Raw genomic sequence first — 72,089 nt, forward strand, 5'->3', positions numbered from 1 at the left:
TTAAAACCTATCTATGATGATATCCTGAAGATAGTGAAGAGACTGATGTCTATCTAGGTTAAGGAGAGTACTTGGTTGTTCATAGAACGAGAGCCACATCCTCAGAAGAAAGGGAGGATCAAAGGCAAGCTGAAAATCTCTTATATATCTCAAGGGGCAAAACGTCGGGTGAAAAATAATGAAGTGAAAAGAGTTGACTCAGTTTCTACAATCGAACCAGATTCTATCGAGAGAGAATTCAATGCTGGACTTGAGAAAAAGCAAGAAACATTGAAGGCAAGTAACAGTTTAAAGGTGATGCAACCTTGTAGAGGAAAGCTACTTGCAGTCAACATGAAAGCTAAGTTTGTGAAAGTTGTTGCTGAAAATCTAGTTCTCGTGGTTTTAGGTGAAACAAGTAATGCTAAAATATCCTTAAAAAAGGAGAGTCTTGGCGAAAAAGGCATGAATGAGGACTTTCTACTAATAATTGGCTATTGACTGTTGTCCCAGACTTGCATCTTATTCTGATGAGCTCAACCATTAATGCCGATTTGTTCTCTAAACTTTTGCCTAGAGCTTATGTTAGGAGGGGAATGCATGAGAGTCAGTTTACTTATAAGGTATACACTTTTTTTGGATATTACTTTTGTGTGCCAAGTATGCATTCAGCTATTTTGTCCAGATTGTGCAAATGCTTACTAGATAGGATACTTTACAAGCAATCCTTCAACTTCTAGCTATTCTGTTAGTCATACAAAATCACCTTCTAGAAATAAAGGTTTGCCAAACCCTACGAAACATGTTTAACATCCTCATGTGAAGATGCTAATTCTGAGGATTCTGGATTACGTGCAACACTCCAACATGAAATGCTACTAAGATGAACAAGTTGGATCTAGGCTTCTCGAATCCTTATTCTCCACATCCCTCTCAAGGAGCAAATAAAGTTTCGCATGCCCATGGAGATAGACTAAGGATATTAGTTATTGGCACCATGGTTGAAGCTCAAAGAACACTTAATTTGGCATCTTATGAATGAGACGTGGAGCAATATATGCATGTATATGCTGCTGCATATTCACTTGCTTGCTTAACTGATTTGAATTCATCCATTGGAGACAACAATCAATTTCCACCATTGTCCACTTCTGAATATAACTTACACCTTACATTAGAAACTGACATGTCTGATGGAAAGAACTTGATTGTTATGAACTACAATTCTTTGGGATGGAAAAGAGAGGATGCAATATGTCTTACAGTTGTTAATGAAGCTGTTACTGTTCATGACCAAGAGGGAAGAAAAATTGAATCACAGCTTGTTCCAATATATGCCTATGTGGACCTAAGCTATCATGCTAGAGCATATTTAGCAGTTGGATCAACATCAAAAGAAGTTCATGGTGTGAAAGAAACTTCAAAGCAGAGGCCGACCATTATGGTGGCTTAAGGCCCCCCTAAATTTTTTGGGAATTTTTACTTTTCCTTCAAATTTTTAGAAAATTTTTAATTAGGCCCCCCAAAATTTTTAAAAAATTTTATTTTTCTCTTAAAAGTTTTTTGAAATTTTTAGTTAGCTTCCCTTAAATGTTTTGAAAATTCCCATTAGACCTTTTAATTCTTTTTGAAAATTTTAATTAAGCTCTCTTAAATTTTTGAAAATTTTCAGTAATCTTGTAGATTTTAAAAATTTTAATTACACCCAAAAATATTTTTAAAAAATCATCATTAAACTCTTAAAATTTTCAAAAATTTTACTAGGTCTCCAAAACTTATCCCAAGATTCGCCACTGCCTTAAGGGCTGAAAGTCATCTACATCTAATATGGTGCATTAAGTTTTCCAATTTTATTCTTTACTCAACTTCCCTCTGTGTGGCTGCCGCAAGATCAAAGTTTAAAAGTTAAAACTTTGGCTCTTTTTCCATTCATGTGTATCCCTCTTGACTTCGATCTACAACTGTTCTTTGTCATTCTCTCCTTCACTTTGTTTCACAACAATATTTTATACAGTGGAGGCAGAGGCTTGAGATGGCAGCCGACGGAAATGAAGGGCCACCTTCAGTTGAAAGAAGAAGAGCAAAAGAGTGGCACCACAGACGCAGCTTTGATTGGTAAAGAGCAAGCCAAAATTTTTTAAGTTTTGGTCTTAGCTTTAGGGTTTGGCCATACTGTCTGCCCCATTTAATGTTCAATTTTTTTAATTATTTTAGGCTTGGATGAGTTGGGTTTATAATTTTTTTTTTTCGTTTTGGACCTGTTTTTTGCTTTGGGCCGGGTCTTTTTTCAGTTTGGGTCATGATATTTGGCCCAAAAATATAAAAACCGGTTCAACCAGTCTTTTACGGATTCATCCGGTTCAACCACAGTTCACGCCATTTCACAAGTCAACTGATTCCCTCTCTTATTCCGGACCAGTACACCAGCTAGTTCCCAATGTGAATAGTCCGAGCAGCCAGTCCGGCCCGGTTTCAATAACAATTGTGTTAAGCTTGTAGGTGCAACATCACCTTCCAAGCTTTCCTCTCTACAACCTACTCTAAGGGGGCCAACAATCGGTATTCGAGGCAAAGTAATCCTTGCCTTTGAAGCAAATGGATCCTAAAAATTTGGGGTCAGGTTTGACAGATCTATTCCTGAGGGCAATGACCTTGGTGGTCTTTGCGAAGAAAATATGGTTTCTTCTGTGCTGCTACCTCACTAAGCTCGGATATTTCTGAAGGTGATATTGACAAGCCAGTTGCTAATGATCCTTTTGAGGTTGCATTGAATGAAGAAAAAGCAATCCCTTGAGACAGAAAAGTCTAGCTGGAAATACAGATAGGAGACTAGCTATAGAAAAAACAGGCATGGAAGTTCTTATATCAACGTTGAATCAAGAAGTTGCAGTTAGACAGTTCCTCACAGCAAAGGTCAAGGATTTGGAAGTGCAACTTGAAACCACTAGAGAGAATTGTTATGAAACATGCAACCTCAAAAGGAGTTACTTTGGAAGCAAAGTTTGGATATGGAATTGAAATTAAAGAAGAACAGGATGATATGGCACATGTTGGCTCAGCAAAGTTATTAGTCATGAAGAAGAGGCTGCAAAGTGCTGATATAGAAATTTATGCTGAAGCGGTGAAAGTTTTCTCACCGAGACAAGTTTTCCAAGGGGGAATAACACGAGAGCTTTATTTATTTTAATATTTTATTATTTCAGTTTTATTTTATAACAATTTTTTAAGTACTAAATAATTTTTTGGATGGCTAATATTGTGTTAAGAAAAAAACTTTATTGTCAAGAAACTCCAGTAACTTTTCTTGCAAGAAAGTCTATTATATCAACCCTAAGTTCTTTACAGTTCCAACTTTCTAACTCATTTTACAGCCCGAATTCTTTTTATTGCTTATGTTTTCTTCCTTAACCACATCATCAAGCTTTTTGATGATGAATGTTTTGGGTGAGGTATTCAGTGTTGTAGTTTTCTAACTCTGTTGATTCTTTTTAACTTTCCCCCCTATTTTTCTATTTATCCCCTAATTTCATTTTTTTCCTCCCTAAATACTTATGTTTAGTTCTGATATTACTTCAAATTTCTATTTGCTAATCTCTTTCCCTACTTGTTCCACATCAATTTGGTATTAGAACCTAGAAGAGATTTACTGTCAGCATATTCTCTACATCTATAGGAAGAAAAAAGAAAAGGAGAATACATCCACCTAAATCAAAAAAAGAAAAAGAAAACTGCAGAAAGGGAGACAATTAACAGATTGTTTTAATGACAATGTCCACATCAAGATATTCAGGAACCCATTTCCTCTCAAAGAGCCTGAGGATGAAGCTGTCCTGGAAAGAATAGTAGTGCTCCCCAAACTAATTTGATGATAGATGACTTGGGCATTAGAGATGGATTAAAAGGTGGAAACGGGAATGAGATCACTGATACTAATAGTGTGACTGCTGAGTGTTAGTCATGTTTTCCATGTAGCAAATACATTATCCCAGTGGCATGCTTTTGAGCCTTTTTGTTTTCTCCACTAGTCTTCTTAAGGCATTTTATTGGTGGCAGTAAATGTTGGTGATGCATTTGTTGCTTGCTTCCTGTCTAGACAACAATTCCTATGATGGGTTCCATGGAGCATAATAGTGTTTGCATTAACACTTTATGGACTCAAGTTTTTCCAACCAAAGGTGACTGATGGACTAGTAAATCCTATAGATGAAAGAATGTTTTTTGTTATCCAATCTTAAGGACATAAATATGTTCAAAAAGTACCATAAACAGGACAAAGACTTTGATCACAATTCATCAAATATAACCTTCAAGGACAATTAAGGTTCTAACAGAAGTTTCTACTCACTACATGGGTTATATTGATTAGGTTCAAAATGCCAAGGAAGATCTCAAAAGGTGATTCCATGATTTCAATCTTGAGGCAATTATTTTTCTAAGAGGAGGAAAATCTTCATGTTTACCTTTTGTTCTTCGATATTTGCCATCTAGCTGTTGTTACAATGTAATTATTTATTATTTGTTTAAGATTTATCAGTAAGGATGAGATGTTATCCATAAATTTTATAACATCTTGTGAGTGTTAGCTTTAAACTGATTCGTTAAATATTTCATGTTCGATTCTATTGAGTTCCTCAAAGGTTGAGTCCCTTTTCATGACAGAAGATGGTTTTTTCTAGTATTGCAAACCTATTTCACAACGAAGAAACTGGACAAAATAACAAGTATAACATCAGTTTGCTCATGACAAGATAACTATGTTTTCTAACAGACTCGCACCAATAAATAAATTTCATATGGGCACCTAATTTAAGTGGAATGCAAAAATGCAGCACTTGGTTAGAAAAAAGCCTCACCTCAGAAACCAATGCCTTGGAGCTCCAAATAAAGGCTCCCTGAACAAAAACATTAACATAAATCAGTCCAATGAATAATCTAATAGATCGTTCCCAAACCATTGTCAAAGTAGGTTACACCTGCCTAAAATAATAATACAAGAGATAAGCATCCCCAACAAGTATCAAGACAATCAAGCAGCTACTTGATTCTAAAACCCTAATTTCTTACCCAGTATAAGTTGGAAGATCCACCTCTGTAATTTATTGACTAATCACGCTTTTTGTTTTTAATTGTAACACTTCACAATTAAAGATAATGTGGATGAAGATCCATTTTAGCATCACTTTATCACCAAGGATACCAAGGGAGTACTCCAACCATCATCAGTGGCATCTTCTTAGTTGCTATGATTTAAGCAACCTACTCATAGTTTCTAAACATAAGTTGCAACATCTTACTAAAGGAAGCTGGACAATATTTGTTATACATAGGGTGGAGAAATATCTATCTTAATGATAGTGAATACATAATGCTCTGGAATTTCCTGGTCAACCTGTGATGCAACTTTTTAGCTGTGACCCCAAAGAATCCTCAGATGCCAAGCTTACTTTACCAAGTATGATTTGCCAGACAGCCATAGTACTTGTGGTATGACTCATAAGGTACTGTGTATTCTACAAAATTTTGTGATTGATACAGTGTGCTCATACTTCAATATCCTTTTACCTACTTGTTACATCAGCATCTCATAGTCCATGGGCATCCCAAGTATTGAGCAAATTCAAATTTTAGATGAGCACATAGCAGAAAATACCATCAGATAATTATAGCAAAGTAGAATGTCATGATTGCTACAACAGAATAATTTCTTGATCATAAGGCAATGCTCACCGCTCCATGTGCTGCATGCTGCTGACAATGATCAGAAGTCACAACCCAGACTTTGGGGCACCCATCCTCCCTCAGAGCTACAACCTGTTATATATTTGAGATGTACACTAGAAGTCACTAACAAGGAAATAGTTCATTTATTTTACAGAAAGATGCATACTGAAGGTGTCATGGAAAAGAGTGAGCAACAGATGTTATAGGACATACCTTACAGGGCAGACAAACCTAGATGCATAACTGATACTATCCCCTAATGCTGAATGCATAACTGGAACTATCCCCTAATGCATACAGTTTATCAGAGGAGAAGCAACTTTGTTATGAGACTTGTCAGATACTCTCTAACATATTCCAAACCATCATGCCTAAAATTCCAGAGTAAAATTTACCTGGAGGCCTCAACATTAAGAAGTGTTTTTATTTTCCCAATGAAGTTTAAGGGAACACATAAGAAGGATATGCTGCATGTCTTTGGAAGATACTTGTACCATCCATTGATAATAATCCTAGAAGGTTCTCTAGCAAATCAAAAACATGATTTGTAGCTCTTTTTCCTTTTTGTCCAAGGACATAATTTATAGTTTAATAATCTAAAGAAGAGAAAAGGAAAACTCTACAATGCGACGTGAAAAAAGGAAACATAATGAGGCATGCTAAAATCAATCCTTTTATTCTTCTATATATAAAACCAAATATGCTAAATAACCAGTAAAGAAACAATCGAAATTCTCAGCGAGTTGTTATCTCAAACCTCCTTTTCGATCCATGCATCAGCACAAGACTCTCCTGAGTAAACTATATCAATGCTGAAAATTGGAAATTATTAACATCAGAAATCAAAATCTTATAGAAAGAAAAGAAATTCAGTTATATAAATAAGGCACCATTGAAATATGAAGTATTTAAGACCATGCTGCCAATTCAAGGCGCATTATGCACATACCATGGCTCTATGTTACTGTATTTGATGCAAGTGTTGGATACAGTATGTGTCTAACAAGGACATGCTCATTTTTTGTAAGATTTTGCATATATATGGAGGGTTGTATCATCATACCCCTGTTCAAATATGTGTTGGACAACAAGTACTTCAAGGAAAATGAAAAGTCAAAGCAACATATCTACGGCTAATTATTGAAGTTTCAGTCGCTCAACAACCATCCATATCAAGCAATGACTCTTCCTATTACTTTTTTCTTTTCTTTTCAATAGACTTTTAACTTCTGTAGTAGATACACTGCCCTACATGTTCTATGCATTTCATGCAAAAACTATAGACACCACTAACATACACACATAATACAATGAATTAAGGTCATTCCCAAGGCCTGACTAGTCATACTAACACAAATATAGACGAAAAAGGTTAACATAACCAACACTAGAGATACATAACTGTTGAAAAAAATGTGAAATCCCTTTATTTTAATGAATGATTAACACCTCTTTCAAATTGGAGTCTAAAAGTCCAATTTTTAGCCTCATCTTAATATCTATTAAACAAAGGGTAGAGTTATGCATGCAACTTCAAGTTTATTGTCTGACTAATGAGTTCTTGCACAGCTACCAAGTGATCATGAAATATGGATTGACATGAGACATGATGTAAAGCATCAGACATGCCAATGTTTGAATAGGAGAAGTAAAGCACAAATGTAGAATAAACTAAAAACCATTTTGCTCGGAGTCCTAAAAAACCAAAATGAAAAATAGCAGAGGATAAACTTAAGAAAAGTTAGTAACCATGCAGATTTGTTGATTTAGCAGCAAAGCAATTCATAATCATACAAGCACGGAGTTTTAAGCTGGATCCAGCATAGAGGTGCTCATGGCCCGGGCCAGGTTTGGGTTGGGCCCATGCAAGGTATCTAGACCAATTTTTCAAGCCCAAACCCAGCCCAACCCAGCCCAGCCTGAAAAATGAGCTTACTTTTTTTTCCCTAGCTCAGCCAAATTTAAGAAAGGTCAACCCAGGTCCGACCTGCCCATATTTTATTTTTTTAGATTAGTTTTTTATTTAAAAATAAGTTTTTTGAAATATAATACACTGAATGCACTAAAAAAAGGCTAAAATAAAAGTATTCAAAAAAATTAAAAAAGCATTATATTAAAAAACAAAAATAAATATAATAATGTTTTATAGTATTAAATATAATTTTTATATTTTATATTTTATATTTTGGCTTGGGTTATTTAGTTGGGTAAGTTTTTCCAGGTTTTGGGCAAATGGGTTCAATTGTTATTGGGTTAGTGATTTAATATAAATATATATAATTATTATTTAACATATATAATTAATATAATTAATTTTTATAACATAATATATTCAGGCCGAGCCGGGCTCAGGCCAAAAAAATCTTACCCAAGACTCGGGCCATATAAAAAACAGGTCTTAAATTTTACCCAAGCCCATTTTTCTGGACTCATATTTTTGCCCAAACCCTCCCATTTTTGGGAGGGCCTTCGGGCCTAAGCAAGTGGCTGACCCATGACCAGCTCTAACCAGCAAGTAGAAAACAGAAAATGTAAACCTAATCAAAATAAAATGAAAATCAGAATGAAGATTTCCAGTAGAAACAAGCAAGTACATCATAAGTCATAACAATGATAATGTTCTGCTAATAGGTTACCTAGAATTACTAAAAAAGAAAAAAACTGATCCATCTATACGTAAAGGAAGTTCCCTGGTTTATCAAAACAAGCATGTTTAGCATAGTTAAAGATATTTCCCAGTAATGAACTTAAAGAGTAAAAGAGGACAGAAATTATTTTAGATAATAACAGAATCAGAATTATAAGTACCCAGCAAAAGTTTCCTTGTGTGTAGGAAGTCCAGACATCATAGCGTCAAATACAACAACCACTTTAACCCCTGAAAATATTTCAGAAGTAACAGAGTTAGCACATTAACAATTCAGCTGAGGCATCCTATCAGACTAGTAAAATTGAACCTTGTTCCTACATAACCCCATGAATCTGATCAGAAAGCTATAGGACATTAACAATTGGGAAAAAAGATTTAAAGAAGTTTTTCACAAAAATGTGCGATATTAATCAAGTAACTTAATTAATACCTTAATAAGTTATTGAAGATACTGAAGCAGAAAGGTGAGTTAAATTATAATATTCTAATTGGTGCATAAAATTAACTTACTTTTGCTACATGTTTAGATAGTTAACCATCATTATAATATTAACTTACTTTTGATACATGTTATAATTCCCAGGGAAAACTAAGAAATAGAGCATATACAACATATGTAGTCATTCCACACAGAGATGCGCAAAGGTTATATATGGAAGAAGCAAAGCAAAAACCTCTTAGCATACTAAAAGTTATAAGTTCATCTATTAGTTTTTGGCGAGCAATGTCAAGCCTCCCTTTCATAAAATGCTTCTTCAGCTTCATCCAATAGCCACATACATTGTAACCATCGACGAGCAATACAGGGACAGCGTCATCTAAACCCTGGTTGGTACTGTAAAAACTTTTAGCACCAAGAAGCTGAAAAGTGAATTGATTCAACAAATGATCAAAGAAATAAACTTAGACAGTGCTTACTAATAAAGGGTCGTTGTAGGATCACGATAAAGTTCTATGTCTTCAGGAAGCTCTTCCTTTTGCACCTTCTTTCTCCTATAACTAGTTGCAGGCTTAGGTGCACTAGATTTACTCTTTTGGAATTCCTACAGGAATTTTTCTCATATAATTAAAGAATTTAAGATAAAGGGTTTACAATAAAACAGCAGCTTAATGCTTACATACCTTCCACAACTTCAAAAACTGCAAGTTCTGCTTGACATTGGATGTGATTCTTGGAGGAGCTGATTCAGGACCCTTACCCTATCAGTGGTAAAGCTAGATTGTCAGAGACAGTCTAGTCTAAATGGAAGGGCAAAGCTCCAAATAATCTGAAGAAAAATTGGTCCAAAACAGAAACCTTATGGGGAGAAGGAGAAGACGACTTGTTGAGGATGACTGCCAAACCCTTATAGCTAGCGGAATCGCTGCAGCAATAATGAAGTGAAAGACTGATAATTCTCATCTTCCGGGAAGACCACTACATCATTAGCTCTGTCCCTTTCCGTCGCATTTAACCGGAAAAATGAAAAGCCTCTTTCTGCGATCTACCGCTAAGTGCCGTACGGATTGGAGAGCTTCCTAGAAACACATCATCATTATTCTCGTTACTTTTTATGGATAAACGGTTGGAAAGAAACATCACCACAAGAATTTTCCAACACCACCAGTTTTCAGGCGGGTTTTTTTATAAAACATCCCTAAACTTAACAATTTTTACCAACTTAGTCCCTAAACTTTTTCCAGTCCATTTTTATTTTTGTAATTTGACAAAAAAAAATAAAAAAAATTAAGATTAGTAGCTGAACTTATCCACTTCTCCAGATTAGTACTTATGATTCTTTTTCTTAGATTAGTACCGATTTTTTTTTCTGGTCCACTAGTTTAGTACCTGAGCCAAACGTCTTTATGTGCAAGGCAGGTGGCAAAATAAAATTGCAACACGTGGCCTAATAATCTAAACAAATTTAAAAAAAAAAAATTTACTCTTCTCCCATAATTTTTTGTTGTGTTTCTTCTTCTCATCCATCTTTCTTCTTCTTCCTTTAACCCAAGTTACTACCTTCGTCGCCATTGGCGGTTAACTTCCTTTTTCGCCTGAAAATAGTACCGGAGTATAGCTCTCCGTTCACTCACCACCAATGATTTATAGAGAAAGGGGAGTGTACTTGAGTCTTAACCTTATTTCATTGTAGTTTCTTACTTTTGTGGTTTGGAGAAATTCCAAAAAAAATAGAAAGGGAATGGTGGCCATGGCTTTGTAGTGATTTAAAACAATTGCATCAGAGTGTACCTGAGTCTAACTCTGTAAACTGCAAAAATCCCAAACAAGATTTAAGAAAAAACAAAAACAAAAACAAAAAATACAGAGAAAAGGGAGGCCAAAGATCCTTACAATCCCAAAGAGCTGATTTGAAAAGTGATGTTGCCATCAGCAAAAAGAAAGAGTTGTATTAACATTCGGAGAGTTTACGGTCACAGAAGATACAATCCCGGTGAGCCAAAATGTATTAAAAAAAAAAAAGGAAAGCAAGGAAGAATACTACTGTGAAAGAAGGTAGTAAAGGAAATGATAGGATTTGTAACGTTCAAGAGGGTGCTTATCTATCTCAAAAATAGCAGTAATTAAATTTTGAGGAAAAAATGGTAGCAGCAGCATCAGCTTCTATGTTGACCATCGTTGCTTTGATTCCACGTGTTCCCACAGTCATTAGAACCACCCTCTATTTTGCAAAACATTTGCAAAGGATAATACATTTACAAAATATCGCGAATCAACTGTCAAATTTATTTGTTAACTTGAGAATTACAAAATCTTACATACCAACTGAAAATACTCCAATACGAATTGATGTCTTAATAAGATAAGTTGTTAGTGTAAAAGAAAGTAATCAAAACCTGAAGCGTGAAGGATTAATTAGTTACAAAGATAAAATTCCTCATAAAAGGAAAGGAGGAAATATTTAAAATGGTCATATCGTAGAAGCAAGTATCTAAAAATAGTGATAACGAAGAGATCTCGATAAGTGATGTTACTTCAGTAAAAAGATGGAACCGAAAAAATATAATTATCGACAACAATTTTGTTTTATAATGTTATCATTTAAATAGAAAAAGAAAATGCAGATCCTAAACCTAAGTCTATTGAGGAATGTAGAAATAGAAAAGATTGGTCAAAATGGAAAGATAAAATTCAAGCAGAATTGAATTTACTTTTGATAAGTCACAATTTATACATATTTTTATCTCATGCTTAGCACATTTCCGGATGAATTATCATTAGATTTGTGGAATTTGATGCTCCTAATCCTTTAATTTCATGTCTTATACTTAAGTGAGCATAGGAGAGTAAAAAAAGCAAGAAACGGGCCAAAACGGAGAAAATGGGTCAACGTGAGAAATCAACACGGCCTGAACTTCCTCACACGGGTAGACCACATGGTCGTGTCTATTTAACAAACTCTAACACGGTTTAAAGCACTTGCACACGAGCGTGGTACACGGCCGTGTCCCTGTCGAGCTCAAGTCTAATTTTATTCGGAAAAGAGCACTTTTGAAGGTTTTGAGGCATTCTAAAGCCTATATAAACACCCTATAGGAGGGTTTAGGGGGACACATGGAGTAGGAGGCAAGGAATTACTGGAAGAAAGTCGATTGATCCATCTCAGAAGCCGGATTCTCCTTCAAGACTGAAGATATCCCTTCAATTTCCTTCAGGGGTTTTTGGGTTTTCTTTATGTTTTGTTATCATTATTCTTCTGAGATATTTTCTTTTACACATATGAACTAAATCCCCTAAATACTTAAGGGGATGAAACCTAAGACGGATCTTGTTATTATTTTCTGAATTATATGATAAATACTTGATTTATTCTTAATTATGTGTTCTTAATTCTTGCTTTAGTATTCTAGGATATTGATTCAAGTATTGATGTGCTTATTCAGGGAGCAAAAGTCCCTGTCTAAGAGTAGATCTAGCATAATTAAGCGGAGTTGATTGCACCCCTAGACATAGGGCGACATAAATCTGCCGGATTAGGGTCAAACCTAATAAGGGAATCTATAGACCGAGTTAATGCAACACTAGGGGTTTTAATTAGAAAGAGATTTCAATTAATCAACCTAGGGTTAGACGTTGTTAGTCTCGAGAGAGATAATAATATAAATTAGAGATTTCTACGGATTGAGTCAAGTGAATAAATCGTCTAATTCAGAGTCAAATAACAAGTGAAGTCTAGGTGGATTTTCCATTGAGTATTGTCCAAATCAATCAGTTTTCCTAAAAGTATTTCCCAAATTTACTTCATGTGCATTCTTAGTTTAGTTAATTAGTTTAGATAAAACAAATCCTCTTATTTTTAGGCTAGATAATAAAAAGAAGGTTAATACTAGTACTTTTAGTTCCTATGGGCTCGACATTCCAGTCTTGGTATAAGCTATACTACTGTTCGATAGGTGCACTTGCCTTTATCGTGATAATAGTTAGTTTTCAAGTACGATCAATCATAAATATAAAACTCATCACGAGCATCAACTTTCTAAACGTGATATTGTTGGACTTGTATTTCAAACACCTAACGATATAAAGTCGATGATATAAATGGGCATTTGTGTGAAAACGAAATGAAAAAAAATGAAGTCATAAGATATAAAGAATAACTTGTAACACAAGGATTTTTGCAAAGGCCTGACATTAATTACAATAAGATATATTCTCCTATGGTGGATGTAATCATGTTTAGATATTTTATTAGTCTGGTAGCACGTGAAAAACTTGACATTCATCTAATGGATGTTATTACAGTCCATTTGTATGGTACACTTGATAGTGAAATTTATATGAAAATCCCTGAAGGATTTAAAATCCTTGAAGGATATAGAGTTTCTTGCGAAAATTATTGGATCAGATTAAAGAAAAATTTATATGGATTAAAACAATTTAGGCGTATGTAGTACAATCCTCTTAGTGAATATTTGTTAAAAGAATAGTATAAAAACTATTCAATTTGTTCATGTGTCTTTATAAAAAGGTCAGGATCAGATTTTATGATAATTTCTGTTTAAGTTAATGATCTAAATATTATTGGAAGTTCTGAAGAGTTTCAAAATGTGGTAAACTATTTAAAGAAAAAATTCGAGATGAAAGATATTGGAAAAACAAAGTTTTTTCTTAACCTGCAGATTAAGCGTTTAAAAGAGGGAATCCATGTCTATCAGTCAACTTATACGAAAAAGATCTTAAAGAAATTTACATGGATAAAACACATCCATTGAGTACCCCAATGGTTTTTCGATCGTTAGATGTGAATAAAGATAAAATTCATCCTTGCAAGAATGATAAAGAATTTCTTGATCTTGAAATATCATATCAAGTGGCATAGGAGTATTGATGTATCTTACAAATAACACAAGACTTGATATAACTTTCGTTGTAAACTTGTTAGCAAGATTTAGTTCTTCTCCAACATGTAGACATTGGAATGAAATTAAGCATGTATTTAAATATCTCAAAGGGACCATTGATATGAGGTTATTTTATTCAAATTATTCAAAATCCCTATTAGTTGGCTATTTATCAGATCCACATAAAGGTAAATCTCAAATGAGATATTTATTTACATATGGAGATACTGTCATATTATGGCATTCAACAAAACAAACATTAGTTGTCGTGTCTTCATATCATATAAAAATAATTGCAATGCATGAGGCAAGTTGAAAGTGTGTTTGGCTAAGGTTATTGACCCAATATATCCAGAAGATACGTAATTTGCCTTTTCAAGAGAATATGTCAACTATTTTATACGAAGATAATGCAACATGTATATATCAATTGAAGGGTGGTTACATCAAATGTGATAGAATGAAACATATTTCACCAAAATTATTTTTCACTCGTGATCTTGAGAAGAAATGTTATATAGAAGTTCAACAAATTCGTTCTAGTGATAATTTAGCATATCTTTTTACCAAGGCATTACCAACTTCAACATTTGAAAGGCTACTACACAAGATTGAAGTGTGTCGACTCAAAGATGTAATGTGATGTTGCCATTAGGAGGGAGTAAAAAACATGTTACACTATTTTCCTTTAACCAATTTTTTATCTCACTGGGTTTTCCTAATAAAAGTTTTTAACAAGGTAACTTATAATAATAGATTATGTACTCTTTTCCTTCATTAGATTTTTATCCCATAAGGTTTTTCCTAATAAATTTTTTTATGAGACATTTTCATTTATGGATATCCAAGGGGGAGTGTTGTAAATCCATTGATAAATAGATGTCCATAACCCCCTCAAATTTATCTTATTGTAACCCCTAAATTAATTAGTTTGTAACCCCTAAATTATTTATAGGATACTTTAATGTTGGTCCTTAATACTTTATAACTTATGGTACTTGAAGCCCTATAAATAAAGGGCATGTACAAGCTTATTATATCTTAAGTGAAAGTTCATTTCTTTATCTTTTTTTCTCTCTTAATCTTTGTATTCTTTATCTAGTTTTATAATAAATTTCAATTAATTTATCTATGCTAAATACAGTTAATTTTTACTATTTACATAATAATGAAATCCAATCCATAGGACTAGAAAAAGAAGAAAAAGGGGCTTCCATATGGTGCCAGGATCAGCCCAAGAATGCGATGGACAACGACAACAGCTATAGTTGTGAAGGGAAAGAAATAAAGAAAAAATTAGAATATATTTTTATAATTGAAATGGAATCAATTAATCATATTAAAAAGGGTAATTAGGAGGAAAAGTAGTATTTGATCAGGAATTAAATATGTAACTTCAGAAATTTAGATAAAATTTAAATTTATCAATTTTGATTTTTGAACTTATATTATGTATAAATATCAATTTTTTTAAAATTTCAAATTATATTATATATTTTTGTTGAAATTTCAAATTTCAAATTTAAATTATATTATATCATTTATATTTATCAATTTTATGAACTTAAGGTTTTTAATAACATTAAAAAAAATTAAGTATTTTTCCAGTTGATTTAGAAATTACTTAATTCATTAAAAACTTTTAAGTAAAATTAAGTAATTTTTTTTATTATTCACATGATATTCCCAGCCACTGTTCCCTTTAATATTTTAAGTAAACCTAGCTTAATTTGAGGTAGGTCAAGGTATAAAGATTCGTAGAAACTTGAAACATAAAGCTTAATGATTAATAATTTCACTAGTTGGTGAGAGTAACACAAGAAGTTGACGGTTCATGGGTTTGGTCCACTATACTGCACTGTTATCGATAGTGTAGTTTCTCCCGCGATACTCAGTCCGGTTGGCATGCTTTGATAAGATTCTTTCACCATTCTATCCATCTGTGTGGTACTTGTGGACTCATGCTTGCTTGCTTCACCTTTTCGATCGGTGAACCACTTGTCCAATGACGATCGCACAAACTCCTTAAACAGTCCTTCCTTCAATTGACTACCCATCTTTGATTGTGTATCATGCAACCATCAAAACACACAAGCTAAGGCCACTTCACTCATGGATAAACATATTTGTGTAGAAATACCTACCAGTGTTACCAAAGCATACAAAGGCAAGGTGCTGTAACTGCATAGAACTTGAACCATTACACTGCAAAAACCAAAAAATTCTGTAAAACAAGTAAATGGACTTTGAAATCATCAAATGTCGAATTTTTTTACCCCATTATAAGTCTAGGGATGATATAGCTCATTCTTTCCATGATGCATGAATGGAATCCATATGTACACTGTATGAAACAAACTAGATCAGTAATATACATAGCCAAAGAGTTTAAAAAGCCGACATTGCTAGACATACCAATATCCAGAAGAAAAATGCAAGCTCAAATGCATTTTGAAAGAGAATAAAATGAATCAAGTGAAGAACGATTCCAGGCTTTTCGAACCAAAAATGTGTGTCGGAAGGTTTAACTTGTGTTGCTTCACTCACATCCACCTCTTGCGCTAAGCGAGTGATAATGTGCTCTAACTTGGTTCCCACGAGAAGTAAAAGCTGTACACCTCCATTCAACTCAAACAATTAATGTCATCTGACTCTCAATAATATTTCTAAACCACTGAATATGGCTAATTAATCTACTTACAATGACAGGGAGAAACGATAACCAAAAATACGTATGCCACCCTGCTTGGAAATATACAAATATGTTAGGACTATATAGAATCTCATACATCGAACACTGTGTAACCAAAAGCACTGCTATGCCATTTAGATTAAAGGAAAATTACCTTCCACGTTCAATAGCAAAAACACCACCACAAATAGCCACAGGTACCAGCTATATATATGTGACACAGGATGAAATATTAGTAGGGGTTATGTATCTTAAACTTAAAATAAACCTGATTTTAAAGAAAAAAGAATTGATCACCTTATGCCAACAATCTTTTTGAAGTCCACTTCAAGTGTCCGAATCATGTACCCGTGAAAATCAAAGTTTCTATGACCTTGAGTCTGTGGGGTGAAGAGGTAATCGGTAACACCCTTTTCATAAAGCCATAGACAAAACTAATTGTTCCTAATAGTATTATTGATGATCATGATGGTTTAGGGACTTAACTCTGATAAACCCTTCTCGAAGTGCTAAGTAGTCTGACTTGGTAACAGAATCATAAAACTGTTTGAAGAATGACATCTGCCAAAACAACATATGTAATTGATGTCATATAGTGATCATGTCAAAATAATGCTTAATGTTTACAGTTATATATATATAAGTTATATACAGGTTGGCTACCTTGAAGACAGCAAAATTTAACTCATTTACATTCACCAGAATAGTATAAATAACTACAAGACTTACAATCCAGCTCACAACAGCTGCCCTTCTCCAATATCCTTGTGCATGTCGTGCAAAAAATGTATGATGATGATCGGTATCCTCTGCTGGACCAGATAACATGGTTAACAACAATCCTACCAATTGGAAATCAAAGATAGCTTAGTTTGGAATTTTTTTATTCTTGTCACCATTTCTATGTTTCAAAATCGATTCTTCCCACTGCTTCCATTGTCGTATCTGCATAAGATGAAGAAAATTTACGAACTTCCTTATTCTGTAGGGTTGAAAAAAAGAAAAAAAAGGACTTCGAGTACTTGCCCAACAAAACAATCTTATATATCACCTAAGTTGTCCCTGCTAATAGTTTTGTTTACCTTGATTATGTATACTTGCATATGTAAAACATATTATAAACCAAACTTGTAGTTATATAAAGACAAAACATACTTTGAAATAAATAATCTAATTTGTAAGAAGTAACAAAACATCACCCTTGCTCCTCCAAGAACCATCGTAATGACGCAGAATATCACGTGAACAACTGCCAATACAAAGATGAAAATGTGCAGATGATGTAATGCTTCCAGTGACAATAAGGGGACCTTCCCCTGAGATAATATTACAAAAAAAAAAAAAGAAGGAAAGAAAAGGAAATCAGATTTGAGCACGATTTGGAGCCAAAATCAGATCAATCTATTCTGGAAATGTTTAGTGTTGTCTGCAGTTCATTAATAATGTATTTTTCCATTCAAAGTAAGGAAATGAAGCTCACAAGGACAAAGATTTGCAGTGAGTTGTTATATTCATTCTACATGAGGTAACTTTTTGAATATGGTCTGGTACATATATAGAATCTCGAATATACACACTTGAGATATTTTGAGAATATATTGTGTTGTTATATAGACCTAGCAATTCATGTATCTGTGTCATGTGTGTGTGGTGTAATATATGCAATGCAAAATCATAGCATGGAGGAAGAGATTAAGCATTTACGAGGTGCCTTATTCTACTTCAAGTCATATTAGTCAGATAGTACCCCATAAGTTAAGTGACTCCACACCATATGCTTTAGCAAGCACGAGCACAGTATTGGAAACTTAACAATTTTGGGAGACCATGATAATATACCTCACGCGAACAATGGTCTGAGCTGTTATCTGTGGAGAACAAGCGCCGTCTATTGTTTATAGCTTGGGAAGTATATTCTTCATGAGTTTTCTCTTCACTATGCCTCTTGCATGGAAGCAGAGTAGTTGCTAAGTAAGCCGGGATGCAAATTTCACTTACTAGACCTTGAAAGACAGTTAATAGAAGGGAAATGAATCCTAATAGCATCAGCTCTGTCAACAAACATCAGTAAGGAATTGGTTAGGAAAAACAATAAACTTACAAATTCAAGGCATGGTGAAGTTATATACACAGTGTTTACTAGCTTGGGAGATTAGTTGTAATGAAATCCTTCCCATATTCCTTTTACCTCATTAATGTTGCATATTTAAATATGCACTGTTTTATGACAATGACATGAGCTGCCCAACAATTAACTTAAAGAATTTCTAGCAAGCTAATATGAGAAGAGAGAAAAAGTAAGAAAGCAAACCTTCTTTCAATTTTTGTAATGCTTCAAATAGTGCATCTTGTTTCTTATGCTTCAAATACTGGATTGCCAAACACAAAACAATGGAAAGATTTTCTTAATTTCATACAATGTGATATTATACTAGTTAAACATAGAGGAGCAAAATTGTTTCAGAAACCTTCCCGAGGCGATGAAGACCTCGTTCAGCGATAATAGATATGAGAACAATGATGAAACAGACAGCAGCTACCACCCAGGTTGGTGTAAACTCGAGAGAATTGGACTCTGCTTCTGCTGACATATCTTAATTTCATACAATGTGCCAACAAATGCAATACTGTCGTATGGTTGCTGTCACCAATATATAAAATGCCTTAAAAGAGGAAGACGAGAAGATGCCTAAAGAATAAGCATATACAAACGCGAGGGAAAAGAATTTAACTGAGGACAGTTAAAACGGCAAAATAAAAATAATAATAAATTGCCAAAGAATCAACCAAGTGACAAGAAAAGTGCAAATCTCAGTCACAGTTGATAGGAATAACTTGTGCTGAACCCACATTTTTTCTTTTTCTTTGCAACACAGCTACCCTAGATTCTGCTACTAACCCACCCAATCCTTTACTCTCCAATTTTCCGGCCCCGTCGATGGCTTGGCTGTTTCCATGCACCAATTTTACCACTTCAAAATTTTGTATTACTTTGAAATCATTGAGAGCGGGGTACACAAGTCATCATTATACGCTTAACTTGCCATTTAGAAATAAAAAACATAACCTTGAGATACAAAGAACAGAGGAATAAATACACAAAACCACATACATTCTGATTCAAGCACACTCCCGGTCTGGTTTGTGAGAAATACTTAAAAAGGAGAAAAGAACATAAACAGTGAACTGCTAAGGCGAGATTTCTGTGCTCTGAAAAGGCAACCATTAGATATTAGACACAAATTTATTGTTAAAGCAATTTAAGTGTTTAAACTCGTGTTTCAAAGAATACAGTATTGATATCATACATATACACCATGTATACCGTGCAATCCAAATGGACTTCATATTCAAATTATCAGATCCTGAATGCTAGTCCTATTCTCCAATCTAATAGCCAAACCACCATCAGTTTACTGCAGCTTTTTTCCATTGCACATCTCCTTCCTTGCCCTTTGCACTACTTTCACTTTCAAGGTCATCAAGGTGCCAAAAAACACTTACAAAATCATGAGACTAAGTCACACAAAAAGGAAATATTTAAAGGATCTAAAAGCATATTTATGGCTTCCAAGGTGCTGGAGGTGGTGGCGGTGTGGGAAACATTGGTGGAACTGCAGAAAATATGGTATTCTTGTCAATTCCAGTTGACTTGTCACCAGACAATGCCACAAGTGCAGCAACCAAACCAGCATTGCCTGCAAGAGTTGGTTCAGTGTAGTTGTAGTTGGTGCGAACATCGTGAAATCCATCATGCTTGTCAGGTCCAGCAACCATGGCTCCCACCAGCGTATTCGGGTTTGGCTTTTTTGAATCCCTCCATTTCCATCCCCCTTACAGTTATATCTGATCTTATTCTTAGGGATAGATGCACCTCTATGGTGAACATGTTTTGGGTAATGGTTACCAAAACCCACAACATAGCTCATTTTCCGAGGATTTTTGCCAAGGATGTAATCCATCTGCAAAGTAAAAGCCGAAGAAACAAAATTATTAGCTAGCAGCCTAGGTATGATTCAAGATCAAGTGGTCTGAAACATTTCTCCTGGACTACCTTTTGAAAAAGAACAGACAAAAACATACCTGGGTTTTGGCAAATTCACGCAAGACATCAGTTGAATAGAAATTGGGACCACAATACCATCCAGGTGTATCAGCAGCATCAAGATAATCACTGTATAATGCGGCTAAGAAGGCTGCATTGACAACATACTGCAGAGGCTGAGGCCTACCATGGTTTAACTGAATCAAACCGCCTGTTAAAAGTCCAAAGTTACCAAGGTCAAAGAAAGGTACATAGCAAACAAAATTGAGTATGACATGGTTAACAAAAGCAGGAGATATGTTTACCTTTAGTTCTATTAAAGCTAGTAAAAACTGGAAGGAATGAGCACATAACTATGCTGGTTTGATTGTGAAACGTTCTCAATATTTCCTCATATGGATACCCAGGACTTAAAAACAATCTCAACCGGCTCAGAAGCACCTAAAACACAAAACATTGGTTATATTAGTGATGAACATAAAAGCTATCTCCAAAAAGTTCTATCGCTAAACAATGACAAAACTTGATAAACCCTGTACAGGCAGATTGGGACAAGTAGTAAATGTATAACCTGTTACAGCAAACAGTGACGTACACAATTAAGCACACTAATTAAAAATTAATCTGCCTAGGAAGCATAAGTAGTAACTTTAACAGCCTTGAAGCTAACAAGATCAGATACAGAAAATGTATGATCAATGATTTTGTAGTGCAATGATATACAAAGAAGAGTAAAAAGATCAAGGAAACAAATGATTAATGACAAAATATGAGCTTAGTGCTGAGTGGCCATGGTGCTTCAAATATTGTTAAGACTACTTGATATCGAAGACAAACAATGACAAAGAAACAAGATCTACGATAAAATTTTACCCCTATGAATATTGGGCAAAAAACTGGAAGAAAATTTCCAAATGATAGAAAGATAGCTAATTGATTGTATCAAGAAAATTCATCTAAATTGCATTTGAATATCATATAGCTGCAAACAACACAAACCAAACCTAATATACAAGTTCTGAGAAAAATTTTACCAGAAAAGCCTTGCATCAAATAACCAAATAGTGCAGACAGTAACAAAAGGAACAAGAGTAGAAGACAACACCATAAAGTTACCTGAGCACCAGCAAGCTTGTTGTCCCAGCTCAGAACGCCATAATCTGGGCCTCCCCAGAATGCACCAGCATGCTTGGCAAGTTTAGGATGAGTAGCCAACTGAAGGTAGGAAGAATTCCCAGTGGCGTAGTATAACCAAGCTCCACCCCAAACAAACTCATCCCAGTAACTGGAGGAGTTATAAAAGAGGGCAGGGTCAGAACCACCAGCACTATATCTGCCTCTTTGATCCCTGGCAAACTGAAAGACTGTCCGTGCACCATGGACAAGCTTTTGAGAGTACGCCTTGTTGTCTTTGAAAACAATGGAAGCAGCAGCCAAAGCAGCAGCCATTTCAGCAGCAAGATCGGAGCAGCTGTGACATTCATAGACAGGGCGCGGGTAATCAATGTCCTCAGGGCGCATCCAGCAATAATGATCATTGGGTGTGGTACTGCCTCCGGATGTATCTCCTACTCCAACCTATAAATTTATAACTTAGCATCGATAAATGGACAAAGAACAATGAAATAAGGAATAGTATCTGTATAATTATACCTGCGCTGCAATCTTATCTATGGTATCAGCTGAATTGTTGAAGGTCTTGAGCAGATAATCAGTACCCCATTTGATAATCTCCTTAACATGATTGAGTTCACCGGCAGCCTCGTATTTAGCACTGTACTCAATGACGCTCCAGCTCAACATGGTCATGGCAAAAGATGCAGGGAAGTTGAACTTGATGGCATCTCCAGCGTCGTAGTAACCGCCGACCAGATCCTTCATTGTAGTGCCGGGATCGGACTTGCCATCTCGGAGGCACGAGTTTCCTCTCCAGGACACGTTATTATGCTTGGGTAACTTCCCGGCTGCAGTGCATTTATAAATTAGATTATTACCATTATTATGGGTCAGGAAAGACTGACATTGTCGCAACAAAAGCTATTATTATATTATTATATACCCTAAAAACATGGGTTTAATCTGATCTGACCAATACCCAACTTAGATCTGATACTAAAACTGAAGGAAGAGAAACGTACAACGCTGAGCATTGAAGAACATGAGGGCTTTGTGAAGTGTGAGAGTGTAGTTATCAGGGGGAGCCTTGCCGTGGTGATGACGTGGAACGGTCTTGACGATTAAGGTGATTAATCCGGCAAGGACGGCTGAGACGACCAAGGTCCCAACCGTCCAGACAAAGATCTTGCGGCTGACAATGATGCACCCGAGATCAACGTACTTCTTCTTCTTCTTCTGCTCGCTGGGGCCAAGCAGCCAGCTCTGCTGCGTCTCGTCCAAAGGGCGAGAGAGCGCAGCCCTGTCCAGGTCTTGCAGATTCCTACTCCTGTCATCATCAGTGGCGGAATCAGCCGCGTTTATCTCCAGCGGCCCTCCCCAGGGATCTCTCCCGTACATGCTCATCTTGATTAAAAGAGGAATAGACAAAAGTAAAGAAAAATTATAGAGTATAAACCGCAATGGCAGCACCGACAGATGAGATGAGAGGAAGAGGAAGAAAGTGGTGTGATAAGAAAATGGGGTAAGTGAGCAGTGGCTGTTGTTTTTTGTTCTTGTCTTTATTGATACTTTTTTTGGGAGTTGGAGTTTTTTTGGGAGTTGGAGTGGGTGCTAGAGTTAATATTGAGCTGGAATATTTTGGTTGCTTGGCCCTCACACCCTAATCTTTGCTCCTTTTGCTTTACTATTACTCTAAACTGCAAATATTTTATTTTGACATCCAAGCAAAATCTTAGTTCTAAAAATGCATAAAATCTTGGATTTGGATTTGGGTTTGGGTTTGGGTGATGAAACTGACAGAGGGACAAGGACTGTGTAGCTGTAATCTTGACTTGCCTTTTTCCACAACCCAAATCTTCCTCCATCTAACGGTAGGTCTTCTTTTTCTTTCACCCCATTTTATTTTCTAACTTACAAAAATTTTATATTTTAGGAAAAAATCGATGTACAAAAATAAAATATATCAGTATTTTTCAAATTTTTAAAATTTAATACTCGTGACTTTTTAGATTTACAAATTTAAGTCTAACAATATGACATGGTAATATGTAAGCTCAAATTTTTACCTTTAAATAATAGAATAAAATATAGTTAAATAATTTAGTTAAGACTCAATCAACATTCAATAAAATATTTATATTGTATATAAAGATTTTGACTGAATTGATATTATGTCTCAATTTAATTGTTAAATTATAAAAATATCATTATTTTAACAAAATAGTAAATATTGATTTGAGGATATTTTTATTTTAAAAGAAAAAACTTCATGCTTTTCAACTCAAAACATATACATAGCAAATTTTAATTTTCATGTCAAATTTAATAAATATATTGCACAATTATTTCTACTAATATCATAATTTAACATAATTTATTAGGAAAATTATTTAGTACATTGTCAATGAAATTAATGAGGTATAGTAAAATAAATATTTAAAAAATAGATTGTGAATACTCCCCTAATCTATTGTATATAAATGCAAATACAATTTTTTTATTTGATGATACAAATAATTTATTTTTATTTAATAAAAGTAAATTATCAAACAATATAACTAACTGAGGTTTCGGTTTGTTAGCTGTATAGATTTAATTTAAAATTTTTGAAGTTAAAAAGGATAAATTCAAAAATAAAATTCACCAAACCAATCCAATACTCTTCCTTGCCAGTATAATTAAAGAATTAAATGCTAGAAAATTAAAAATATTGAATTTAAATTATAAAATTTGTTTGATATATTACTTAAAATTAATTATTAAATATAATTAAATTATTTGATAAATATAGATTTTAAATTATACATTTTATTTTTTAAAAATTTCACCTAACAAAAAAATTAAAAGTAATTTTTTTATAAAATAATATAATATTAAAATAAATAAAATTAAATTGAAATTAATTGAAAATATTTTGATAAGTAATTTTTATCTATTTATTATTTTCTGCACTTTTTTATAAAAAAATCTATGGAATGATTTTAATTTTAAATTATCAAATATATAAAAAATTTAAAATTATTAATTTTCAATGATTTATCAAATATGAGTTCAATTAATCTAAATTTATGTATAAAATATATAAAAAAAAATTTATATATTCTAATGAAGTTAATTATTTAATAATAAAATGTTGATAATAAAATCTTTGTCTAATCTAAAAGGAATATCCGGGTCCGTGCCACGCGGCGAACATACATTCTTTCTCTCCATTATTAATACAAAGGGCTCAACCTATTTTTTAATCAACCGAACCTTGACCGACATTATAAGACATCTATTTGTTGCTCTGTAATCATTTTGTATTTTGTTTGCCACGTGCCCGGTCTGGTCCTCGCCTATGCTGCTTTATTGTTCCGGTCCTCCATGCATTCTTTCCGCTGCCTAGGCTGGCTCTGGGATTGAATAATTTATTTTTTGGGTTAAATTTTGTTTTTAGTCCTTGCACTATATAAAAGTTGTGGATTTTATCATTGTACTTTAATTTGATCAATTTAATCCTTATATTTTTCGAATTTTTAATTTTTAGTCTTAACCCTAAGAGTAGTTGTTAAAATTTGTTTATTTAAATTCAATTATCAATCTTGTACTATGTGTATAATTATAGATTTAGTTTATATTCTTTAATTAGATCATTATAAATTCCTATACTTTTTCGAATTTTGAAATTTCAATCTTATGCAAACTATAGTCTCTACTCTCTAAGTCATTAAATGAATTTTTAGTAAGTAATATGTGAAAATAACAAGCTATAATGTTACACATATATAATATGTTTAGCGTATTAAACTTTGAAAATAATATAATTTAATTTAATGAATTTAATAAATATCGTTTGATGATAACTTAAGTTTAAAATTAAAAAAAGCATAAAAATAAAATATAATGCTTAAATCTATATCTCCCGTAACTAACAATAGAGTTTTATTTTATTTTATTTTATTTTAAATTTATAAACCCTAAATAACTTTTTTTTTAAATTGTAATTTGAAATACATTAATTAATACAGTTTTCTAATGAGAGGATGGATACTACTAAACTTAAAATTTCAATATTTTAGTTTAGTTTAGTTTTTCATTTTGGAACTTGAAGAGAATGCACTATTGTTGAAATTTATTGAATTTGAATTTTTATTATTTATAGTGGAAGTTTATATTCGTTCTACCTTTAAGTTCCTCTAAAATTAGAATTTACATTCACTTATTAAAAATGTATTATATATTACCATTACATTCAGCGCTTATTAATTGAATTTTACTTAATAAATAAAAAGAATGACTAAACTCCTAAAAACTCTACAATAAATTTCACTAAGAAAATGTTAATGGATGTTTCGTGAAGAATCCCTTAGGAGGTTGCCCACCCCACTGAAGTCCTTATTCAACATGGACTCTTTACGCATTTTTTTTACCATTTTTGTCACCCCAAATACTTTATCCTAAAAACCATCATTTCTATTATAAGAATCCAAAACCTTTGGAAATGAAAGAGTCCTTGTTTAGGACTTCTAAAATTTAATTTAGATTAGCATTCCTTTCGCAAGTCATCCACAAAATGGTTAAAAATATGTTGAATGTCCCGAAAATTAAAATAAATCTGTGTTATGGAATCCTTAATAACTTATGATTAAGTAACCTCTCTATCAAAGTCCTAATTGAATTTCAATTACACACATGGATGATTGGAACATGAAGAAACCAAGTCTTCCTGAAAAACTTGAAAACCAATCAAACACTTCAAAAACAAAGTGTAGGCCAATAAATTTTTCTAATCAATTACGAAGCAACACATGTCAAGTTAATATTATTGTGGGTCTAAGTTAAAATTATTGTGATTAAAAATGATGACATCATACTTATTTCATACTTATTTTTTTCTAATTAATATATAAATAAATTTTTTATATTGTTATGGATTAAAAATAAAATAATTAAGTGATAATACTGAATGATTGTTTTCTCTCTAATTAATTAAGCTAATAAGAGATAAATATAAATAAGAGAGTTTAAATTCTTGTAGAACAATCAAATGAAGTAGCCAGATTATACAAAAATTCTCTTTTATTCGAGTTTTTGGCACTATAAAAAGGGTCATCTCGTCATTTAAACACACACAAGTTCAAGAAACCCAGAATATCTCTATACATAAATCTCGAAGAGTCGAAGAACTTGAAGAGATTCTAACAAACACTATATTTGTTTTGAAGAAAAGTCGTCTTCCAATTTAATGCAATCAATGAGAGGAAGACAAAAGACGTTCTTGAAGAAAGCCACCTTTTGATCTAATTTAACTTTAGAATTGAGGTCAAAACTCATTTCAAGAGCAAGTCACCATGACACTTGAAGCAAACTCAACTATTTAATATCAAGTTTAGACGGCCTTTGGATCCAAACTATCTCTAAACCTGTTTCAAGATCAAGTCTCGACGATTCTTGAATCTGAATCATATTAAATTCTCAAGCAAACATTTAGCCTTCAAGTTCAAGTCTCAATGACCCTTGAAGCAAAATACATCCTGTCGATATCAATTCTAGATGACCTTTAAATCGAAACTTCATCAAAGAGAAGAATCAAATGAGTTTCTTCGTATTTAAGAAATTTCCAAAGATTTTAAATTTCTTTTTGAAGTTATTAATAAAATTTGGAATCAAATTTTAAAGTAAACTTTTAGCTTAAATTTTTTATGTACAAATTTTTGGCACACTTGGTGGGACAATTTTTGTCTTTCATTTATTCTCTTGAAAAGTTAAAGCTCAAAGTTACAATGGACACAGAAAATCATCATCAACAAACCAGCTCACAAGCTCGCTCAAGTTAATTATGCAGGTCAGTCGACTTCATCATCAAGCACCAATGCCCATTCTCATCCTTATTGCACTACATAGAAGACGAAAGCTTTTTTAAAGTTATTCAAATAAACTTATTCAATGCTTAGTGACAATCCTATTGGAATCTAATACCCTCAATGTAGTGATTATATTTATATAATTGTAATTTTTCGAACACATTAGTTTAATAAAAATCCATCACCATTATAATCTTTTGTATGTTGTCTCAACAGCTTTTGCACATAAGGAAAAATGAAAGCAAATATTAACTCACTGGTTATTTAATGTTTAACTAATATCAAAAGGCATTACATGATCGGATTGGGAGATGCATTATCTTGGGTATTAAAGTGGATAACTCCCAGAAGATAAATATATAGATGTGACTGACTGCACTGACAATTCATCGAATAAAACCCAAGTAGAATAGATCCTAGATTTTTTATGAATTTAGGGTTTGTTTGTTTGCATGCAAAATATTTTCCATAATATATTTTCATTGTCTTATGTGTTTGTTTAATGGAAAATTGTAATAGCCCGATTCTGGGCCTAGTCGAAATAGTAGTTTTGAGACCACAAATCCAGAGTCGGAGAAATTATTTTGGAATTATTTATGTGTTATGGCATAATTATATGAGTGCATGAAAATTTTGGTGGATTAATTTTAGCAATTGCATGCTTAATTGTGAAAAAAGATTAAATCGCATAAAGTGCAAAAGTCCTATTCTGATAGCTAAGAGTGTCAAATAGCTAGAGAACCAAAATTGAGGGTCTTTAAAGGGATAATAGACCTTAAAATAGTGGTGGCCGGCCATAAGGACAAAAGGGATGAGAAAGTCAAAGTTAGGTGGCCTAAATTGATTAAAATAAAACCTAAGAAAAAGGCTATCATCTTTTTGTTTTGCTCCTTCTTCTCCACCGATTTTCCTCCAAGAAAATGGCCATGGAAGCTTGAAAATTTTCAGCAACTTAAAGCCTTTGCAAGTAAGTGACTTTGAGGGCTTTTATTGAATATTTTTGTACTTTTGAGATCCTTGTAACATGAGCTTTCTAACAATGGTACTATTTTCAAAATGGTTAAAATTATAGGGTTTTGTCATGATAGTAGGCATGTTGATTTATGAAATTTTATGGAATAATATGAGTTATGGTTGTGAAATAAATAACTTTTGTGAAGTAGTTTTCATGGACACCCTAGCTAGGGACCATTTTGCATAAGTCGTAAAATAGTTGATAAATGTGTGAAATAATGGGAATTGCGGGCTGATCCTAGTATGAAAATTATTCGGCTAGGCTTTATTAATGAGAAAATGTGATAAAAATCAAATTTTGAACCTAGGGGTAAAATGGTCATTTTGTGAAAGTCTAGAGGCAAAATAATCATTTTGCCCAATCATGAATTTTCGAGTGCCTAGATTAATATATTGATGAAACGAATAAATTTCTATCATTTTAGATCAAGAATTACAAAATCCGGGCCTAGACCGGGGAAAAGCAAAACAAGTAGACTAAGCCGAACTAGTCGTTTACATTTTGTATACCGAGGTAAGTTGTATGTAAATAATACAACTACATTGTTATTATATGTGTTTGAATTGATATAACATAAATTGCTTGTTTGTGGAAGTGATTATGTATGATGATAATTGAGATAATAGAACTCCCGGGTGAACCTTAGGAACAAATCGGTTATTCATGCCAAGACATTTGGGTTATTTGTGTGCTAGTGTAAGACATGTCTAGGACATGCATCGACCACATTATGAGAGCCAGTGTAAGACCATGTCTGGGACATGGCGTCGGCATTGAGACGAAAGCTAGTGTAAGACATATTTGGGACATGCATCGGCCTCGAGATGTAAGCAGTGTAAGACATGTCTGGGACATGCATCGGCTACGAGATGTATCAATGTAAGACCATGTCTGGGACATGACATCGGCACGGATATGTGAGAGCTAGTGTAAGACCATGTCTGGGATATGGCGTCGGCCTCAATTTCGATAGTCAGCGTAAGACTATGTCTAGGACATGGCATCGACATTATACCCTATGTTTGAGGCTTAGTGAATATCCGATAGCATTCCAAATGGTTCAACAGTGAGAGTTACAGTTTAAGTTAAACGAGAAAGGTATAACCATGTTGTGAGTGGTACAGGTACCTATTTGAAATGTATGAGATGTGAACTCAATAGATGCTATGTGAATTGTGTTGGATAGTGATAAGTAAGTTGTACTTACGTCTATTTATGGTATTCATGAATAAGTTATGAAAGGTTATGAGCATATTGCTTTATGATAAGTAGTTGTTATTTATTTTCATGCAACTTACTAAGTTTTATGCTTACCCTATTTCCTTTCCATTTTCTTATAGTGCCGCCTAATTAGCTCGAGGATCATCGGACGTCGAAGGCATAAATCACACTATCATCTGAAGCATTTGGTATAGTTAGTTCTTTTACTTTAATTATGGTATGCATATGAACTTTTGATTTTTGTGTTAGTGTCACATTGTTTTGGGGCCAAATATCTTAGCTTGTTTTAGTATTTTACTCATTTTGTATAAGGCCATGGAAAAATGGCTAATATTGAAAGTTATTATATTAATACAAGAAGACCTTTCATGAATGAGTAATTTGTTGATTGCTTAAGTATATGTGGAATGTGTAGAGACCTTAAATGTGGTTGCTGGATTGAGAAATCAAGTTATGTTAATCTTTAGTATGTGAATGTTGTTATATTGTGTTTTAGGGTGGCAAAAGACTTGGTATGTGACAGCCCTATTCTGACATTAGTCGGGAAGTGGTTTCGGGACCGCTAAACCGAGTCGCAGAAAAAAAAATTGAATATAATATTTTATGTCTAAAATATGTGATCATGCATGTGTGAAATTTGAATGCTTTGATTTTTGTCAATTTGAATGTGTTTCTAAATAAAAAGGACTTATGTGAGAAGCTTTAAATATATGTGTGGCTTATTTTAAGTGATTAATTATTGAATGATGCAAATAAGTGGGTTTGCATGTCAAATTGCCACTTTTAATGTTAGTGGCCGGCCATGATGGTTTTGGTGAGCAAAATAAGCATATTTTATATGTATAATAATGAATTTATATTTTTTAAGTAGTTTATTGATATATTTATTATTATATAGTTATTGATAAAAATAAAATAAGAATGGGGGAAGAAAACAAGAACTCATCTTTGTTTTTTCACCTAGCCGAATTTCATAAAAAGAAGAAGAGTGAATGATGGTTTTGGGGACCATTCGGTCAATTGGAGGCAAATTTGAAAGTAATTTGATGTGGTTTTGTAAATTGTTGATGAATTTGTGTTTCTCTTTTTTTTTTCTAGCGAAACCCACTTGATAAATTTAATTTTTATGAGGCATTTTAGATTCAGCCTTAGTGAAAATGAGTGAGGAAATTTGAGTTGAGGATAGAAGATAGTAAACCAATGTTCAATGGACAATTTGATACCAAAATTCATATGTTTATGAGCTTGTTTTTGAAAAGTATGTTACATGTGAGTGATTAGTTCATGAAGAGATTTTCGGTTATGTTGTTTTGTATGAGTAATGGATTGCTGAGTTCATGCTATTATGAATAAAATTAAGAGAGGCTTGAGATAATTAAATAAGCATGTTGGTGGTAAGATGAGCATTCGGTTTTTATCATGGAAGCATAGGGAGCTAGTTAAAAGTTGAATTTTTAGAAAAGTTAAATGTGTGTGTGCTTGTGCTAGTGCCGAATGTGCCTAGGGTGATTTAGCATTGAGTTTGGTGTTATATGAATTGAGTTTTATGGTTTTGGATTTTTAAGTGTTGTTAAATACTTTGAATAATATATATAAGTGGCTTTGATATGTGAAATTCGGCCAAGTGGTTATAAGCATGATTTTAGAAATTCAATGATATTCGGCTGATTTGAATAATTCATGGCACCCCAAGCAAATTAGTTTTAGATGTTAATAAATATTGAAATTATTTAAGCATATTACCGAATGTGATTTTAGTTAATGATTCGGTTATGAGTGCTGATTTGTTTTATAATTAGCCAAATGTGTATATGTATACTATGAGGTGGTTTAGCTTAAAGAAAATTAAGGTGCTCCGAAGGTGATTGTCGTGGATAGTTTAAGTAATGAAATTTAATTTCTGTTATGTAAAGTGATGACATTGCTGTTTGCAAATTTGAAGTTAAAAATTGTTGATTGAGCATCAAGAGCTTATGGGGACAAACTCGGATCGAGGAAAAAAAAACGAAGGTAGTCGTGTAGTTGATATAGCCGTACGATAACTTTTGAGGTAAGCTCTTAAACGATTAAGTTGAATTTATGTGTGTAAAGATTAAATGAATATAGAATAAAGTTTTAGTATATGTGATATATAAATATATATACTTTCGAATGATTAGTAATGTTCATAATATGAGCCGAAAATGGCTAACTTACTCGATTGAATTGTGCATGGAAATGAGGTATATGCTAAAAGAGTTTTAGAGAATGATATATGATCTCTGTGTTTCGGCTAAGTAATGGTAAATAGAATGAGTATGAATTTAGTGAGGACTTTGTGTGATAGCCAAATGTCTTATGAACTAATATGTGTGAATGATATTTTGAATACATAATATAAGATGGAATAACTGAAAGTATCATGAGTTAAGACTCGAATAAATTACTATGAAGTTCTTGTAAATGCCGAATAGTGATTACATTTGGCTATGAAATTATGCTTCAAATTCTTGAATGTATTTGAAATCAATATAAGGAAATGGTATTTTAATAAATTATGTGATGAAATTACAGAATAAATTCTGAGATGAATTGTGGATTAATGTTAACAAGTAAGTGAAACTACTAATGTGATTAGGAAATTGAAGAAGGGAAATTGAGATCTTAGTGAGTTCTTAAGTGTTTGAACTTTTGGAAATTTAAGAGTAAATTGTAATAGATCTGCTTGGGACAGCAACAATAGCGTGATTTTAGAAAATCACCATAAATTGTTGGAGTTGAGTGAGAGGCTAAAAAAAATTATGTAATTAAAGCTTAATGACTCTAGTTTCAAATGAAATCAACGAGAACATATTTTGAATTCTTTACAATAAGAAATTTGATTCGAAGTGAAGAGTGGTTAGATTAGTCAAACAGTGAAATAGGGAAAACTTTAAGAAAAATCTGGTATTGATTGGCCAAACCAAAAATTCTGAAAATTTTATGGATGAAAGATATATGAGTCTATTTTTAGGGAAAATTTACAGCACTTGATTTGGAGTTTCGTAGCTCCAGTTACAAATAATTTAATGATTGTTGCTCAGGAAGATAGCTTGTAGTGAATTTGTGATTATGTTGTAAACATTGATAAAACTGTTTGAGTTGCTTATAAGATATTGATTAAAACTATATGTGAATTTTGAATTGTGACGTTAGGAAATGATATATAAGTGATTTTGATATGATGAAATTGATGTACAAGATATGCATATGTGGTGAGGCCGAAATGGCTAATATTAAATATGTGCAAGTTATCTGAAGGGCCTTTATGAAAATGTGTGCTATCTTATTTGTATAGTGAGGCTGAATGGTTACTTAGAAATGTAATATGGCTGAGTGGTTATTTAAATGAAAGCAAAGTATATGATGTATTAGCAAGTGATGATAAAAGCATTATCTTATATATGTGCTTGTGTATGTGATGCGACCGAATGGGCAAGTGTGAAATGTACATATGTTTATGTGTATATAATGGGGTCGAATGACCAATTGTGAAAAGTGGGTATTATTAGATATTTGATGAGGCCAAAGATAGTAAAAAGTATATAAAATAAATTGTGCTGAGATTGTATCTGGGCTTAAAGACCCGCAGGCTATATGCTGGAATTATATCCGGGTTAAATCCTGCAGGCTTCGTGCTGGTATTATATCCGGGTTAAATCCCGCAGTCCTAGTGCTGGTATTATATATGAGTTTAAAGTCTCGTAGGCTTCGTGCTGGTGTTATGTTTGGGTTTTATACCTCGCAGGCCAAGTGTTAGTGAAATTGATAAAGTATATGACTACAAGATCCTATGCTAAGATGATAAATTGAACTCGTATTACACATTAAGTGATTCAGGTATGTGATATATATATATTATATGTGAGATTGATCTGACGGGAATTAAGAATGTGTAATGAGAAGCATATGAAAAGATGTTGTAAATTCATATGTATATTTGTATATGTGTGCATTCAGTTATTATGCAAAGTTACAAGATAGTTTTTGATATGCTATTCAACTATGAACGTTGAAAGTAAGTGTGGGTAAGAAATGATACACTAGTGAAATTTGAAAGAATTAAAGTTAATCCGGAAGCTTGTAAATACTATGTTTATATGAGTTTGAGTATAAACGGAGTAAAATGATATGTGTTTGTGCATAATCAGCCAAATAGTATTGTACTCAGAAAGTGTTATGTGATTTCGAACATTTGGTTTGTTTTTAAGTTCAACTGTTTAAATTGCTTAAGACTTACTAAGCTTATGAAAGCTTACTTTGAATGTTATGTTTCTCTATTTATTTTTGTAGATTGTTGACTCTTACTATTAGCTCGGGGATCGTCAGCACTTCGTCACACTATCTACTATTGTAGTAATCATGTGATTTGGACTTAGCTTATGGCATGTATAGGATAGACTATAAATAGAATGATATTTTGACTATTGTATATAAGCCATTCGAATATGGCATCTTATGGAAGTTTACTTTTATAAGTTTTAACTTCGATCTTTGTTTGTGTCTATTAGTTATATAAATAAATGATCTTTTATTTAAGAAAAGGTTCAAATTTTACTGTTCTGATCTGATTCCTAATTTCTGATAACGTCTCGTCCTATTCCGGTGACGGTTATGGGATAGGGGTGTTACATGGTAGATAGCCTTATATTGTCCACACAGGTAGACACATGAGCGTGTCTCTAACTCGTGTGTGAGACACGGTCAGACCTACGGGCGTGTTGTTCGATTGTGTGTCCTATGCATGTTAATTTTACAAGTCAGTATGCATGGTAGTAAACACATGGGCAGAGACACGGCCGTGTGTCTTATCCGTATGGAAGACACGGCCTCTGGCCACGGGTGTGTGCCTTGGCCGTGTGCCCCTAATTGGTTGCTAACGTCAGAAACAGAATGTCAAGGTTTTTAGACATGAGCGTGTGTCAGGCCGTGTGAAAACCCCTGTAGGTTTGAATTGAAAAATAAATCTATACGGGCAGGGGGGACATGGGCGTGTCCCTAGATGCTTAGGCCGTGTGTGTCACACGGGCTATCAGCATGACCATGTTCAAGTTCCACATGGGCATGTTGCCCATCCACACGGGCATCTGCCCTGTTTTAAAGGTCATTTTCCTAGTGTTGGTTAAAAGACCCGAGTTGGTCCCGAGTGGTTTCCAAGAGATGTTTTGTGCCTAATAGGCCCATGATAAGAAGTTTTAGATAAAGTTTGAAAAAGTTTTAAATTTTAACGGGCTCGTATGATCCAAATTGTATGTGTGTATGTGATTTGTGAACGGTAATGACTTGTACCCAGAATCGGAGTCAAACTCGGGTTAAGGGTGCTACAAAAATGAATTATCAAATGAATTCATTCTCTAAAAAAAAGGTAAAATCAAGGCTTTTTTAAGGAGAATTCTTACCAAAGCTTTTCCGTAAGATATTTTCTAAATTGATAAGGCTTTTTTCACTATCGAAGAAACAAAAAAGGGAAGCTTTCAAAGCAATAAAGGGGAAGCTCTCTTCACCGTCGAAGAAAACAGTCTCTTATATTCTAATTTTATATATTTTTACAATTTAGTTTCTGAAATCCAAATTTTTACTATTTTACAATCTAATTCCTCAAAAGAAATTTTTCTTGTTCTACAATTCAATCCTAAATCTCATTTTGTACAGTTTAGCAAAACAGTTCGTTTTTTAAAGTTTATAGATTTTATAATTTAGTCCTTACAACTAAAATTGTCAAATTTCCAGAAATAAGTCCTTAATTTTTGAACAGTTAAACTTTCATATTCTATTTCCCAAAATTGTAAATTCTCAAATAATGTAAATTAGTCCTAAAACTCAAGTTTTGAAATATTTACAATTTAACCCCTATAGTTTCAAACTTTACTATTTTATGCTCAACTTTCCAAATTCATATTTCATAATTATATAGTTTAGTTGCTTCATCAATGTTTCAAATCTCACTACTCAAACCCTAAGAATTCGAAATTTTACAAATTTTACAATTTGGTCCTTACTTTGATTTTTATCAAATTAAATCATTTTCAACTTACTCATCCAAATAATATTCAAAATAAATATTTACTCATCCAGAAATCATTTTTCGGAAACTATTTTCAGTGAAACAAATGGAACCTTATTCACTTGTGATTTTTATAGTGCGACTTATTTTAATCCTAAATAAGTGACAAAATACGTAACTTGTATGATTTGATGTATTGATAGTCTATGTTCAATTGACACTCTTCATATATTAACATTAATAATGAGTTGCAATAAATTATTTTTTAAATATTATTTTTTTAAATAGATTACTTTTTTTAAAATATTTTTGTTGATGTATCATTTATTTATCAATTTTAAATTTATCAAATTATCATGGTTGGCATGACATTTATATAGTTAAATAATTTATTATCATTATTTTTTAAAAAAAGTTATCATTACAATTTTAATTGTTCAATATATAATAGTTAACAATTATATAAGTTTTATATATTAATTTTAAGTAACTTTTAATATAATTGTTATTTTTTTCATAACAAATTCCATAGTAAAAAAGTATCTTTTAATTTATATATAAAAAAGATAAAATTTTTAATTTACAGATTAATTTTTTATATTCTAATATAATTTTTCATATAATTTTAAAAGAAATAATATATAAATTATTTATAATATTTTTTCTAAATTAAATTTTTGGCTAACCCAAGCATCTGTTGAAAAATTTTAATTAATAAATTATAAAAATCACTTAAGATTTCTTAAAGGAATATTGAAAAAATATATAATATGTGAAAATAAAATTGCAACACAAATGATTTTTTAAAGCTTTTTAAGTTTATTATCTTTTCATATTTTTGAAAAATTTTACATGTTATTATGTTTAAGATAAATGATTAGTTAAGTAAACTAATATTTGAAAAAAAATTGTCCATTAAATTTAACTTGTATAAAGAAATAAATTATTTAATTATCTTTTAAAACAGAAAAAAGTAAAAAATAGATAAAAGAATGGAGATGCACCACTTGCAGTAAATGTAATATATGGATCTTATTATATTAAATACATATGATATGATATTTGATTTGGTTATCATTTAAATACATTTTTTTTACTTTACAAAATCATATCTAAAATGAGTATTTTATTTTTTAAAAGTATATTTTGACAATAATATTAATTACCTAAATTTTAAATTAAAATTTTTAAAAATAATATTAAATCAACCTTCAATTTCCATCAAAAAGATATTTTTATTATCTGTAGTAAAGTGAATCCAAATAAAGTATTAATCCTAACAAAATCTGAACTTAAAAATTACATCCCAACCATGATTATTTGAATCGGATTAAAAATCGATTGGATATCTTTTCAATGAAAAGCTTCGAAATGATTGGTGTAATTTTTATTTTAATAAATTATTTAATAGATGGATGTAAACCAAACAAACAAATGAATTAACAAATTTCACCAAGGCTCCGTTTGTTTCATTGAAAATGACTTTCGGAAAATGATTTACGGAAAATGATTTACTTTTCTAGAAAAGCTAATATTTTTTCGTGTTTGGATAAATATGTGTAAAATATTTTCTGTTGTTTGGTAGATTTCTTAAAAATATTTCATAAAAGTTGTTTTCAATAAAACAAACATACATTTAAGGTTTTTTTTCATTGTTTAATTGAATTTATTTTTATCTATAATTTTATATTTTACATCGTTTTTGCATATATTAAAAATATTATGTTAAATTCAGATTCATTACAACAGTCATTTTTTTAATTACATGGCTACCAAGTGAATATTTTTTATTTAAAAATGTGACATCAAAAAAATTGACAAAAAAATTTAACGATGTCAATAATTGAACTTGATTTTCAAATTTGAAAAATAAAAGGGCTAAATTCTTTAAAAAAATACAAAGACTAAATTGTAAATCTGTGAAGTGTACATAGACTTATGATATATTTTAATTTTATACTGCAGAACATTTATTATTAATATATTTAATAAATATTTATTATTAAAATATTGAATATTGAATATTGAATATTTTTAATAATATGTGATCAATATTATTTAAAATTATTATTTTAAAATTTTATTATTAAAATAAAATTAAAATATTGAATAATTTTATTAAAATAATAAATTATATTTATTATATTAATAATTTATTATATGATTAAATATAAATAATTAAACATGTATTTTTAATAATATTGAAAATTTTAATATTCTAATAATTTTAAATATTTTTTAAAATAAAAATAAAATTTATTATAATATAATAATATTAAGCTTGATTTAAATTAAATTTTATATAAAAATAAAATTATTTATAGATAATTTTTTTTTCTATAAAATGACCTACCCTTTTTAAAAGAATTTTTTTTACATTAAGCTGTAAATCATCATTTTTCACTAACCAAATTATTTTCTATAAAATAAACAAAAAAAATAAAAAATATTATAAAACCTTTTACATCTAAACAAACTTAGAGTCCGTTTGGAAGCAAGGAAAACATTTTTCGGAAAATGTTTTCCTGGTTTTACCGTGTTTGGAAGCTTGAAAACATTTTCCAAAGGGAAAATGTTTTACTAGACACGGGTAAAATGGCCTTCAATTTGGGGAAAATGTCTTACTGATTTCATTTCTGTAAGGCATTTTCCATCTCCTCTTCATCCAGGTAAGTCTTCTTTTTCTTCCGTTCTTCAACTTTTTCCATCTCCTTCTTTATCCAGGTAAGTCTTCTTCTTCTTCCGTTCTTCAAATCTCTTCCCTTTTTCCTTAGTCCGTTGCATGTCTTCTCTTCTCAAGCAAATTTTACACACCTGCTGTTTCGTTTCCTATCTTCCCCTCTTTCTCAGAATCTCATTCCTCTTCGCAAGGTATGGCATTTTCTTTAATTCTGCTTTTTCATTTTGTTTTGGTGATGGGTTTTGTGATGTGGGGTTGTGGTTTTGGTGCAGGAACTGATATCAGTCGACTGATATCACTGGTGTCAAGAATAAGAAGCAAGGCTTCCCTGGCCTTAGAGGTATGCATCAATGCATGTCATTCATGAACCTTAAAATACTAAAAACTTCTTTGGCATAATTATTTACTGAATTCAGAAGTGCAAATTGATTTGATTCTACTAATTTGTAATTGCTTGATTATATTTTTCCTAAGAAGTGGTTCCTTCACATGATAATTGGAAATCAAAATTTGCAACATAAAAATGCAGTTAAGATGTTAGCATTCTAACACCTAGTGTATTTTTTAACCATTTGATCATGCTGGTTTAGAACTTACTTTTGAATATTTATTTTGTTCCTATGTGATTTTAACGAGTCTTTACCTCTCTTTAAATGTTTTGGGATTTCCTTTAATAAAAATTCACTCCGCTGTTAATTTTTTTACCTCCAATACAATCACTCTTTGACATGGATATAGTTCTTTGCCTGTTTTCAACAAAGTGTTTCCCAACTGCCTGCCTATCTGTCTCTTGTTTTGGCTAATTAGTATTTCTCAAATTTGATATGTCGAACTGCTAATTAATGTTGTTTGATGCCATTTTCTTTGATATGATATTTATTGGTCTTTATTGAGGTGTATTAGTTCATTTCAACTCTAGTTTTATACCTCACTTGGTTAACAGTCGGGGGGTTGTAGATTTATGTTTTATGCACCTCTCTTTGTTCATTTTGTCATCTAATGGGATTTAATCCTTTCATTAATTATGACATCTATTCTGCTTCCTAATTTAAGGAGATTGGATCGATTGACTTGAAAAATTAATTTTGGATTGATACGTGATATTCGCGACAGGTTTTAAAAATTTATAATTAAACGTTCTTGAAACTAACTATTATCACGATGAAGGCAAGTGTACCTATCGAACAGTAATACAGCTTTAGCAAGACCGGATTGTCGAACCTAAGGGAACCAAGAGTACTAGTAATTACTTTTTTTTATTATCTAGCCTAAAAATTAAGGGATTTGTTTATCTAAACTAATTAACTAAACTAAGGGTGCACAGAGAGAAAATTGGGGAAAAGCTTTTGGGAAAAAGCTTTTGGGAAAACTCGATTGATTAAGACAATACCCAAGGAAAAATCCACCTAGACTTCACTTGTTATTTAACTCTGAATCAGATGATTTATTCATTTGACTTGATCCGTAGAAATCCCTAAGTTATATTATTATTTCTCTCGAGACTATTAATGTCTAACCCTAGGTTGATTAATTGAAATCTATTTCTAATTAACACCCTAATGTTGCACTAACTCGATCTATGGACTCCTTTATTAGGTTTTACCTTAATCCGGCCAAATCTTGTCACCCTATCTCTAGGCGTGCAATCAACTCCGTTTAATTACGACAAATTTACTCTTAAACAGAGACTTTTGCTCCTCTGAATAAGCGCATTAAATTGAATCAATATCTTGGAATATTAAAATAAGAATTAAGAACACATAATTAAGAACAAGTCAAATATTTATCATATAATTCAGATAATAATAACAAGATCCGTCTTAGGTTTCATTCCCCTTAGGTATTTAGGGGGTTTAGTTCATAATTATGAAAGAAAACATCTTAAAAGAATAAAGATAACAAAACATAAAGAAAACCCAAAACTCCTGAAGGAAATTGAAGGGAGATCTTCAGTCCTGACGATGAATCCGGGTTCTGAAATGGATCAATTGGCTTTCCTTGAGTAATTCCTGCCTCCTACTCCGTGTGTTTCTTCTAAGTGCCTCCTCGGGTGTTTAAATAGGCTTTAGAATGCCTAAGAGCCCTCAAAAGTGGGATTTTCCGAATAGGACTATACTTGGGCCCGACAGGGACACGTGCGTGTGACACGCCCGTGTGCGATTGCTTTAGATCATGGTCAAGGCTGTTAAATAGGCACGGGCATGTGGTCTACCTGTGTGAGGAAGTCTAAGCCGTGTTGATTTTCCATGTTAGCCCGTTTTCTCTGTTTTTGGCCCGTTTCTCGCTCTTTTTACTCTCCTATACTCATTTAAGTATAAAACATGAAATTAAAGGATTAGGAGCATCGAATTCACCAATTCTAATGAGAAATCATCCATAATTGTGCTAAGCATGAGATAAAAATATGTATAAATTACGGTTTATCATGGATATCTCTAAATATCCTAGACTTTATGAGGATATTATTGATGCTACTTTTGTTGCTACTTTTGGGGATTGTATTATGATTGATCTCAATGTTAGCAAGTCCAAAAAATCTTTAGAGTCAAGACTTATAGAAGAATTAAATATAGAATGAGTTTCGACATTTATTATATTCAAGACTTCTCTTCCTTGTTAGATGATTTTCGCAGTTTCACAATTACTAATGAAAGTTGAAATTGATTTGATGTTTGATTGTAGGGGAAACCAGTTGAAATTTTACACACTGCTGTTATCTTTCTCTCTTTCTCAGGATCTCATTCCTCTTCGCAAGGTATGGCATCTTCTTTAATGTAATCTGGTGCCACGTTTTGTTTGCAAATGTGCTTGATTCTTGTGCTTGTTATTTTTGGAAATGTCTGCCCAAACCTTAACAAGTCAGGGTTTTAGTGTGGATGCTATTTCAATGTTAGGAAATGGTTATCTCTATCTTCTTTGAAGTTGCCTATGCTTCATATCAATTTTGATACTTGAACACTATAAAGATAATATGCAAGTATGTCAATTATAGCTTCTGTAATTACAATATCATTTCAGATTTTTATTTTAGGTTTATGTTTGAGCCAAATTTCATGAAATACATGATAAGTTATTGTCTTTTGTGGAGTTCAATACATTGTCATTTTTAGGTAAGTCTCTGCAAGTAGTAGAGAAAGTTTTTTTTAGGCATTTTTAGATAGTTTTTTTTCAAGGATAAATGGAAGACCAATACAAAATGTCGAAAACCATAGAAGCCAAATATAACAAAATGTCTATAGGAAATAAAAAATAAGTTTGGATGATCAAATTAATCAAATGCCAAAGCTTCCTCAAACACTCGTGCAACACTTATGCATCATCTTTTTTGTTTCTTATTCTTCTTCTTCTACCTATATAATATGTATTTTATAACTAATAAATACAATTGTATTGCATGTTCTGTTTCAAGCATTCCTTCATTCATACAACCTTGAGTATGAGTCTTATCGCTTTGTTGTTTCTTTTTGGCTTTATAATTTTAGAACTAATGTTTATTTTATTTTATAATAAACATAAAAATTAAATTATCATTGCAGCCATAGTAACAGATTTGGACTATAGTGTGGAGTTGGGTAAAACTTTTATTTTAAAATATAATTAAGTAATACATATATACCTTGAGCCATTCACCTTGACTCATTCATTCTTTTTCATTATACAAATATGGTTACATCTGATTTTTTGGATTATATATATGACATTGCCAACAAGTACATACTATAACTTTGGTTACTTGAGTAGCTGGGAAAAGCTGGCTGAAGAGGTTACCTTCACCCTCAAAATTGTAGCAGTTTGGTTTCAGTAAAGAACTGTAGAAGGACATTGTTCCATGGATACCTGTTAGTTAGCTTCTTACAATGTTTAGTTTAGATAAGTCATCTGGATGCGGGTTTTGGTGACCGAACAATTCAATCACTTCTTCTGTTGCTTGTAAATTATATATATGTCATGATATGCTTGTAAAAGTAATCCAAGAAAATCAGTACCATAGTTGTCTATTTCTCCAAGTTTCGCTATTTCAAGAATCACATTAATCAATCAATTTCTCAGAACCAATGCAAACCATTAACCACTACATCCATCACCCAAAAAGAAAGGGAAAAAAAAGGAACTTGATAGATTTATCCACATAGTACTCTGTTACCAAAATGAATAATATAATTTAAAAGAAGGTGTAGGAGGATGCGTCTAGAGGGTGGATAAGGTATGTAAGCACCAGTGCCACAAGCATCAGAATGTAAGCAATCCCTTGGTCAATTGAAGTTCCTGCCCAAAATCAAATGGATATAAGTAATTAATTATTTAATGCATTTGATTTTGGGGGAAAAAGCCTACTGTATTTATTTTAACTGTGAGAAAAACAATGCCTTTAATGAAAAATGAGAACCGTTTCAGAGTGAAAAGAAAAAAAAAGAGAGAGTAGATTTTGGCAATGCCTGAATACTGTTATAAGGAAGGCAGTATTGAAAAGAGCTAAAGGTCCAAAAATAGCATGTTAAAGAAATAGATTAATTACCATCACTTGTAGGAGAAGGAGCTGGTGCAGCAGACTGAGCTTCAACTTTGGGTGAGACAGTAGCAAAAACAATAGCAAAGATGGTTACAACTCTCATAAAAACCCTGAAAGAAATGACTGCCATGTTTTCAAAACTAATAAATTCCTACAGAAACCCTTTCTAAAATTATCAGCAGGGAGCAATATGAAAGAGAGTATTGAAGAAAAACATAAAGTTGAAAACGTCAAGGACTAATGCAGAAGAGAGAAAACTTGGGTTTAAATAAAGAGGTTGAGATTGTATTATAGGGAGTTAAAAATGAGTTTGTATTTTATTTTTGTAATTTGTAATCAGAACCACAACAATTGTGTTCCAATACATTTTCAGTCATAATCTTCATCATTTCAGCAAATTCACTTTGTTTTCTCACATTTTTTTTGTGATGAATATGTCTTAAATTATGCCCTTTTTTTGTTATTATTTAAGTTGGGGTTGGTTAGTTAACTTCATTCCCTTTAATCATGGTAACTTTAGTCATGGTAACTTTAGTCATTGCTTGAGAAACTTTCATATATGTATGTATGCATTTTAGTCATGGTAACTTTAGTCATATATGTGATCTATGAAAAGTTTGCATCTTTTTTGTAGTGATCAAATATTTGTCTAGCATTATTTTGTGTAGATGGATCATAATCAATATCAAAATGCAATTGTCAGAGTCGTGGCTTCAGTTTTAGCTTTTGGGGATCTCTGGATTAAAAAATTAAAAACAGGAAGGAAATTGATTCTCACCCTCGGGTGAATCGAGATTATGAAAGAGAAAATTATATTAATAGTATTTTATATAGTGGTGACCAACATTGTATTGATGTGATAAGGATGAGACCAATAGCCTTTTTTAATTTGTGTGATATTCTTAGTAGGAATAATTTATTACAATCAACTAAATCGGTGAATATTAGGGAGCAAGTAGTTATATTTTTACATATAATTGGTCATAATGTAAGGTTTCGAGTGATTGGATCTAGATATTATAGATCAACTGAGACAATTCACCGTTAGTTTAGGGTTGTATTGAAAGCTATTTTGAAATTATATAAGATAGTTATTAGATTACCTAATGAGTCAACTCTTAGTGAAATCAGAAACAATCCAAGGTTTTATCCTTATTTTAAAGATTGTATTGGAGCATTAGATGGAACTTATGTTCGTGCATCCATTCCACTTAGCATTCAAGGAAGATTTCGTAGCCGTAAAAGGGGGACGACACAAAATGTATTGGCTGCCATTACATTTGATTTGAAATTTTCCTATGTTCTAGCTGGTTGGGAAGGTAGTGCACATGATTCTCGTATTTTAAGTGATGCATTTTCACGCCCAAGAGGATTAAGAATTCCGGAAGGTAAAAATTATAAAACATTAAATACCAAATAGTTCTAGTAAGCTTATAATTTATTAGTAATAACTATGTTTTGTCAAATTGTAGGTAAATATTATCTTGCTAATGCTAGATATGGCATTCGAAATGGATATATTACCCTATATCGTGGTGTTCGATATCATTTAAAAGAGTTTAGTGCTCAGGGGCTTGAAAATGCAAAGGAACTCTTTAGTCTTCGTCATTCATCATTACGAATCACTATTGAACGTGTTTTTGGGATTTTGAAGAAATAGTTTCATGTATTAGATGCTGAACCATTTTGGAATTTTTAAACTCAAGTAGATATAATTTTAGCTTGTTGCATCATTCATAATCATATTATGAGAGTTGATCCTAGTGATTTACTTAATCAAGGATTATACGAGGAGCCTGAGTCTGATTTGGTAATATTAACTCTTACGGAGCGAGAAGAAAGAGAAGAAGCAAGAGAATGGTCTGTTGAGAGAGATGAAATTGCACAAGCTATGTGGACTGATTATATGGCTAAAAATATTATGTAGGTTTAGGGCTTAAGGTTGTTGTTTCTATGTTATGTATGTTTTAGTATTAAAATCATTATTTTTTTATTAATGTTGGTTGGATAATGATATTGAAATTTTAGTTTGTTGGATTCTGAAATTATTATGTCTTGAATTTGTTACATATTGATTATGTTTCAAGCTTGTTAGATATTGAATTTATTATGTTTTAAGCTTGTTAGATATTGAAATAATTGACAATAACAATTATTAATGTATAATGGGTAAGGGCAACAAAGAAGGGACCTCCAAGCAATTCAGGTGGACAAAACCGATGGAACATATTTGTCTTGAAATTCTAGCAGAGGAGACCCAGAAAGGAAATAAGCCTTCTAATACTTTCAAAGCAGTTTCTATTAATCGAGTTGTCGAAGCTATTTTTGAAAAATTTCAAGTCCAATGCGATGCAAAACATGTGGAAAATCATTTGAGGACTGTAAAAAAACAATGGCAGATTATATGCACAATTCGGGGTGAAAGTGGTTTTGGATGGGATGATAACATGAAAATGATCACATGTGATAGAGCGACATATGATGCAACAGTAACGGTAATATATGTATATATATGTTAAGTATATTTCAATTATTTTTTACTTGTTATTCTAATTGTGTATAATATCCAACAGGTACACAAGAAGTATGAACCATTTTTGAATAAAAGCATTGATCATTATGATGAAATGGCTTTGGTTGTTGGCAAAGATATGGCAACAGGGAGTTTTGCCAGAACATTTGCTGACATAGATTTGGATGATGATAACTAAGATTCAGTGCCTATAGACTGCAACAATGAAGAGACTAAAGAGGTAAGAACAAATGTATCTTCATCTGGCACATCCGAACGTAAAAGAAAAAAGGCTTAAGAAAGTGTCGTTGATGAACAAATTAAATTTGTGGGTGAACAACTTAGCAAAATTGCTAATGCTTTGGAACAATTTACTGCGGATAAGACACCACATTTTTACGAAGAAGTGACGTCAATGGAGGTAGAAGGATTTGATGATGACTTCCTGTGTTTTATGTTTGATTATCTAGTGAGTCATTAATCTGAGGCAAAAGCTTTTTTAGTTAAAAGTAAGAAGCATAGAAAAATTTGACTTCAAAAATTTTCTCAAGGTTAAAGATATTGATACTTTTAATGTGGTGTAATATTAGTTATGCACTTGGATAATGTTGTCGTTATCATGTAGTGTACTACTAATTATGCATTTAGATAATATTATTAATTTCTAGTATTAATTGTGGTTTGAAAACTAATTTATAATTATTCAATCATTGCTTTTTATTTTTTTATAACACAATTATAAATAATTTATTTGACTTTGGTTGTTTTTAATTTATTTATGACGGTTAATATTCTAGTTTAATAATTGAGCATTATTATATATTTAAAATGATTTATTTATTTATAAATAAATCATTGTAATATATGTAAAAATAATTTAAAATATAAATTTATTAACATATATATAATAAACTCAATCAAACAATGAAAATATAATAAATTCTTAAATATATAAATTTCTTAAAACAACTTTTCAAAAAAATATTTTCTAAAAATCTGTCAAATAACAGAAAATATATTTACACACCTTGATCCAAACACCAAAAATATAAATTATTTTCAAAAAAGTAATTATTTTTCAAAAAATATTTTATTATTGCTTTCCTTTCGTACCAAACGAATTTAATGAATAAAACAAATTAAAATTTAATCACTGAAGAGGAAAATAAAAATCATTAGGATATGTTTGGTTCAGTGTATTACCTAATACAATACAGGCCGAATACGCGCGTATTACATGACGCCTCTAATCCGGCGTTTGGTTCGCTGTAATAGGCATTACGGGCGTAAACCAATCCCGACCTAATCCCCTTTTTCGCTGCTTTTGTAATCCCTTCCCATATCCCTGTAATACCTATTACGTCCGCCTTCCGTCCCCTGCTCTCTGTTTTACCCTCCCTCCCTACCCGACCCTCTCCTATTCTGTCCTCAAAATTTCTCCTTCCATCTCCCACCATTTTTGTTTATTATTCTGTCCTCATCGTTTCTTCAGTCTCTGTCTCCTCCCATTTCCTCCCAACCCTATCTGCAACTCTCTACTGCTCTTCAATATTTTCACAAAATTGGAAATACCTGATAGCTGAATCCAGTGAATCCTTTGAAAGTGAAGCGTTTTTCGGGTCATCACCTCTAATCCAATATCGAGTGAGTTTTATTTCGGACCGAAATTAATCTGCCAATTCTTTTGTTCGACAATCTTTTATCAAATATTTTTGCATGGTTATGAATCTTTAGTCTTCAGTAGTTTCTGTTGAAATTGCTATTTTATTTTATGAAATTGTTGCTGATTTCATTGGAATTATTGTATAATTGCACTTGTGGCTTTTTATTCTTCAGTAGTTTAATGCTGATTTCATGGTTATGAATCTTTTACTCTTCTGTAGTTTTGGTTAACGAAAGTTTTTCAGGGTAATGTACTTACTATTGATGCTCAATTGTATGAATCTTGCATAGGTTATATGACAATTGCTTATGGATTTAATAGTGTTTTCATTTTGTACAGGTATTATACTTGTAGTAAGACAATGCCTGGTTCACTCGGTTTCGAAGAACAGGATGCTAAAACCTTTGCTTCCTGGATATGATTTTCAGTGATCATTTCCCTTGTTTTAATTGAACCTAAAGCTTAATCAAGTTGGTTCGTGCGATAATTGTTTTGTATGCAGGGTATTGATTATTTGAAGTATGATAACTGTCACCATGATGGATCAAAGCCAATTGAAAAGTGGTGTAGTTGTCTTCTTTGTTTTGATTTGCAGCCATATTATATGCTTATATATTGCTTTAATTTTTCGTGTAGATATCCTGTTATGTCTAAAGCTTTGAAGAAGGCTGGCCGCCCCATATTCTTTTCTCTGTGTGAATGGTACTGTCTAAATCACAGTTTGATTTAAGCTTTTAATTTAAGTAACGATTTTCTGATTCTTTTTTTTTTTTTTTTACTTTGCCATGTGTTTGATTTTTTGTTTCTTAGGGGAGAAATGCACCCTGCTGAATGGGGTTTCCATGTAGGAAATAGCTGGAGGACAACTCGTGACATAACTGATACATGGGAAAGGTAAAGATTTGTTAACGTATTTGGAGGATGTTAGAGTCGGCCTAGAGTATAACTTACGATATTTTGTTGCCTGGCAGTATGATTTCGAGAGCTGATCAAAATGAATTGTATGCTCAATATGCAAGGCCCGGTGGTTGGAATGGTTAGAGTTTTCTTCTAGTTCTGCAATTTTTTTTGAACCATATTAAATGTTTTGTGATTACAATTCTTGTTATATCGATAGATCCGGACATGCTTGAGATCGGGAATGGAGGGATGACGAAAGATGAATATATAGTACATTTCAGCTTATGGGCTATTTCCAAGGTATTACAATTGATATTCACCTTTTTTATGCTTGTTGATATGCATGATGTTGCATATCTGGTCTGAAAAACATGAATGCTATTGCAGGCTCCTCTTCTTCTCGGCTGCGACATAAGGAATATGACACAAGAGACTATAGAGATCATTTCAAACAAAGAGGTCATTGCTGTTAACCAAGGTACATAATTAGAAGTACAGTTCTTCAAAAACGCTTTAATGCATCAATAGTTATCGAACTTTTTTAACTTAATGCGATCTTCTGCATTAGATTCTTATGGTATTCAAGCTAGGAAGGCTAGGATGCACGGTGATGAAGAGGTGAAACCTATGCAACAACCCCTTTTGCTTAACCATATGATCATATAACATGCTCGGATTGGGTCACTTTCTTTTTTTTTTTTGGATTAGCATTTTGGAATTAGGAATTAGTTCTTTAATAATATTTGATGAAGAAAGCTTTCCTCTTTAATGTAGTTGGATTAGCACTTGTAATTAGTTTCTTAATAATATGAATGAAGTAAGCTTTTTTACTCCAATGTCAGATGTGGTTGCTGTACTCTTGCAGATTTTTTTCATATTTATTCATTAGATTCAAGTCATTGAAGATGATAAAAACAGAAATGAATTGGACTTAATTACTACAAATCCAGGTCTCCAAATTGTATTATATATTGTTAAAAGATTTGTTACTCTGCTATTTTAAAGCTTATCCACAATTATGAACCTCCACATTTATAGAAAGGGATTTTTTGGTCAAATTTTGCATAAAACAACTGCAGAGTGCAGGAATTTTGGACCATCTCATATATTTTATTTGCTTGAATAGTAAAAATATAATAATTTTTTGCCTGCAGTCCTTTGGTGGCTCAAACCATTGCTCAAAAGTCATTTTTCTTTGATAGTCCATGAAGACCTTGTCCAGATTGAAATTCCGAGAGTACTTGAATTACCTTATTGAATCAGGAACTTAATTCAATTGATTCATGAACCAAGATCACCCCGTAATTAAGTTTCCACTAAAGGGAGCTTTCATTTATGGGGACTAATCTTTGAATAGGACAAAAAGTTGAAAACCCAAGTTATTATTACTATTATGATCATGAACCCTAATTTCAAGATTGAAAACCGATGATCAGCGGTATGATGCATTGAGTAAAATTCCCGACCATCCAACTCAAATGATCGTTTTCTTTAGTTTACCTTCAATTGCCCGATTGGAATGGGTTAGGAGATTTCTTTCTTACCATTAAATATCAATGTTCAAACTTTTTGATGTTGTAAAACTATATAACATATGGATTTTAATGTACAATTTCATTTTCATCTAACCTTTTCTTAATATAAGTTAATTATGTTTATGCATAATATAATTCTCAAGTTATATATTGATTTTAGTAAATTCATATAAGAACATTTTATTATTAAGAATTTTATGAAATTATATATCACTATATAATTATATTTAATATTAATTATTTTAAATTGTATAAATTCATATAAGAAAATTTTTACTATCAAGAATTTTATGAAATTATATATTATTATTAAATTATATGTAATAATTATTATTTTAAATTATACAAATTCATAAACTATAATCATATTAGTTATAATAATTTTAAATTTTATTAAATCATATATTTAATTAAATCATATTAGTTATAATCATATATTATGATTTGAGTAAATTCATATAAGAATATTAATTATTAAGAATTTTATTAAATTATATATTTTAATTATATTATATTTAATAATAATTATGTTATTTTATATTTTACAGTATCATATATTATGGTTTGAGTAAATTCATATAAGAATATTAATTATTAAGAATTTTATTAAATTATATATTTTAATTAAAATATATTTAATAATAATTATGTTTAAATATGATTAAATTATTTATTATTGATATTAATCTTATTAAAATTTAAATAAAATAATTTACCAAAACAAATTTCTGCTAATTATTAAGAATTTTATTAAATTATATATTTTAATTAAAATATATTAAATAATAATTATGTTTAAATATGATTAAATTATTTATTTTTGATAATAAATAATCTTATTAAAATTTAAATAACAATAACAATAATCATTTACCAAAACAAATTTATGCTAAGGGTATTCTGGTCATTTTAGTTTTCTCCATTATGCTATTACACCTCTATTACATTCAACCAAACACAGTTTTACTATTACGCCTCTATTCCATTACATTCAACCAAACAGTTGATTTGCTATTACACCTCTATTCCATTACACCTCTAATCCAATCCAATATACCTCTAATCCAATACAGCTCTAATCCAATACAGCGAAGCAAACGTGCTCTTAGAGTTTCACACTTCCTCTGTCAGAAGTCTCAAAGAGCAAGAAAAAGCGCGCGAAAGGTGGTAAAACCCAAGCGAAGCAATGCCGGAGCTTCCAGAGGTAGAGGCAGCAAGAAGAGCGATAGAAGAGAACTGCTTGGGGAAGAAGATCAAGAGAGCGATTATAGCCAATGACTCTAAAGTCATCGAAGGAGTCTCTTCCGTGGACTTCGAGTCCGCTCTCTTAGGCAAGACCATCGTCTCTGCTCACCGAAAGGGCAAGAACCTCTGGCTCCACCTTGATTCCCCTCCTTTTCCCTCTTTCCAGTTCGGTACGCTTCCTTTAAAAGCCCTAGAAATTCGGTTTTTTTCTATTTTCTGCTCATTTTCTTTAAGATTATTATTATTATTATTATTATTATTTTGTTTTAACCAAATATTGGTTGAACGGATTTCAGGCATGGCCGGTGCTATTTATATAAAAAGGCGTTGCTGTTACAAAATATAAGAGGTGATGTTCTTTTCTGGTTCTCAGTAGGAAATATTTTTACTTCTATTATATTTTGGTTGTCTCGGAAGCAAAATGCAAGACCTGTGCTTACAAAAAAAACTGGAAGACATTTTAAATTGTTAAAAGTTTGGGAATTTCTATTATAAATAACAAAATGTAAGATTTTGACTTTTACTTGAACTGATTATTATTATTATTTAAAAAAATGTTACATTTTATCTTCTTCTTCTTTTTTCCCCCTTCCATTTTGGTTTTACTTAATTGATAATTAATCGGAAGCACCAATAGTGACAACTAAATAGCGTCTACATTGATTAAGAAGATTTCATGAGCTATTGAAGGTATTGCATCAGAGAGAGATGTTTAATTTGTTAAGTCGAAAGGGATTTTAGCTCATATTGTTATAATTGATGTTTGGTTAGGAACATTATGGTAGTAATCTTAACATCTTTAATACATATAGGTCTGCTGTAAAAGACAATGATGAATGGCCGTCCAAATATTCAAAGTTCTTTGTTGAAGTAAGAACCATTGCTCTTTCCCTTGGTAATCCAATATGTTCTGTGGATTATCTTTTCTTTAAGTTATCCTTGAATATCGTCATTCAACATTTGCAATCTTTAAAGTTTTAATAGTTTTTCTTTTTGTAGTTTGTTTTCATATGACATCTTCTTTGCATTAAACTTGGCACTTAATTTAACATAGCATATAATTGTTGAATCCCATATGTCTCTTCAAAGGTGAAGCTTCTCTATATATTTCTTAAGTGACATGTGTATTGGTTTCTAATCATTTTAATGCTCTCCTATTTCATTTTTTTTTATGATGTTCACAAGACCTGTATTAGATTCTTTCTATATTCTTATTTTGAACTTCCAATAGCTTTTCAAGACCGGATGAACTTGGACGAGTAGATATGAAGGAAAATAAAAATTCTGAAGCAGGTTTATGGTCATTTGGTGCAGTTGGTTTCCCAGTAAAAATGGTCATTAATGGGTCATTGGTTGATTTTATTATATGCTCTTTTGTATTGGGCACTCAAAGGCCATTGTCTGCAGTTAACGAAGAGAAAAAACTAAAATGTATCATTTTAAGTGATTTTCATCTTGTTTGATTGTTTGTCTAATAATCCAATTAAGCACTTAGAATTAGCAATAAGTTCTTCTGTATCTTAGTGAAATTATTAAGGCTATATTCATGGGGATTTACCCTGATCGGGATCAGTATTGTCAAGGCATGTGCCTAGGTGTGCATGCTTGCACCTGGGCCCGCAAGCACCAGACAAAAAAAGCGCCTTAGATCCATTCAGTTGAGGTTCATTTGATCAGGCACATGCCTTGTGCGCCTAGATACTTCTTTTTTGTAAGGTGATAAGTGTTAAAAAAAGCTTGCCTGTTTTCACTATTCTTTAATTCCTTTTATTTTTTCATTTTTTTCATTTGATGTACCTTTACTAGTAAGAAATGGATAGTATCAAACTCGCTATTTCTCAATATTTGAGTATTCAACAACAGACATGGACCATAAGGAGATCATGCATATTGACCTACAAAAAAATTTGCATGTTTGTAAATAAATTAGACCTGATTTTTAGAGAGACTCGTACAAAATCAATACACATATAAATATTGTTATTTACTCCATGTGCGAAAGCATTTTTTATGCCTTGGTCTTGAGGCATTTTAAGGGATTTACCTCCTTGTGCCCTTGACAAAATTGATTTGTATGCTCTTTTGCAGCTAGATGATGGTTTGGAGCTATCTTTCACTGATAAGAGGCGATTTGCTAGAGTCCGCTTGCTCAAAGATGTATTTCAATTTCTAATTTATTTAGTTTGTTGAGTTCCTACAGTTTTTCATGTTTGGTTTATATCTTGAAATGATTTGGTTGGCGCAGCCTACATCTGTGCCTCCAATATCTGAGCTTGGTCCTGATGCACTGTTTGAGCCTATGACAATTAATGAATTTACTGACTCCTTAAGCAAGAAGAAGATTGGAATTAAAGCTCTATTGCTTGATCAGGTTAAAACTCATGTGGCCATGGTTTTACTTTTTTTGTTGTCATAATGATTTTATGTCTCTAGTCTTGTATTAGCCTTCAGTTCTTTTATTGTTTCTTTTCCTACTTAACATAATATTTGTATCTAGTAGCTTTTCTTTTTGATTAAGCTGTTAAGAGATTATTTGAAATGGTAGCTTTTGTGTTTATCCTGCTCACTAGTTCTTATTTTGATTTTTTTTTCATTTGCTATTAGCGAATTGCCTAAATGTATTAGACATTATCTTTATTCTTTTGATTTTTTTCTTTCTTTTTCCTTCCAGTTACTTGTCCCGTTTCCTCCCTCAGTAATTCCTTGTAAGAATGAAATCAGGTTGCTGCATGCAATATGAAATTATATGCGTGCAACTTTCTCAGTTTCATTTTCGGTTCATGACTCAAGCTAGAATACTGTTTCCATTACTTGATTTTGGTGATTCTCAAAGCTTGTTCTTGGAGATCAGCATATTGTAAGGGCAGGACTAGGACATAGAGCAATTTGCTTCAACATAATTAATGACATTAGACTCTGTTTAGGTGGATGCAGTGTACTTAAGTTGCTTTTCTGCAGTACATCTCTGATTCATATCCTTTATTGAATGACTGAAGCCTTTTTTGTTCCATGTAGCTAGCAAATATATTTAAAGTTACTTGATTTTTCTATTGTTTCCTCTTATCAGTTGCTTTTTCTTGTGCTCCTGTATTGATATGTTATTAACCTAGCATGAATGAGACTTCCATCCAGTTGAATCATCCTCACTGTAGCATTGAAGTATTCTGTAGTCCTGGTGTTTTCTATTGGGAAAATGTAGAAAGGCAAAGTTCATCCTAGATATTTTATTGATGGCTGAGCTACCCCGAAAGGGTGCAAGTTTCCCTTTCCCTTAATCCACCACCTTGATGACTGAGCTTTACCAACTCAGTTGGCAGGCACATTCTATTTCAATTATGATTGCATTTTAAGGTCGTGAAACAACTGTCGTAAACCTCTCTGCCCTTCATAGTTTTTTTATTTTTTTTGTTTGCACCCCCTCCCCTGGGAAATTAAATTTGTAAGATGCCCCCTATACATGGATTCAGGTGCAGAATGTGAATCTTCTATGGCGATGGCAGTTCTGACTTGACAATGAAGAAAGTGAATAGCAGAGACAATGGATGATTGCTGGGTTATATGAACATCAAGTTAAAACAACCCAATCCATATATTGACCAAAACGTGAAGTATAAGAGGAATTGAGGAAGTTATTGGTCTGGAAAGATACAGAGAGGATGAAGAAGAAAAAAATGCAAAACAAGAACGTGAAATTGTTTTAGAGATAAGAAGGAAGATAGAGGGTTGAAACTTCAAACCAGCTTTAGTATGAACCAATTTTTTCTTACAGAGCAGCCTGCTTTTGCCTTCTCCCATTCATTAAGAATGAGATCATGGTTCTCTTTGATGAAGAAAAAAGAGAGAAGGAAAACGAGAATGATGGAAGATTCTAGACAAGTCTACCTGATAGGCTTATGCCTTTTGGTTCTTTAGCTAGCTTTTCTTTTAGAAAAGTAAAGGAAAAAAATTCCAGTTATTCTAGATACAGTATCTACTTTGATGTGCTACTGTTGTTTCTAATTCTCTATTTCTCTGATTAAAAGTAAACGGTTTTAATTGCCTTTGTTAACTTTTGCAGAGTTACATCTCAGGAATTGGCAATTGGATTGCAGATGAAGTGCTATACCAAGTGAGTGCACCTTTTTAAACATTGACCCATGATATAGGATCTTATATAATCCAGATACAGCACATTTCTAATGCATAGTTTTGATATTATAATCCAAATAAAAAATTTTCAATGTTTGTGAGGTTGAGGTTACCATATATATATATTGCTTTGTCCTTGACATAGTTTGAGAGAATGCAAGTAATGATCTTAAAGTTGCATTTCAAGATAGCTCGTTCAATCTCTTATTTAGTTTGAAAAGTTTTAGAGAAATAGAAAATATTGAATTTAGATTCTGATTACAGAAGACTGACCTCATACAATGTCATGTTTATCACTGGTTTAATACTACGAGACATTTTCTTTTGAATACACAACATTGTCTTGATGCATCTTGATGACTGATCATAAGTTTTAGAATGTCGGGAATTCAAAAATAGATATCAAGCATTCTATATGTTTCACTCTTTTTCTTCTCAGTCTCCACAATTTTATCAAAATATGTACGAAGTATATTTAAGAGAATGATTGCTCATGTATTTGTGCAACGAACCAGAGAGCAATACAAATAATACAATTAATGGGACCAACTATATTGGAGTTTTAATTTTTGGGGTGGAAGAGGTTTTTTTTTTTTTTTTGTTGAGTGTGTGTGTTAGTTTTGTTATTATTATTATTATTATTATTTTTGGGGGGGGGGTGGATTGAATGGTATTCTCCTTTGACAAACAGCAACTTTACTCATTTGAAGGGCTTTTAATAGAGAGGTTGACAAGATGAGTTGAGTGTGGCTGTTTGGTAAGGTGGTCACTAGCCTCCCAAAATCAAGCCCCTCCAGAGTGAAGTTTGGTTTTACTAATATGTGATGAGAAATATATAATATATTTCTTAAATGGGCAGCTATTTGGACTCAAAGTATTTACATAGCTGTTACAAGTTTATCATAGAATTTTCTACGTGGCAGGCAAGAATTCATCCACTGCAGATTTGTTCCAGCCTGTCCAAAGAAAACTGTGCAACTTTACACAATTTTATCAAGGAGGTAAGTGTTGACCCATCTTGTAGTTGGTAATATTTTATGTTATGATTGTGCGTTCTTCATGGAAAATATAGAGGAAAATATTTGTAGGTCATTCAGTATGCTGTTGAAGTTGATGCTGACTGCAAACGTTTTCCTTGTGATTGGTTGTTTCTTTTTCGGTGGGGCAAAAAGTCTGGAAAAATTAAGGGTAAGATACCTCTCATGAAACTGATAATCATGTTGAAAAAATTGTTTTTACAGGTTATTGAAAAAGCAGTTGAAGTTGGGGCAGATAGTAGTCAGTTCCCAAGTAATTGGATATTTCATTCTCGCGAAAAGAAGCCTGGCAAGGCTTTTGTTGACGGTCTGGCTCCTGAACCTATATGCGTCTTCTAGCATCATCTCCCATCTCCTTTCATTGTGATAAATTGATACTTCCCTTCTAAATGCATGTGTCAGCTCTTATGTGTGCACAACATGCATGTAAAACTGCTCATTGTGTTGTATTTCTTTATTGTATGTTGATTATGTTGGAAGATATGGTGCTTCCTAGTTTTATTTTCATCCATTAAACAATGTGGCTGTTTACTGATTGATATCAAGTTATGAATATTGCCATTCATGTTTATTAGCCCTTTTTTTCCCTAGAAAATAATGAGCTTCTTTTTAATAACACGGAAGAAAATTGATTTTATCAATGCTGGTGGCAGGGTAGGTCATTCTAAAATATAATTTATGTTGGTCCATCAAGTGCCTTGTTTAACTGTTCACTTTCTGGTACAGACATCCGCATATGTACCGGAGTTGCAGAAATTGAGTGGAACAGTAGCTACAAAAGCAGCAGGTAAACCTAGAAAGCAGGCTTCAAAGAAAAAAGGAGGTGATGAGGCTGAGGATAATGATGATGATGAAGATGGCGTTGGTGATGAACCTACGAATGAGGAAGAGGAAAGCACTAAAATAACCAAACCTAAGAAGGGGGCAAACCCTAGAGGTCGTGGTAGAAAGCCCCCTATGAAAAGAAAAGCCAAAGAGAGTGATGATGATGATGATGATGATGATAGTGGTGGTAACAATGATGGCAGCAGTGAAGAGGATGATGAAGATCTGACAGAGAAAGGTAGGAAGGTTAAAACTAATACTAGTAACAAACAAGCGAAGACTGTGAAGACATCGAAGCGACCAGTGAGTAGTCAAGATGGTAAGAAGCCTAAGAGAGCAAAGTAGCTAGCTGATGAATCATTTAACGTCTCCAGATACGTCTGCCCAAGTTTTGTAAGAATGGAAGGGCGGTGTCATGTTCTTGTAACTGGGATTGCTTGTTCAACCTTGTTATTAGATCACACTTGGCTTAAATTCTGAATCGGCGGCTACCTTGTACTGCAGCTGTTTGTTGCAGGGTATTTTGAAAATTTTCAGTGTGTTTTAAGTTATTTGAAGTTTGAAGCTCTAAACAACCTATGCATAGACTGATAGCTGCAAGTACGGATCACTTATTTTGATTCCTTGGCTTTGAAGTGAGCAGTATTTAAGATGTTGGGTATGGAAGTTTGGAATGCAAGCAAATGAAATCATAAACCTCCAAGAATAGGAAGAGATGTGTTGAGGTTGATTGCTGTGGTTGCAAAGTTGTAATTAATTTTTGGCGTTGGTCCAACGCAAAAAGTGAAGTGGATGCATGGACTTCTTTAATCCTTTCCAGCATCCACACATACGCTAGGACTTGGGTGCAACTCTGTTTTAAAGTTGAATTAAAGCTAAGCTTGTCCTCAAGTCATTAAATTTTATTTTCTCAGTTTTAGGATAAATAGTGATGTTGGAGGTAAAATATATGGTTTTTCAGGATGGAAATGGAGGAAATGGTGTAACTTGGATTCGGAAAAACAAATAAATAAACTTGGCAATGCGTGGACTTTTTTGTCCTTTGACCCTCAGAGCCGTTGACCAATATGCATACTACTCCAAACCCCCAAGTCTAGTTATCAAAGAGTAAGATCCCATTTTAGCATTTTCTCTTGTATATATAATTGTGAATGACTGGCCAAAGTGGTAAATATTAAGCCTATTACTATAATATAAATGTAAATTATTATTATTAATAATGAATTATTTGATAAAAAAAATAAAACCCAAGGTGTTAATTATGGATGGTATTTTATAAAACTAACCCAAAAAAGTTAATTAAATAATTACGTAAATGACTTAATTTTTTGATAAAATACGTAAATAGCCTAAAATCTACAATAAAAGTTGATAGAGTTAAAGTGTTTGGCGTCACCAACTTGCCACGTTAGCAATTGGGATAAAAAAATCAATTTTTTTGGTGGAGCCATGTAGAATGGCACTACCTGTATAAATATTAAATAAATACTGCGATTTTTGAAAAAATGGGGACGGCTTTAAACAAATTTTCTTTTTTCTGGTGGAGCCAAATAATTTGGCCCCACCAGATTCCAACGCCTTTTCTACCTTTTTTCCTTTTTCTATTTTTTTTAAATTTGCCTTTAAAATTATTTATTATTTGTTTTATAATGTTTTAAATGTTTTAAATGTTTTATAATATTTTTTATTCAAACGTTTTTTAAAATTATATTTAAAATTTTTAAAAAATAATATTTTATTTGGTGGAGTCATTTAGAATGGCTCCACCACTTTATTACAAGTGTAATTTTTTTTAAAATATATTTTTCAATATAAAAATTTAAAATTTGATATTTTACATTCTTTATGGCTTCACCACTTGGTTCTCTAACATATATAGAATGGTGAAATTGTTGTGTTTAGTAGGAGAGTTCAAAAATTCTGTTGAAGATGAATAACGAGGCGTTTTTGGTGTACGTTCTTTTTTATGATGAAATTGTAAAAGGTGATATTGGTTGTGTATTTCAAGGTCAGCAAAGAGTAGGGTTGCGATTCAAAAAAACTGTGAAGCTGATAGAAATGAAAAGGAAGATTAATTGGAAAATAGTTATTCGTTGTGGAAGGGTGACGTCCAGATTATTTTACAAGTTTCCAATCTCTACAGATCTATTGAAATTTTGTGAGATGCAACTGTTAGATGATGACTTGGGCACTATGATGGAAATTTGGAGGTCGATTGGGAGTGAGAACCCTCAACCAGTTGAGTTATTTGCTGAGTTAGCAGACTTAGAGCCTGTTGAGAATGTTTGTCCAATAAGTCAACATTGCGGATTTGACTTTGATCTTAATGTCGGATGGATAGACCAGTTAGAATGTGGAGGGACATCACAGATACCCGAAAATCTAAATTATGGTTGGAGTTCGTATAATAACTCTACCCCCGGTCCCCGTCTACAAATACATCCGGAGGTGATAATAAGCATAGAGGCAGACATTAGAGAAAAGACCAATAATGGTGAAGATTTTGATCAGGACGTTGAAGATTTTAATGACCCTGATGTTGATGAGGTTTTGGACGATATCGACGTTGAAGGCCTGGAGGAGGTTGAAGATGCTCACAGCCCTTTATTTTGTAACCCGAGTCGTGTATTACTTTACGAAATGAACCTAGGGGCGACGTGTTGAACGTAGATCCAGATGCAGTGCATGCATCCAAGTTCCCTAAGTACGCCAATTAAGTACCTGCTCATAGATTGACGTCAAATTCGCAGTTGGAAGAGTTGTTCGTTGGGCAACGGTTCGAGAACAAGACGGACTGTGAGTTTTCCATCAAACAGTACTGCATGAAGTTGTCGATCGATTGCAAGGTTGCCAAGTCTACACCGATATTATATGTTGGGGAATTTTGGAGAGCCAGCGAGGGGTGTGGTTGACGAGTTTGGGCTGCATTTATATAGAGGATTCAATAGTGGCAAATACAAAAATTAGAAGGGCATCATACATGCACTGCAGCACGTATGTCCCAAGACCACTGGAAATTGGATGCCAAAAGTACTTGCACTGCATCACGCCATTAGTGAAAGATAGCCCAATCATTCTTGTATAGATATTGATTACGGACATACAAGCCCGATTCCAGTACAGAGTGTCATACAACAAAGCGTGTTGGGCGAAACAAATGGCTATGCAACAATTATACGGCGACTGAGATGAGTCATACAATGAATTTCAGGGTTAGAGTTCAGCGATGGTGGAGTACGTCCTAGGAACTGTCGTGGACTTGCAAAAATTGCCTTATAAAGACCCGAATGGACAATTAAAACTGGGGAGAAGAGTTTTCTAACGATTGTTCTGTACTTTTGATCCATGTGTTAGAGTCTTCTCCCACTGCAAACCACTAGTACAGGTTGATGGAACGTGACTTTATGGAAAATGCACACAGATACATCTTATTGAAGTTGCATAAGACGGTAACAAAAATGTATTACTGATCGTTTTTGCTATCGTGAGGTCAGAGAACTCCCAATCGTGGGCACATTTCATTCAAAACTTGCGGAGGCATGTTGTTAGGTAAGACAACATTTGTATTATCTCTAACAGATTGAAGGGCCTTGTTGTTGTGATTCAACAAACTGAGGTTCCATGGAGGTCCGTCTACTATATTCATCACATCGATGTCAACTTCCACAATGAGTACAAGAACAAAGATTGACACAAACGAATCATGAACATGGGTAAAAATATCGTATTTAAATTTGTATTTGTAAATATTTCAAGTTCATTTCCTAATTAGAATGGTAACGTGTTCTATTGGAATACATATGTAGGATACGACCTGGAAGCACACTGATTCAGACATAAGTTGGCAAGGTTAGAGACTGATATGATGGGGTCTAAACCTTCTTTCAGATAGTGGTTGGGTAGTATAGAGTCGTGGCAATAGGCTCAATATTTTGACGAGGGGTACCGATACAGTTATATGATGACTAACCTCATTGAGACCATTAACTCCGTCTTGAGGCGTACGCATCACTTTCCAATTTCAGTTGTTTTTTCAGCTATATTTTACAGGCTGACAACCTTAACGCCAGAAATGAGGTTGAAACAAACAAAACAGTTAGAAGCAGGACACGCTCATGTCGAAGATATTAAGGATGCCATGAAAGAGAATGCTCAAAGGGCTAGGTCGATGAATGTAGAACTATATTCCCGAAACTTGGAAACTTTCCAAGTGACAGAGTACATCGGTCGTCAGTCAGGGATCTTGCCACAGTCCTACAGATATTTGAAACTAGCGGTGTGAGTGTGGGATGTTCCAAATACTATGATACCCGTGTTCGCATGTGGTTGTAGTGTGTGCTACCTACAATTTGAATGTCGAACAATATATCATAGATGTGTACATGCTTGAAAGTACATTGCGTATTTGGGGTAACGAGTTCCCCATATTAAGGGATGTATCGACATGAGAAGTGCAACCGCCTGCCTTCGAGATGCTGCCAGATCGGTTACTAAGTAGGAAAGTTAAAGGTCGAACGACAACAATGAGGATTCAGAACGACATGAATATCAGAGAACAAGTCAATCCAAAGCTTGCACATATGTAGAACAGTTGGCCACAACCGCAACAAGTGTCCCAATGGAAACGTCTATACTGGTCAATGTTCACGGTTTGAAGGAAATTAAATGTTGTACTCAATGTTTGCATTTTATGGTCTTGTGTAAATAAAGTTTGTATTGTTTAGTGTTAAGCTTTTATTTAAAATTAACTGTTGCAACTTTTAATACTTTAAAAGATATTATAAGTTATACAAAAAAAGACTAATACATAAGTTGCAGAATTATAAACCAATACAAAAAATATTACATAACACTTGAAATTTACATGTATCAAAATTGGAATAAACTGTGAATGATATCGTTGTTTAGAGTATAGCAATTTACGGGCATTCGTTGACGGGGTGGACATTAGGGTGATATGAACTACTCTGGGAGCCATTATAAAAAGCGTCAACCCATTGGTACAATGTGTTTAAGGGTTGGTCATCCGATTCGGGCTCTGCCATATGTTGATCTTCTGGGTCGAGCTCCTCTATAGATTTACCTCCACGTCTGTAGCCGTGATCTGGTACTATCAAGTTGCCCACCATATAAATAAACGCGTCATCGAGTTATGTACCATTGCATGTATTCAATTGAGAGACTGAAGTCAAACATGCAGGAGTGCATTTCAGGTTGCCTGTCGTATCGGGCATTCCATAGTGCTATATAATGTTGATGTTCCATGCTCTAATCTGTTGCATTTTCTCCTTCATGGTTTTATTGTGGACATCAGCAAATTATTGTGGATCAACCGACACAAATTGTCTACACCTAAACTGTTACATAACTCGATTAGCGTTGTACCACTCAACGGTTGAGAAGTTGAGCACCGGCATGTTAATGCACCATACATGGGCTTCGGTGTGAACCCACTAAGGAATAAGGGTTGCAATGTTCAGTGCAGAATACGACATCCACAAGAACTGTACAATATAACATAATGAGTCAATTCACATCACATACTACAAGTGGATAAGTTAAATCAATGTTACTTAAACCATATTAATATATATTACTTTCTCTCCGGCAGACCCCTTTATCATTTGGCGGTAAATGATTAATGTCTGGCTCGCACCAATTCTCGAAGATATGGTTTATCTGAAACCGAAACAAACACTTTAGCACTTAAACTTGGGAAAATATTATCCACACTTATAAGTCGTTAAATGTTAAGTATAATTTTGTTTTTACCTATTTACAAGTGGTCACGAATATGGTTGGTTCCTAACAGCTACTAGAAACGACATCCTATATAGAGCCCAGGGACTGCAGCAGACCCACATAGCCAACCATGTTACTAACCCTGAGTTTTGTTGCTCGGCAAAGCTCACGATATGATATGGTCAACACTGCTGATCCCTATCTGTAAGTACTGGCACAAGAGAAATCCTCCAATAAAGGAAAGTACTTTAAGTGGACCCTATTAGACGTGTTTTCCGACATAAGTACCCCCGATCAGCTCATAATGTAGGTTCGAGTAGCACACATCACCTTGTGCTCAGTGGCGGTGCTTGATAACTCCTTAAAATTTGCTTTCAACCATGCCAATGTCAAGCATGTGAAATTCTGTTCCCCATCACTAAGGGACCGTTCAAGCAATCTTTGACATAGTACTGAAGGTTCCAACACTTTGCTTCGGCTCGTGACAACATCGTCAACTCGTAACTCAAGTAACATAGCGACGTCTTCCAATCTAACAGTGTACTCCCTGCACGACATAATGAAGGTGTAGGTCTTCGTATACTATTGCTAAACCAAGGCGGATATTAAGTTCACCCTCAGGTCAAACCTTCGAATCAATGCAATGTCCCCAAATCTCGCTAACGCCAATTGTAAGTATGGCATGATCCGCTCGTTCGGATCGTACTTGGGAAAATGAAACCACAACATTAAAACCCGAAACTCATCCTATATAGTAAAATTTTTATAAAAATATGATAAATGAATTATCTATATAATTTAAACATAAAATTATATATTGAAGAGTAAAACTGAAAACTTGAGAAAACAAAAACATAACACTTATATTATACAAACGTAACAATTTTAAGCATTTTTTTATTTAAGTTAAATTAAATGAGTAATAAAATATTAATAATAGAATGAAGATTTGTCATAAATATTAATAATAACACGTTGAGATCAAATATGATTTCCAAATCTCTTTGAAGCTTAAGTACCATTAATTCCCCTTAATTGTTATATCCTCATCATAATTAAGCATTAAAACAAAAGACAGCCATATAACTACAAAAAGTACATCAAGCAAGAGAAAAAAAATAATGTCCTAAAATAACATAGATGGTATGGGTAAATATAAAAATAAAAAAATAATTATTTTTATTGAATCGATATTGTCGAAACCATTTTAAAGTTTTGAAAAACAGTTATCGACTTTAAAATGAGGTATGGAGTCGCCACCAATCTTTTTTGTTTAGGTGATCGGATCACCTAATAAAAATTTTTATTTTATTAAAATATCAATTCTGGCCTACGAAATTTGAGAAAACTGGTTCGGGAGTCGGTTACGCACGAGGAAGGATTAGTACCCTCGTTACGCCCAAAGTTGGAACCAAATTGATTAAACAATGTCCTTATGTCTAAAATTTAAAAGATATTTTGAAATATGATTTCTTTTAAAACATTTGAATAACTCGAATTGGACATTAAGATTCCTTTGTTCAGAAAGAATAGAATATCACATCCAACACGTTAGGATACGACAACCTAAACCCTCGAAATCAAAATCATCTCATGGTTTCCCAAAACATGCCATTAAAAGGATATTTGGTTATTTGGTCAAACGGAAAATCAAAACCCAGCACGTTAGGGCACAATTTTCCGAATTCCCAAACACAAAATATTGCCTTATTTTGAAAAGCTTTCAAATAAGCAATTATAAAACCGACTCCAAATGCTTTTTATTTGGTTAGGAATAAGAATGGGCCGATTAATACCAATTAACACGTTGGAATTTGAGACACGATGCAATAATGTAAAAAAACAAGGTTACAAACATGGAACATGGATAAAATATTATAAAAATGAATGGCCATAATATGAAATTTGAAAGGAACGAGTTTGGGTACATACAATGGCAACATATCATACATTATACAAATACCAATATTAACATTTGAAGGCTAATTAATTAAAAGCAAATTTAAAGAAATACCAAACAAATTAACACAAATGAATGATATAAAGGAAGTGCAATTTAGAATCATCACTATGCAAACAATCAATTATATACATACATCTTGAAATAAGTAATTTACATTAAAGTTTGAAATAGGCCAAGAAAAAAAAATATGAAATAATAATGTATAAATGAAATTTTGAAATAAATAATGTATATAAAAAAGGTAAGTGATATACAAGATAATATATGTCAATCTAAATAAGTAATATACATGAAATGAAAAGACTTAATATAAATAATACATATATATAAATATTAATAATATATAAAAGTGTTTGAAATAAACAAATGTATGTGGATATATATCAATGTACGAAAATAAATATCATATAAATCTCTAAAGTATAGAATTATATAAAAGAACTTTAAAACCAATATATCATTTAATAAATCGATGTAAAAATATACAAAAAGGAAATAAAAACATAACAATATGTGATTAATTAAAATGGCACAAAATAACATGTTAAAATAATATTTCAAAAAGATGAATAATAAATAAATTATAAAGAATATAAAATATGAACTAAAACTTAATTAAAAAAAGGAAAAAAATCGAAAGGATAATTTGTAAACAAATAAAAACTATAAAGACTAAAATACAAAACCAATAGGGATTAAAAAAGAAAATAAACCAAACCCCAAAACGAAACGTTTCAGCGCGGACTGAAATGGGCATACGTGCAAATTCTAGGGATAATTTAAAAGAATTAAAGAAAACATAAACATGGTTCGATTGAACGCTAGCGCGAGAGAGGGGGACTAATTGCGCAAATCCCCCATTCAGAACCAAAACGCGCGGAGCCTCCCTGCAGGTTAGGCCAACGCGCGGGTCCAACACCAAACGGTGCCGTTTTGGCACCTGAGGTCCAAAGATTCAAACGACACCGTTTTATTGGTTATTTTAAAACCTAAAAAAAAAACTCATTTAAACTTCATTTTTGCTATTGCCTAAAAACAAAAGATTTTCATCTTTGAACCCCTCCTTTTCTTGCTCTTCTTCGACAGATCAAAGAGAAGCAGCTCAACCGCCATGCCAAACTTCGACTTCAGAAAAGACTTCTCCGGCGCCGCGACGGTGAGTTTAGGTAAAATCTTTCTCTTTTTCCTTTTTTATATTTTCGTAAGCATGAAAAAAAAAACGAAAAGAATGAACTGAAGCAATAGAAAATCAAAATCAAAGAATCACCTTTTAAATTTCCTTTGAACTTATTTCTTTGTAATTGATTTTTGTGTGTATCTTGTATTCTCTCATAACCCAAAAAAAAAACAAATGAATATTCATGGCTTTATATAGCCATTTTACAACTGTTTTGTGCACATTTGCAGGTATGGCAGACGTGGCTTGGACGTGGTACGTGGGGATGTGCATGGTGAACGGTGGTGGAGGATGTGGGTAGTGCGTGGAGGTGGAAGCGGCGCCGGCCAAAGGAAGAGCCTCAATGTTAGGGTTTGTTATTCCTGAAAAAATTTTGGGCTATTGGGCTTATGTAATCGGGCCAAAATATATTTTGGGCTGGCATTTAAACTTGGGCTTTAAAATTTGTATTGGACTGTTATTATTTGCTTTTGGTTTTTTTGTTTTGTATGTATATGGGCTCAGGCTAAAATTAGGTTTTACAGTTGCCCCTCTTTGCCCGTTGTCGTGTAATGAGAACGGAGCAAAGACTTTAAAAGGGCCAATTTTTTCCGGTCTTACAGAGTCTTGTCTTCTTGATACTTCTTTTCCTCACGTAGCCTCGCTCTAATCCACCTCTATAACTTCAAGGAGAATGAATTTGGTAATTTTAACCTGCTGCACTGCAACTTCAGGGAGATAAAGTTAGCTATGATCTGTTTATTTAGCTTCAATCTGCTACTCTGAATCTTCAAGGATATAAGATTCACTATTTTCAGTCTACTCTACTGCAACTTCAGGAGATAAGACCTGTGGCTTAAGTCTGCTCCATTATCGATACATGGAGATAAGATTCACCGTCTTTGATCTGCTTCACTATTGCTTAAGGAGATAAGATCTGCAACTTTCAGTCTGCTCTATTGTAACTTCAGAGAGATAAGACTTGTATTTGAGCCTGCTCCACTACAATTTCAGGGAGACAAGGATAGTGGCTTAAATTTGCTCCATTGTCGATACATGGAGATAAGATTCACCGTCTTCGATCTGTTCCACTACTGCTTAGGGAGATAAGATCTGCAACTTTCAGTCTGCTCTACTACAACTTCAGGGAGATAAGGCTAGTGGCTTAAATCTGCTCCATTGCCGATACATGGAGATAAGATTTACCGTCTTCGATCTGCTCCACTACTACTTAGGGAGATAAGATCTGTAATTTCCAGTATACTCCACTACAACTTTAGGGGGGATAAGAATTATATCTTGAACCTTCTCCACTGCAACTTTAGGGAGATAAGGCTGGTGGCTTAAATCTGCTCTATTGCCGATACATGGAGATAAGATTTGCCATCTTCTATCTGCTCCACTACTGCTTAGGCAGATAAGATCTTTGAATTAACCGGTATTGCTATACCGTCCTCTGAGGGACATGTCCTGTAGACTCGGTTTCGTATGCCTATATTTATGTCAAATGATTAGGATGCTATGATCAGAATCATATGCTCCTAACCAAAATGAACTATGAATGATATGAATGAAGAAATGTCATGAGAATGATTCCTTTTTAAATGCTTAAAGTGTCATCACTCATTTTTCATCAGAGTTCTATCACTGACGTATTATGTTGCCTTCTTTACTCAGTCGGTATCAAAAATCATCTTCTTCAATCAAATGATCTGTTACACCCCTTTCTGGGTAACATGACCAGATGCGTATGCAGAATATCAATTTCTTTTTCGAGCAAGATCCCATTTTAATGCTTGGGTGAACACTGCTCGTTATTCGTCAAGGTTGTATCATCGATGCAATATCTTATATCTGATACTTTTGATGAAAAAAATATTAAGAGGTAGTCTCAATTTAGACCCTTCCTTCTCAAACATTTCCAACCCTTAGGTTTGGTGAGTTTCAAACAACAGCCCTGTTTCAGGTTCTTTGTACTATTTAGAAACTTTCAGAGTAATATACAGAACCTCTTTTGTAAAACTATTATTAGTCCATTACTCGTTATTTCAATACAAGCGCTTGAAAAAGATTATAAAGATAGAAAAAGTTGTGATTTATTGGTAACAAAATTCAAAAAGAATAGATTAGTCAAAGAAAGCAAATACTGCCAGAGTACAAAAATAGGTAAAGGGGAACAAAAATAAGTGCCCCAGATATCGCACCCTGAGCTCTTTCTATGAACTTTTTGAGGACCATTTTGAGTTCGACATGTGTTTAGGAGATCTAAAGTACTTTGTAGATGCCCCAAGATATAGCATACTTCATTTTCGTTAATTTAACATAGCATGACTACCACAGGCCTCATCTTTGATCGAAATTTGAATTGCCCTTTTCAGATTTTCAATTCAAAACCTCTTTGGACTCAAGGCGCACTTTCCGAGTTTTCACCTCGGCCTCTCATTTTTTTTCTTTTTTTTTATGTCCCCTTTACAGGTTTTCACCTTAGCCTCATTTTAAGTGAAGTACTTCTTGACTGAATCTGAATTTACTGGGTTAGGCAGGCTCTTATTGTCCATCTCAGTTAATATCAGTGTCCTTCTAGAAAAGCCTTCTTTACCACATAAGGTCCTTCCCAGTTTGGCATCCATTTCATTTTGAAATCCTTTTGCATAAGGATGATCTTTTTTTAACACCAAGTCCACCTTATTGTATACTATGGGGTGAACCTTTTTGTTGTAAGCTTGCATCATTCGCTTTTGGTACATTTGACCATGACGGATAGCCTTCAGCCTCTTTTCTTCAATCAAGTTTAGCTGATCATACCGGGATTGGATCCATTTAGCTTCGTCTAGCTTCAACTCTGATAAAACCCGGAGAGAAGGAATTTCGACTTCAATGGGCAAAACTGCCTCCATCCCATAAACTAATGAGTAAGGTGTTGCTCTAGTAGAAGTTTTGACAGATGTTCGATAGACATAGAAAGTAAATGGTAACTTTTTATGCCAATCCTTATAGGTCTCAGTCGTTTTTCCCATGATCTTCTTGATATTTTTATTAGCCGCCTCAACTGCACCATTCATTTTTGGGTGATATGGTGACGAGTTGTGGTGCTTAATTTTAAACTGTCTGCAGACTTCTACTATCACCCTGTTATTCAAATTCAATGAGTTGTCAGATATGATCCTTTTTGGCATGTCATATCGACATATGATCTCCTTCTTCAAGAACTTACTGACTGCCGACTTTGTGACGTTGGTGTATGAAACAGCTTCTACCCACTTGGTGAAGTAATCGATGACCACAAAGATGAATCGATGTCCATTAGAAGCCTTCAACGAAATCGACCCAATGACATCTATGCCCCAAATTGAGAAAGGCCACGGAGAAGTCATGACATGAAGAGGTGAATGAGACACATGGATCTTGTCTCCATAAATCTGGCAGTTATGGCATTTCTTGGTGTAACTGATGTATTCTCCTTCCTTCATGGAACAGTAATACCCGAATCTCATGATTTGCCTAGCCATTGTGAACCATTGGCATGCGTCCTGCAGATATCTTTATGGACTTCCTCCAGGATTTTTTTAGCTTTAACAGCGTCAACACATCTTAACAGCACCTAATCTTTCCTCATTTTATACAGGATCTTTCAGTCTAAGACATAGTCATTGGCCAGCCTCCTTAACGTTCTCTTCTCATTTTTAGTTGCCTGATCAGGGTATTAACCTTTCTTCACGTATCGTAGAATATCATGATACCAAGGATAATCATCTCTCTCCTCTTCTTCGTCAATATTGTAGCAATGAGCTGGAGCCTCACAAATACTTATTTGGATCAGCTTTATATCCTCTCGTTTATTTACTCTGATCATAGAAGCTAACGTAGCAAAGGCATCAGCCATCTAGTTTTCGCCTCGCAGGAGGTAACGGAAAGTGATATCATCAAACACCTTAATTAAATCCAGAACTAGCTCTCTATAGTTGATCAACTTTGGGTCCCTTGTTTCCCATTCACCTTTGAGCTGATAGATCACCAGTGTAGAATCCCCATACACTTTCAGTACTTTGATTTTCCGTTTGATGGCTGGATGGATTCCCATGATACATGCTTCGTATTCTGCCATATTGTTTATGCAATCAAAATCCAGTTTGCAAGTGAATGGATAATGATCTCCACTTGGGGATATCAGGACTGCCCCAATTCCATTATCAACGGCGTTTGATGCTCCATCAAAATTCAGTTTCCAATGATGATTTTCTGGAGTGTCTTCTTCGGTGGTTGCCACATACATTAGATCTTTATTAGAAAAAATCAAAGTTCAAAGGCTGGTAATCTTCTAAAGCTCTATTGGCTAGAAAATCTGCTATTGCGCTCTCTTTCACAGCCTTCTGGTTCACATAAACTATGTTGAATTCGGAAAGTAAAATTTTTCATCGGGCTTTCCTTCCACTCAAAGCAGTTGACTCCATCATGTACTTTAGAGGGTCCAATTTCAAGATTAACCAGGTCGTATGGTACAACATGTACTGCCTCAATCTTTGAATGGTCCAAACCAAGGCGCAACATAATTTCTCAATTGGCGAGTATCTCATTTCACATTCAGTGAATTTCTTGCTGAGGTAATATATCGCCCTTTCTTTCTTTCTTGTCTTATCATGTTGGCCGAGCACACATCCCATTGAATTGTCAAATTTCGTCAAATACAGTATCAATGGCCTATCAGGAATAGGTGGCGTTAGTACTGGGGGATTGGACAAATATTGTTTAACCTTGTCAAAGGTTTTCTAGCACTCATCATCCCACACACCTGGATTATATTTCTTGAGAAGGCAACATATGGGGTCACATTTCTCAGTTAGTTGTGAAATGAACCAGGCGATGTAATTTAGTCTTCCCAGGAAACCTCGAACTTCCTTCTGAGTGTGCGACGGAGGTAATTTTTGTATAGCCTTGACTTTGTAGGGGTCGACCTCAATTCTGTTTTCGCTGACTGTGAAACCAAGCAGCTTTTCTGACCTAGCCCCGGAAGTACATTTTGTTGGATTGAGCTTTAGCTGAAACTTTCTCAGCCTCAATAATAATTTCCTCAAAACCCGTAAATGCTCCTTTTCTGTTTGGGATTTTACGATCATATCGTCGACGTAAACCTCAATTTCCTTGTACATCATGGCGTGAAACAAGGTTACCATAGCTCTTTGATACATTGCTCCCGCATTTTTTAACCAGAATGGCATTACCTTATAGCAAAATGTTCCCCACAAGGTTATGAATGTGGTCTTTTCCATGTCTTCAGAATGCATCTTATCTGATTGTATCCAGAGAAACCATTCATGAAGGAGAACAGTGAGTAACCTGCCGTGTTATCCACCAAAGTGTCGATGTGAGGCAGTGGGAAGTTGTCCTTTGGGCTGGCCTTGTTTAAGTCTCTGTAATCTACACACATCCGCACTTTTCCATCTTTCTTAGGGACGGGGACAACGTTGGCTACCCATTCTGAATAATTAACTACTTGCAAGAACCCAGCATCAAATTGCTTCCTAACCTCTTCCCTTATTTTTACTGCAACATCGAGTCTCATTCTTCAAAGCTTCTGTTGAACAGGTTTGCACTCTTCTTTTATGGGGACACGATGCACCTCAATATCAGTGCTTAACCAAGGCATGTCTTGATACGACCACGCAAAGATATCTTTGAAATTTTATAGTAATTCAATGAGGTCCCGTCTTGTTTCTTTGATTATGCAAGTTCCAATGTTTACCTTATTCCCTTTTTCCAAGGTCATATTCTCGATTGTCTCCTTATGGGGTAGAATCTATTTCTTTTTCTGTTCTGCCATCCTTAACAAATCCGGAGGTAAGTTACAGTCTCCATCATCTTCAAAATCCTGAGATCCCTCTGGACACATGTCTCGCTCAAAAGGGAACTCTAGGTCCGTAATAGCGTCTCTCATGTCATTGATATCTAGAAACCTATTGTAGGCACGAAAGGATATCTAAAAAATAAAAGAATCTAAAAATAACTTATTTGTATAGCATGATTATAAATGAAATGTAAGAAAAGAATATTTGCGCAAGATAAAAGAAGATTTGCTCAGAATAAGACATAAATGTGTATTTATATTGAAATAAACATTCTGAACATGAGCCCATTTCAAAAAAGATTCTTATTGCCTCTAGGCTTTAAAACAACAAGTTTGTTTTGAACATTACTCTATATTAGCTCTAAAAACTACAGGAATTTTTTCCACAGTCCAGTTGTTCAGAACACTTCCAGGCTCATAAGGGCAAATGCTTGCTAAGTCTTCCTTCCATCACTTTCTCTTTAGATATGACGTTAATGTTTAGACTTCCTATCAAATCTTCGGCCGTTCCTTCTCCTGTCATCTGCGGTTCAGGATAGATAATTCCTCCTGACACGAATGTATTGGATATATGGGAAAAATTCATTGATTCTTACTTGACCTCTGCCCTACTCAATCGTGCTCTTCGTCTCTCTTGCTTCCTTTCCACCTCCTTTCTTCTTTGCTTTGCATCTGGCCTATACCCTAAGCCAAAACGATCCTGT

The 72,089-nt window shown here is 33.2% G+C and overlaps 5 protein-coding genes, 1 long non-coding RNA gene and 1 pseudogene across 22 annotated transcripts in view; 3 read left to right on the top strand and 4 right to left on the bottom strand.

Moving 5' to 3' along the window:
• Nucleotides 1-10,985, bottom strand: part of LOC107897334 (uncharacterized protein YacP) — a 14,493-nt gene extending 3,508 nt beyond the window's left edge. For 2 of the 16 annotated variants that reach the window (XM_041078683.1, XM_041078679.1), the window contains exons 1-10: nt 10,683-10,985; nt 10,274-10,599; nt 9,648-9,868; nt 9,473-9,550; nt 9,269-9,393; nt 9,025-9,185; nt 8,509-8,578; nt 6,458-6,512; nt 5,707-5,790; nt 4,833-4,871 (exon numbers count right to left, since the gene is read on the bottom strand). In XM_041078683.1, the coding sequence (XP_040934617.1) occupies nt 4,833-4,871; nt 5,707-5,790; nt 6,458-6,512; nt 8,509-8,578; nt 9,025-9,185; nt 9,269-9,393; nt 9,473-9,550; nt 9,648-9,752 (717 nt within the window). In that variant the 5' untranslated portion in view covers nt 9,753-9,868; nt 10,274-10,599; nt 10,683-10,985. Of the gene's footprint in view, nt 1-4,832; nt 4,872-5,706; nt 5,988-6,457; nt 6,513-7,636; nt 8,238-8,336; nt 8,391-8,508; nt 8,579-9,024; nt 9,186-9,268; nt 9,394-9,472; nt 9,551-9,647; nt 10,214-10,273; nt 10,600-10,682 lie in introns of those variants that run through there. The other 14 variants (XM_016822767.2, XR_001684116.2, XM_041078678.1 and 11 more) reach the window with 14 other exon arrangements.
• A 4,465-nt stretch (nt 10,986-15,450) lies between these two features.
• LOC107897337 (MLO-like protein 13) lies at nt 15,451-19,592 on the bottom strand. 2 transcript variants are annotated; one of them, XM_041078684.1, is made up of 15 exons: nt 19,495-19,592; nt 18,851-19,023; nt 18,694-18,751; nt 18,222-18,433; nt 17,582-17,698; nt 17,279-17,327; nt 17,112-17,194; nt 16,869-16,943; nt 16,680-16,762; nt 16,537-16,586; nt 16,392-16,432; nt 16,106-16,300; nt 15,967-16,034; nt 15,835-15,895; nt 15,451-15,747 (listed from the first exon to the last, which is right to left on the bottom strand). In XM_041078684.1, exons 2-15 carry the CDS (start codon nt 18,971-18,973, stop codon nt 15,523-15,525), a joined length of 1,440 nt encoding a protein of 479 aa, XP_040934618.1. In that variant the 5' UTR covers nt 18,974-19,023; nt 19,495-19,592; the 3' UTR covers nt 15,451-15,522. The 2 variants fall into 2 exon arrangements, with proteins under 2 accessions (XP_040934618.1, XP_040934619.1); XM_041078685.1 differs by having other exon boundaries at nt 17,112-17,191; nt 18,851-19,502.
• Nucleotides 19,593-19,943: 351 nt separating this feature from the next.
• Nucleotides 19,944-22,947, bottom strand: LOC107897336 (endoglucanase 25-like). The gene is given in 7 exon segments (NM_001326848.1): nt 19,944-20,211; nt 20,214-20,344; nt 20,466-20,638; nt 20,733-20,868; nt 21,544-22,005; nt 22,081-22,391; nt 22,566-22,947. Coding segments are annotated over 7 exon segments (1,863 nt in total).
• Nucleotides 22,948-28,262: 5,315 nt separating this feature from the next.
• Nucleotides 28,263-33,993, top strand: LOC121208174 (uncharacterized). The gene is made up of 4 exons (XR_005903125.1): nt 28,263-28,356; nt 29,745-29,813; nt 31,568-31,675; nt 33,937-33,993. It is a non-coding gene; the product is annotated as an uncharacterized lncRNA (long non-coding RNA).
• An 8,229-nt stretch (nt 33,994-42,222) lies between these two features.
• LOC107896102 (arabinogalactan protein 20) lies at nt 42,223-43,047 on the bottom strand. Its single transcript, XM_016821241.2, has 2 exons — nt 42,844-43,047; nt 42,223-42,593 (listed from the first exon to the last, which is right to left on the bottom strand). The coding sequence occupies exons 1-2, from the start codon at nt 42,965-42,967 to the stop codon at nt 42,490-42,492; spliced, it is 228 nt and encodes a 75-aa protein (XP_016676730.1). The 5' UTR covers nt 42,968-43,047; the 3' UTR covers nt 42,223-42,489.
• A 3,754-nt stretch (nt 43,048-46,801) lies between these two features.
• LOC121208175 (alpha-galactosidase 1) lies at nt 46,802-48,748 on the top strand. Its single transcript, XM_041078686.1, has 7 exons — nt 46,802-47,427; nt 47,515-47,714; nt 47,823-47,906; nt 47,984-48,048; nt 48,130-48,212; nt 48,300-48,390; nt 48,481-48,748. Exons 1-7 carry the CDS (start codon nt 47,308-47,310, stop codon nt 48,576-48,578), a joined length of 741 nt encoding a protein of 246 aa, XP_040934620.1. The 5' UTR covers nt 46,802-47,307; the 3' UTR covers nt 48,579-48,748.
• Nucleotides 48,749-50,477: 1,729 nt separating this feature from the next.
• LOC107897338 (formamidopyrimidine-DNA glycosylase-like) lies at nt 50,478-57,734 on the top strand (annotated as a pseudogene).
• The last annotated feature ends 14,355 nt before the right edge of the window (nt 57,735-72,089 follow it).

This window comes from Gossypium hirsutum, chromosome A10 (assembly GCF_007990345.1).
Source record: "Gossypium hirsutum isolate 1008001.06 chromosome A10, Gossypium_hirsutum_v2.1, whole genome shotgun sequence".
Classification (NCBI taxonomy): Eukaryota; Viridiplantae; Streptophyta; class Magnoliopsida; order Malvales; family Malvaceae; genus Gossypium; species Gossypium hirsutum.

What these genes read in the sequence shown, in the direction of transcription:
- LOC107896102 (XM_016821241.2), bottom strand. Translation starts at nt 42,967, where the DNA reads ATGGCAGTCATTTCTTTCAGGGTTTTTATGAGAGTTGTAACCATCTTT. An exon ending in TCCTTCTCCTACAAGTGATG is followed by an intron (nt 42,594 to 42,843) that starts GTAATTAATCTA and finishes GATTTTGGGCAG; the next exon opens with GAACTTCAATTGACCAAGGG.
- LOC107897337 (XM_041078684.1), bottom strand. Translation starts at nt 18,973, where the DNA reads ATGTCAGCAGAAGCAGAGTCCAATTCTCTCGAGTTTACACCAACCTGG. An exon ending in GTCTTCATCGCCTCGGGAAG is followed by an intron (nt 18,752 to 18,850) that starts GTTTCTGAAACA and finishes TTGGCAATCCAG; the next exon opens with TATTTGAAGCATAAGAAACA. An exon ending in CAGCTGTTGTGAGCTGGATT is followed by an intron (nt 16,944 to 17,111) that starts GTAAGTCTTGTA and finishes TTGTTTTGGCAG; the next exon opens with ATGTCATTCTTCAAACAGTT.
- LOC121208175 (XM_041078686.1), top strand. Translation starts at nt 47,308, where the DNA reads ATGACAATTGCTTATGGATTTAATAGTGTTTTCATTTTGTACAGGTAT. An exon ending in GCTTATGGGCTATTTCCAAG is followed by an intron (nt 48,213 to 48,299) that starts GTATTACAATTG and finishes ATGCTATTGCAG; the next exon opens with GCTCCTCTTCTTCTCGGCTG. An exon ending in GGTCATTGCTGTTAACCAAG is followed by an intron (nt 48,391 to 48,480) that starts GTACATAATTAG and finishes CTTCTGCATTAG; the next exon opens with ATTCTTATGGTATTCAAGCT.